At 44.1% G+C, this 72,089-nt stretch overlaps 1 protein-coding gene across 1 annotated transcript; it reads left to right on the forward strand.

Annotated features, from left to right (window-relative positions):
* Nucleotides 1-17,560: 17,560 nt before the first annotated feature.
* On the forward strand, nucleotides 17,561-51,124 carry DIPK2B (divergent protein kinase domain 2B). The gene is made up of 5 exons (XM_044235573.1): nucleotides 17,561-18,004; nucleotides 24,824-25,088; nucleotides 43,777-43,950; nucleotides 46,348-46,636; nucleotides 47,815-51,124. The coding sequence occupies exons 1-5, from the start codon at nucleotides 17,772-17,774 to the stop codon at nucleotides 48,156-48,158; spliced, it is 1,305 nt and encodes a 434-aa protein (XP_044091508.1). The 5' UTR covers nucleotides 17,561-17,771; the 3' UTR covers nucleotides 48,159-51,124.
* The last annotated feature ends 20,965 nt before the right edge of the window (nucleotides 51,125-72,089 follow it).

Consider the following 72,089-nt stretch of genomic DNA (forward strand, 5'->3'; position numbering starts at 1 on the left):
AGACTCAGAGGTGCAGTTAAGAGTGCAAGAGATGGGGGCGCCTGGGTGGCTCAGTGGGTTAAGCCTCTGCCTTCGGCTCAGGCCATGATCCCAGGGTCCTGGGATCGAGCCCCGCATCGGGCTCTCTGCTCAGCAGGGAGCCTGCTTCCTCCTCTCTCTCTGCCTGCCTCTCTACCTACTTGTGATCTCTGTCTGTCAAATAAATAAATAAAATCTTAAAAAAAAAAAGAGTGCAAGAGATGTATTGGTAGGAGATGTTTGGGAAAGGTAAGGGGAGAGGAAGGAGTTGGGGCAGGGAGAGCCTCAAACCTTGATGCAGAACTGACAAAGCCTTAGCCAACACAACAGGGAGCTCTGGAATGAAGATTCCTCATGAAAGGTAACCTTCAATGGGAAGAGATGGCCAGATCTTACTGCCTCCACCATTGGCTCCAGCTGTTGGCTGGCGCCACCCAGGAAGTGCGTGGCCTCAGCTCAAGAGATGGATCCTGAGATGGACCCTGAAATGCACACATTTGGAAAATATCAGCTAACTGTGCTTCTAATGGTTAAGCCACATATGGAGCAGCCCCTTGAATCATGGAGCTGCCAGGAGACTGAAGATATTCAGACACTGTGCATTTTTAAAGGTGGCCTCTCCAGCAGAGTAGAACAGTGGAAGCATTCTGGGTCCATAAAAGTGGCCTCTGCAAAGTCTAGACTGGGCTATAGAATGAGGCAATGGAGATCACTGGGGTCTAATAGGAGTTCGCCAAGAAAATGCCATGATAGCTCATCTCACTTCCTATTTTTAGCATTACAAGTTTGGCCCACCAGCAGAACACTGATAATAGAGCATAATTGGATTGCAGTAAGATATTTATCAAAGTCATTCTTATAGCCTTATCATTGACATAGATGTACAGGCAAGAGTTTATTCTGAGCAAATTCTGATATTTTAAAGCAATCATATCCACAGAGATCAATTAGTAAGACCTATGTTAGCAACTAACATTTTAAATTCAAAAGTCCAAAACTAGGATCTTTGTCTTCTTTCCACAGTAACTCCTCTTCCTCACTCCCAGGTTCTGCCAATAGTATTCTGTTTTTCTAGACATCCAGATTTGAAAGTTCTGAGTCTCCATGGATTCTTGTTGCTCCCTCATTCTTTTTACAGACTAAGTTTCTAAGTCAGGCAGATTATGCTTCTTACTATCTCTTACATTCATCCTTTTGTTTCCATACCTACTGCCATGTCCCCCTGGGCACCATCTCTTCAAACCAACCCCATGTCGTGGCCGTCTAAGTGCTTCCCATCTATCAGTCCATCCCATGCCACCTGTGTTGACCTTGCCTGCACTCCAAACCATTCACCTGCTAGCCAAGGCTCCTTCATCTATGTCTCTCCTCCTACCACTTGCCCAAGTGTTCCATGCCTAAGACCAGACAAATCAAAGCACGCCCTTACTGTGCCTCTTCCTGGTTGTCAGCTGCCTTGCAGATTCTTCAATGCTGAGCTATGCACTTTTAAAATCGTTCAGTGTTTCTGAAATTAAGAAGCACCTTATATTCAAGATGAGAAGAAACTGTCAGCCTCAGAACTGAAAAAGAAGTTACAAAAGGATGACTGAGAATTTCACAACATGTAGAAGAGATCAATTCATCTAATTGTCATTGCAACTGTACATTAACTTTGGATACCTAAGTTTTACTCAAAATGAGTAAAAACTCTAGCAGCTTATGCTAGAAACTGCTCTGGATGCTTGAGGCAAAACAGATAAAAATCTCTACCCTGTTGGAGCATACATCATGAGGAACAGCTGCCAGGCTCTGAAAAATCTATCTGTCTTGGGGTCTGGTTGAGTTTTAAGAGAAGCTGTTTAACTTCTAGTGACAAATAACTCAATTAGGGGGAAAAATGAAAATAAATTTCCAACCAAATAGTACATGGAGACCAAATCTGCTATATTTCGTGTGACAGAAAAAAAAATGGAGACAGTAACGTGTGCTTTGTTACCCCTGTATTTTCCTCTTTCTGTCCCACACCTCCCCCCATTCAAGCCAAGAATTCATCCATTTCTTATTTCCTCCAGAGGATAATGTGGCAGGTTAGAAAATAAACAAGGCCTAAGAAAGAAGGGATCTAGGCTCCACCTCTTGGTAGTAGTAGGAGCCCAGGAAAAGGGAGCAAAAAGGAAATGGCACTCGAGGTTCATGTAAAGGTACGTGGTGGGCAGGCTTGTGGTCCACTTGTGTCCCAAGTGGAGCTTAGAGGCATTGAGAAGCAATGGGAACTAGACATGACAGACCACATGGAAAGGAAACACTGGCACCAAATATTCCCATCTAGTGGCTGCATGTTAAATAAATTTCTGAGAGTGAAATTCCAGAAGAGAAAAGAACTCAAGAAATAATCTTGCTAAGATTTCCCACCAATCCAAGATGGAGAGTTCAAAGTAGAAATCAAGTTAAGTCATAAACTGTAAAGTTATATGTCTTACACATCTAAACGTATAGTCTGAAAATCTTACCTCCTATACTTGCCATGTCATGAGATTAAAGGTGCCAAAGAGACCAAGTATTATAAGAACATTATGAAAAGTAGCAGATCACTTGGAATGTGGGAGGAGAAGAGCAATTCAGGAAAATCTTCAGACTCTGAATGTGAAAAACACATTCAGAATTTGGTAATGTTTCTAAAAAGAAAAGTAGCATATATTAAAAATTACAAGGATAATTTAGATCACTTTTTAATGAATTCTTGATGTAGTGTTTCTTATAATTTTTCCTTTAAAAGCTGCTATTTAAATTGATGTTGGTTTTTACAACTCATGGCATTTTGGAAATGAGAAAAAAATTGTTTTTCATCATTTTTAGGATTTTCAGCTGTCAAAATCTTATCCATCAGCAACCAAACTGTCAAAAATAAGGGCTTTGTTAACAAAATTGTGCTACATCTATATAATGGAATGCAATACTTATAAAAGGTCTCATAGAAGAATATTTAATAACAGGAGAAAATGTTAAAGTTAAGTTTAAAGAAAAGAAAACTCTGTGTGTGTGTGTGTGTGTGTAATCTATAAGTCTGCCTTAAGATGTCTCTTGTGCCTGTTAACTCCAAACGTTGTGCTCTAATCTAATAGCCAAAGTACCATAAATATTTTGTAAATCACATTGAACCTGGAACACCATTTCCAACACTTTGCCCAGGGTTCTGTTATTAGTCCTGCACTCTTTTCAGCATTTCTATACTTTTTTTATTAACACAGTGGATAAACACATACTTGCAAATACTGCAGATGATGGAAATTGGTAACAGCAAACCCTCAAGTCCAAAATATCTCTAAGACTGAAACTAAAGCCAACCCCAAGATACAGTGAGTGACATCAGCACCATGCCTGAACAGGAAGTTTCTTGTTCATGTCCTCCTCTTCAACAAATATTTGGTGGTATCCACATACAGACAAAAGTGCCTCTCTGGGACCTATGGATTCCAGCACCATACACCAACAGACTCGGGAGAAGTGTCACCCACCCACAGAATTAACAAGAGGCATACAGACCTCAGTCCTGGTTGTGGACCCTTCACTGACCTGTGAACTATCTCCGGGCCCTCTTGGCCACGTTCCAAGATCACCTAGAAAACACCATCTTAGACAATCACTCACAGATGACAGAGCCTTTGAGGAACTCAGGGTTTCCAGCTGAGAAAGTCCAGCATACTTTTGGAGCAAAAAATATAAGTTTGGATGCACTGAAAAGAGTAAGAGGTACAGTATGACTTTACCTGCATCATCCTTCTTCTGAGGCAACACAGCAAGGGCCAATAAAGATCTCAGCCCACGATTTTTCCCCACAGGGGAGAATAAGAGCATGTGATTGAGCATCCAGATTGTCCAGCAATTGTTGTGAGACACTGCCCAAGAGGCTCTTCCCACCCTTACCCCATCCAGAGTACTGAATAGTGAGCTGTATTATTGAGGGGTGGGAAGAGACTGGAAAAGCAACAGATAGGACCCTTGGAGAGTATTAAAAGGATGCGGATCTTACTAACTGCATGGTAGACTCCATCAAGAAGGCTGCCTATGAGCCACTAGGGACACCTCAACCTCAACTCTTTCCAACTGGCCATGGAACCATCAACATTCTTTGAACTTAACTCCCACACACCTCCACTCTGTGGCAGGCTGCCTATATATGCTCCTCAAGGTGACAAGAGCAAGGTTTGTCAGGTGATTAGTGAGCACATGTAGAAAACTGACCCAGATCTGTGGGCCAGGAAGAGACCACAAACTTGAGCTTTAGTACTACCTTTGAGAGGAAAAAACTGAGGCTGTGGGCACTCTCTTTGGTGCTCTGCAAGATGGAGAAGAGACATGCCCTATTTAAGAATTCTGCCACAAGAGGGAGCAAGGAGTGTGGAGAGGGTGTATCCACAGACGCTTCAGAATACCTAGCAAGACTGACAGAAGGTATTTCTCTCCCAAAAGCAGTTAGTAAAGACTGGAGAAGATGGCTGCTACTCCAAATGTGAAGACAGGATTGCGAAACTTCAGGGAACATCAAAGATCAAGGAAGCATGACACAACAAGGATCACAAAATCTTCCAGTAATTCATCCCAAAGAGGTGGAGATCTGTGATTTACCCAGAAAAGAATTCAAAATAACTGTGTTAAAGAAACTCACTAAGGTACAAGAAAACACAGAATGACAACTCAAACAAATAAGAAAAACAATACGTGAACAAAACAAGAAGTTTAACAAAGTGGTAAAAATCATTTAAAAAATTCTAGAACTGAAGAACATAATAATTGAAGTGGAGGGAATGCATTAGAGAGTATCAACAACAGAGTGAATCAAGCAGAAGGAAAATATCTTAGAAGACAGAAACTTTGAGGGGCCCCTGGTGGCTCAGTCAGTTAAGCATCTGACTCTTGATTTCAACTCAGGTCATGATCTCAGTGTTGTGGGATCAAGCCCTGCATTGGGCTCTGTGCTCAGTAAGGAGTCTGCTTGAGATTCTTGCTCTCCCTCTCCTTATGCCCCTCCTCCCATTCTCTCTCTCTCTCTCAAATAAATAAATCTAAAAAAAAAAAAAGGAGAAGAAGACAATGACAGGAATCTTGAAAGTATCCAGTCAGAGAAGAACAAAGAAAAAAGAATGAAAAATGGATCTATGGGGATACCATCAAAAGAAGCAATTTGCAAATGATTGCAGTTCCAGAGAAGAAGTAAGGGAGCGGAGGCAGAAAACTTATTTAAAGAAAAATGGCCAAGAACTCTCCAAATCTGGGAAGTTAATGAAGCTCATATGTCACCAAACTCAAAGAAATCCTCTGTAAGACATATAATTAAATTTTGAAAAACCAAAGTAAAAGAATTTTTAAACCAGAAAGTGAAAATCAACCTGTAACCTGAAAGAATACTTCCAAAAAGTTATTAGTGGGTTTTGCAGCCATGAAAATATACGAACACTGGTAAAGGTAAGTATGCAGTCAAATTCAGAATCCTCTAAGGCTATAATAATGGTGGTGTATTAGCCACTTAACTTGAGTATAAAAGTTGAAGGACAGAGTACTAAAAATAACTGTAGCTAAGACAAAGTGGCCCCCAGGACCTCAGGACTGTGTGGGGTATCATGGTGACAATCATTCAGGCTTTCTGGCCAGTGAGAGCATGCAGAAATTTGTTGGCCTCAAGATTATAGCTTGGTGGGTGAGGACAGGCCCTGTTCAGCAGGCTGGGAGGGCTTGATGCCTGAGGGTAGGAGTAAGTTGTGCATGTGAGTGCTGTGGGACTCAACATCCAGCCTTTGGATCAGTCCCTGATTCAGGGCCATGTAGGGATAGACCAGGCTAAAATTTTAAATAAATAAATAAATAAATAAAGCCATAATAATTGTTAATGGATATATAACATAAAACAAGATATATTATGACATCAAAAATATAAAAGAAGTGGCTCAGTCAGTTAAGTGCCAGACTCTTGACTTTAGCTCAGGTTGTGATCTTAGGTCTCAAGATCAAGCCCTCCGTAGGGCTCTCCACTCCACGGGGAATCTACTTAAGGATTCTCTTTCCCTCTCTCTCCACCCCTCCCCTACTCTCTTTCTCAAATAAATAAGTCTTTTAAAAAACATAAAAGGAGGAAGTGAAATAGTAGTTTTTGAATGTAATCAAAGTTAAATTGTTATTGGCATAAAATACACTGTTATACCAATAAGATGTTTTATGCAAGTCTCATGATAACCACAAAGCAAAAACCTACATACAGTAGATTCACAAGAGATAAACAGAAGAGAATCAAAGCATACCATGGAAAATCATAAATTCACAAAGGATAGCAGCAAGAAGGGAGAAAAGGAACAAGGAAATTCAAAGCATCCAAAAACCATGAATAAAACAGCACTAGTAACTTCTAACCTATAAATAATTACTCCACATATGAAGGGATTAAATTCTCCAAACGAAAGAAATAGAATGGCTGGATGGGGAAAAGAAGCAACAAGAATAAACCATGTGATGCCAACAGGAGACTCTTTAGCTTTAAGGACACACACAGGTACAAAGTGAAGGGGTGGAAAAAGAAATTCCATGTATGAGAACAGACAGTAAGGCAGCTATACCTACATCAGACAAAAGACTATAAGTTGAAAATGGTAACAAAACTAAAAAGGTCATTATATAATGATAGGGAGATTGATTCATCAAGAATGTATAAGGATCATAACTATATATACACCCAATATCAGAGTACCTAAATATATTAAGCAAATACTAACAAATCTAAAGGGAGAAATAGACAAAAATACAATAATTGTAGGGGACCTTCAACAATGGCTAGATTATACAGACAGAAAATCAACAGGAAAATGTTGGACTTGAACCATACGTCAGACCAAATGGACCTAACAGACATTTATAGAACATTCCATTCAACAGCAGCAGAATGCACATTTTTCTCAATTGCACATAGAACATTCTCTAAGATAAATCACATAATAGGACACAAATCAAGTCTTGGCAAATTTAAGAAGGTTGAAATCATACTACATACCTTCTTTAACCACATGGTGTAAAACTATAAATCAACAACAAAAGGAGAGCTGGAAAATGTACAAGCATGTAGAAACTAAACAACACATTTCTGGAAAACAAATGGGTCCAAGAAGGAATCAAAAGGAGAATTAAGACTGTCCACCTTAAATTTATGCAGTGCTATATATCAATTATATCTCAATAAAGCTGGGGAGGAAAAACTCAAGATGCAATTAAACCAATAAAACTATCAAGAGCCCGAGTTAAAGCTTTTTTTTTTTAAAGATTTTATTTATTTATTTGACAGAGAGAGAGAGAGATCACAAGCAGGTAGGGAGGCAGGCAGAGAGAGGAGGAAGCAGGCTTTCCACAGAGCAGAAAGCCTGATGTGGGGCTTGATCCCAGGATGCTGGGATCATGACCTGAGCCGAAGGCAGAGGCTTTAACCCACTGAGCCACCCAGGTGCCCCAAAGCATTTTTTTTTAATCCATATGCTAGTGTAGACTAAGGGCACCTGACAAAACATTTCATATGAAAATAACTGAGTATTTTAGTTTGCTGGAAGTTTAGGGGCACCTGGGTGGCTCAGTGGATTAAACCGCTGCCTTTGGCTCAGGTCATGATCTCAGGGTCCTAGGATGGAGCCTTGCATCGGGCTCTCTGCTCAGCAGGGAGCCTGCCTCCCCCTCTCTCTTCCTGACTCTCTGCCTACTTGTGATCTCTCTCTGTGTCAAATAAATAAATAAAATCTAAAAAAAAAAAAAAGAAAGTTTATATGAGCCAAAAGGACTAAATGCAGCTGCCAAAAAAGAAAATATAATCTTTGAGATATATATATATAGATAGATAGATCGATCATGCCCAGCATGAATGAAATATATCATGCCCAGCATGAATTAAATCCAGACCATATCTACTCCTTAATATGGAAATCAATTGAGTATATCATTAGTTCTTAGCATGCATCAGAATCACCCAGAAGACCTGTTAAAGCATAGATTACAGGCCCTACCACAGAGTTTCTGCTCAGTAGGTCTGGGGTGAGGCCCAAGAATGTGCATTTCTAGTAAGTTCCCAGATAAAGCTTGTTTTCGGGCCACACTTTGAGAGCCACTGAACAAGAATATTGTCAGAGGGTACATCACAGTATGGCAAATGTTCTAGGAGCATTATGATAAGAGAACATGTTCAAAGAATGGGATATATTTAGCTTGATAGGAGTTACATGGTAACTTGCTACCCATATTTGAAAGCTTTTGTGGCAGAACAAACGGACTTGTCAGTTGTAGTTCAAGAGGCAAAACTGAATTAAATTGCAATTATAAAAAGGCAAATTTGAGCTCAACACAAGGACATACATTCTGTTAGAATCATTCAAAAATAGAATTGGTTAAGTTTCAAAAAATCAGGTTGTAGATTTGTATGTATGGATGTATGTCTTTTTTGTGAATATATGTATCTTTAAAACCTGGACTATTAATATATAGCAAAAGTTTAGCAGTGCTTATCTTTTGGTAGAGATAAGGCAGATTTTTTTCTTTTGGTTATTTCTATTATCTAATTTTACCACAATGAATATGGATTATTTATGTAATAAAATACTAGGAGCTGAAAAATAAAATGGATTGTTTTGCAGGATAGATAGGTGGCGCCCTCTTACCTAAAGTGATCAAGCAGAAGCTAATGAAAAAGCTTAGTAAATAACTTAGAGAAATGGTTCTCAAACTTCAAAATACATCAGAATTGGGGTGCCTGGGTGGCCCAGTGTGTTGAGCATCTGCCTTCGGCTCAGGTCATGATCTCAGGGTTCTTGGATCAAGCTCCACATCAGGCTCTCTGCACAGCAGGGAGCCTGCCTCCCCACCCCCTCTGCTTGCCTCTCTGCCTACTTGTGATCTCTCTCTGTCAAATAAATAAATAAAATCTTTTAAAAAATTAAAAATAAAATACATCAGAATCCTCTGCAGGGCTTGTTAAAATACAGAGTGCTAGCCCCCACTCTCAGAGTTTCTGATTCAGTGGGTCTGGGTTTGAACCAGAGAATTTGCATTTCTAAAAATTTTTTGGTCATGTCACTGCTTCTGGTCTGGAGGCCATAATTTGATTAGCTCTTCTGTGGTAGGCATCCTTCTAAAATGGCCCCCAGTGATTCCCATCTCCTGGCATCCATGCCCTTAAATAATCCTCTCCTTTTATGTGTGGGCTGTACCTAATGACTTGTTTCTAACAGATAAAATACAACAGTGATGGAACATCACTACTGAGTTTAGGCTATAAAAGACTGTGAGGACTTCCGTTTCCAGAGAGAAGTAGAGAAGTACATTTCCCTATCACTCCTACTTAGTATAACTTAAAACTCTAGACATCATAAGTAAATCAAACATAAGAAGACACTGACAAATGGAAAGAAGACCCATGAGCTAAGGAAGTTGAGAATTGAGGAATGACATGGTTGTGAGCTCCCCATGTTTTCTTATTGCCTCATATATTCAAAACTTGGTACTAAAGAAGCCAACAACCTGGAAAGGCCAACTGACAGAGATTTTTTTTAAAGCCCAACAAAAACCATATCTCTCTAGACAAAGGACTAGGAAAGGGCAGCCTAGAAAGACAGAAAAAAACTGTAACCTTACCTCCACCAGCAAGGCCAAGAGGAGAATCTACATCTTCACCCTCACCAGTCTATAACGAGGCACCCTAATTTCCCTTCTCCATTGGGGTGATGCAGAGAAGGCCAAGTGGGGAGCCAAAACTTCCATGTCCACCAGGTAGTAACAAGGCATACCCACTCTCTTCCAAGCATCAGTGGAGACCATGTGGGAAATATGGACTTCAATCCCCACCCTGTGGTAATGGAGTACTCACTTTGTCTCCCTGACAGGGCTGTATCAGAGGGCCTAGTAATGAGTCAGAACTTTTACCACCATCCAGGGGTAACAAGGCCATCATCGCCCTGCAATATCACTAGAGACCACAGTGGGGAGTAATAATGGGGCACCCGTGATATCCCAGCTGGAGTGAAATCAGCAGAGGCTTAGTGGAGATCAGGAGTACCCATAGCCCCTCAGAAGTAAAAAGACCCTCCTTTGGGGCATATGGGTGGCTCAGTGGGTTAAAGCCTCTGCCTTCAGCTCAGGTCATGATCTCAGGATCCTGGGACCAAGCCCCACATCAGGATCTCTGCTCAGCGAGGAGACTGCTTCTTCCTCTCTCTATCTTTCTGCCTGCCCTCTGCCTACTTGTGATCTCTGTCTGTCAAGTAAGTAAATTTAAAAATCTTTAAAAAAAAAAAAGAGACCCTCCTTCCCAGGTGTCAAAGATAGCTGAGTGGGAGCCTGAACTTCCCTCTGGAAGTAATGAGGTGCCTCTCTCCCTGCTAGTCCCTTTCCAGTGGTATTTCAAGAAGTCAGCTAAAACATAATACTTAAATAAAATCTTGAATTTCATAACATAATATCAAAAATGTCCAGATTTCAACTGAAAATCACTCATCTTACCAAAAATTAGGAAAAGTTCAACTTGAATGAAAAAAGACAATCAGTAGATGCCAACAGCAATATGACATAGATGTTGAAATTATCTAACAAAGATTTTAAAGGAGCCATTGTAAAAATACTTTGGTGATCATTACTAAGACAGCTGATACAAATTCAAAAAATAGAAAAACTGAGTAAAGAAATAGAAGATACAAAGAACAAAATGGAATTTTACAACTGAAAAATACACTAACTGAAATTAAGACTTAATGTAATGGAGGGAACAAGAAAATAATTGGTAACCTTGAAGATACACCAATAAAAATCACCCAATCTGACAAGAGGGAAAATATGCTTGAAAAAAATAAGAATCATGGTCTCAATGACCTATGGAAATACAACAAAAGGTCTGACATACATGTCATCAGCTTTTCAGTAGGAGAATAGAAAGAAGGAGGGATTGAAAAAGTATTTGAATAAATAATGGTTGAAAAGTTTTGAAATTTAACCAAAGACATAAATATACACATTCAGGAAGTTGAGTCAATTATGAACGGAATAAATTCAAAGAAATCCACTCTAGTAGACAAAAGTTCTCAAAACTAAACACAAAGAAAAAATACAGAAAGCAGTTAAGAGACTAACCTATAGGCAAAGAACAATGAGTGAAAGTGGATTTCTCTATTAGAAACCATATGAGCCAAAAGGAAATGGAACATTTTTGAAATGTTAGAAGAAAAGAATCATCAGCTAAGAATTCTAAATCCACAGAAAATATCCTTCAAGAAAAGAGGGCAAATAAAACATTTTCAGATGAAGGAAAACAAAGAGAATTTGTCAATAGCAGATTTACTCTACAAGAATAACTGAAGGAAATTCTCTAAGCAGAAAGGAAATGACAGAAGAAGAAATCTTGTATCATCGAGAAGGAAGAAAGTGCAATGGAAAGAGTAACAATATGGGTGAATACAATATACTTTCCTTTTCCTCTTGAGTTGACTAAAATTAACACTCGATTTTTTTTAAAGACTTTATTTATTTGTCAGAGAGAGAGAGGGAGAGGGAGCGAGCACAGGCAGACAGAATGGCAGGCAGAGGCAGAGGGAGAAGCAGGCTCCCGGCCAAGCAAGGAGCCCGATGTGGGACTCGATCCCAGGATGCTGGGATCATGACCTGAGCCGAAGGCAGCTGCTTAACCAGCTGAGCCACCCAGGCGTCCCAACACTTGATTTTTTTAAACAAAAATTGTAACACTGTCTAGTGTGGCCCTAAATGTAAATAGCAGGAATATTTAAGACAATTGCATTATAAGTAGGGGAGTTAAGGTTTCTACACTTCACTTAAAGTGGTAAGCTGTTGACACCACTAGACTGGGATAGTGGTGTATGTAACATGCAATACCGCAACAACCACAAGTAAAGCTATACAAAGAGATACACTTAAAAGCACTATAGATAACTCAAATGGAATTCTAAATTGTTCAAGTGGTAGGAAAAAGAAAACAGAAAGGACAAATAAAAGTAACATTAAATGGCATACTTAAGCCCTAACTTTTCAATATTTGCATTAAATGTTAATGATCTAAATATACCAATTAAAAGACAGGGATTGGTAGTGTGGAGTAAAAATAAACAAAACATGACCCAACAATACTGTCAACAAGAAACACATTTTATGGACCACATCTTCCTTATCCATTTGTCCTTTGGAGGGCATTTTGGTTCTTTCCACAGTTTGGCGACTGTGGCCATTGCTGCTGTAAACATTGGGGTACAGATGGCCCTTCTTTGCACTACATCTGTATCTTTGGGGGTAAATGCCCAGTAGTGCAATGGCAGGGTCATAGGGAAGCTCTATTTTTAATTTCTTGAGGAATCTCCACACTGTTCTCCAAAGTGGCTGCACCAACTTGCATTCCCACCAACAGTGTAAGAGGGTTCTGCTTTCTCCACATCCCCTCCCACACATGTTGTTTCCTGACTTTGCTAATTTTGGCCATTCTAACTGGCGTAAGGTGGTATCTCAATGTGGTTTTAATTGAGTATTATGCCTCCATCAGAAAGGATGAATACCCAACTTTCATAGCAACATGGATGGGACTGGAAGAGATTATGCTGAGTGAAATAAGTCAAGCAGAAAGAGTCAATTATCATATGGTTTCACGTATTTGTGGAGCATAACAAATAGCATGGAGGTCAAGGGGAATTAGAGAGGAGAAGGGAGTTGAGGGAAATTGGAAGGGGAGGTGAACCCTGAGAGTCTATGGACTCTGAAAAACTATCTGAGGGGCTTGAAGGGGTGGGGGGTGGGAGGTTGGGGGAACCAACCCACTATTAGAGAGGACACGGATTGCATGGAGCACTGGGTGTGGTGCAAAAACAATGAATACTGTTATGCTGAAAATAAAAAAAGAAACACATTTTAAATATAACAATATAATTAGGTTGGAAGTAAAGGATGGAAAAAGATACACCATACAAACATTAATCAAAAGAAAGTGGGAACAGCTATATTTTTTTAAAAGATTTTTATTTATTTGTTAGAGAGAGAGAGATACAGAGCACAAGCACAGGCAGACAGAGTGGCAGGCTAGAGGCAGAGGGAGAAGCAGGCTCCCTGCCGAGCAAGGAGACTGATGTGGGACTCGATCCCAGGATGCTGGGATCATGACCTGAGCCGAAGGCAGCCGCTTAACCAACTGAGCCACCCAGGCATCCCGGGAACAGCTATATTAATATCATATAAAGTAGACTTGAGGGCAAGGAAAATTTCCAAGGACAGAGAGGGACATTCCATAGTGATAAAAAGGTCAATCCATCATAAAGACATAGTAATCTTAAATGTGTACACCAAACAAGACAGCTATAAAATATATGAAGCAAAAACTGATAAAATTAAAAGAGAAAAATTTTTAAATCCACAATTATAGTCAATCCACAACTGAAAAACAACCAGATAGAAAATCAGCAAAGATATAGAAGAACCAACACTGTCTACCAGCAATGCCTAGTCAACATTTGTACAACACTCTGCCCAGCAAAAGCAAAATGCACTCTCTTGGAAAGAGTTCATGGACCATAAACAAACCTGTACAAATTTGAAATAAAAAATTGAAATGAGGGGTGCCAGGGTGGGTCAGTGGGTTAAGCATTTGACTTCAGCTCAGGTCATGATCTCAGGGTCCTGGACTCGAGTCCCGCTTGGGTTTCCCTGCTTAGCAAGAAGTCTGGTTGACCCTCTCCCTCTTCCTTTGCCCCTCCCCCGGCCCCTGCTCACTCTCTCTCTCTTTCTCTTTCAAATAAATAAATAAATCTTTTAAAAAAATTGAAACCATACAGCATGTTTTCAGACCATAGTGGAATCAAGTTAAAAATCAGTTAACAGGAAGAAAGCAAGAAAATGTCTAAACATTTTGAAAGTAAACAACAGACATTGAAATAATTCATGGGTCAGAGAAGAAGTCTCATGGAAAAATCTTAGAGTACATGGAACTGACTACAAATAAAAATACAACATGTCAAATGTTGTGGGATAGAGCTAATATAGTGTCCAAAGAAAAATTTATAATATAAAATGCTTACATTAAAATGAGGAAAGCTGCCAAATAATCTAAGATCCTATCACAAGAAACTGAAAAAATAAGAGCATGACAAATCCAAAGCCAACAGAAAGAAATAATAAAGGTAAGACTAGGAATCAATGAAATTGAAAATAGAAAAGCAAAAAAGCAACTCACAGTGATCATGTGGAACCCAAATTTTAAAATATAATACCATTTATAGGACGTGGATCTTGGAATGCACAAAATACTGATTAAAAGAAGAAATAAAACTCCCTATTTGAGGATGACATGATAATCTACATAGAAAATACCAAGGGGGGTACATGGGTGGCTCAGTGGGTTAAGCCTCTGCCTTCGGCTCAGGTCATGATCTCAGGGTTCTGGGATCGAGTCCCGCATCAGGCTCTCTGATCAGCATGGAGCCTGCTTCCTCCTCTCTCTCTCTGCATGCGTCTCTGCCTACTTGTGATCGCTCTCTGTCAAATAAATAAATAAAATATTTTTAAAAAATTTTTTTAAAAAAAGAAAATACCAAGGAATTAAAATGTCTGAGTGACTCAGTCAGTTACACGCCTGCCTTCTCATCAGGTCATGATCCCATGGTCAGGGATCGAGTCCAGCATTGGGCTACTTGCACAGCAAGGGAGCCTATTTCTCCCTCTGACTGCTTGTGCACTTGTGCACTCACTCTCTCCCTCTCTCTCCCTCTCTCTCTCTGACAAATAAATAAATAAATTTTTAAAATACGAAGGAATCTACAAAAAAATCTCTTAGAACTAATAAACCATTTCAACAAGGTCACAGGATACAACATCAACATACAAAACTCAATTGTATTTCTACATATTTGCAACAAACACACAGACACCAAAATTTAAAACATGACACCATTTCCAAATGCTCCTTCAGAAATAAAATACTTAGGTGTACAGGACTTAGATGCTGAAAACTACCAAATGCTGACAAAAGAAATAGAAGATCCAAATAAATAAAGAGGCATAACATGTTTATGCAATTGAAAACTTGATCTAATAAAGATATCAATTCTCCCCCAAACTGATACACAGATTTAATGCAACCCCTATCAAAATTCCAGCAAGGTTTTTTTGTAGGTATAGACAAGATTATTCTAAAATTTCTATAGAGAGGCAAGTGAACTAGAATAGCTAGAATAATTGTGAAAAGAAAGAAGTTGGAAGGCTCAGTCTACCCAATTTCAAGACATAGTCTATAGCTACAATGATCAAGATTGTGTGACACTGACAGAGAACAGACACATAGGTCCATGGAACGGAATTGAGAATCCAGACATAGCCACCTATAATTACAGAGAATGGATTTTTGACAAAGGTGCAAAAGCAATTTGATGGAAGAAGGATAGATTTTTTAATCAATGGTGCTGGAGCAATTGGACATCCATCAGCAAAACTATGAACTTGCTTGACCTAACCACATCCTACAGAAAAATTAATTCAAACTGGGTCATAGATTTCAATGGAAAGTATAAAACTATAAAACTTTTATAAAAAATCATAGGAGAAAAGCCCCTGGGGTCTAGGGCTAAGTGAAGAGTTCTTATACTTGACACTAAAACCATGATCCATAAAAGGAAAAACATTGATTCTGCAAAAGACCCTGTTCAGAAGATGAAAGACGGACGAGTTACCACCTGGGAGTAAATATTTGCAGGCCACATATCTAACACAGAACTAGTATCGAGAATATATAAAGAGCTTTCCCAGCTCCAGAATTAAACACAACCAAACATTCCCCTGAGGAGGACAGACAGTGAGATTATAAGCACATGTTTAATCATCAGAAAACAACCATTAACCTGCTCTTCCTGCCAATCGTTAGCCAAACCGCCCGATTCTTCTGAGACCATCCCCGGCCCCCTCTTATCTGCCTTGTCCCTCCTCTCCTATCCCAAGCCTGCCTTCCCTGGTTTGGTCCTCGTATGCTCTCTCCTTTCCTAAATCAGCACTCCCTTCCACTCCATGGCTGTGGGCCTTATCTTGCTGTCAGAAGGAAAGCAATTGTGGACAGTAAATGCCACCAAGTCAGGCTGGCATGGAGAAGGGAGGCAGGGTGGTGAAGGGAAGGGGGACTGGCAGTTGGGGACGGGTTCGAGGGACAGCGGGTCGAGGGACAGGCATAGCTGGGTGCAGGCCGAAAAATCTTTCCGGTGCTCCCTTATCACATCAGAGACCACCAGATTCCTTCCTGTCCCTGCTCAGGTCTGCGAGAGGAGCTGATACATGGGCTAACTTGAGTTTTTCTATTCCTGAAGCAGCCAAATGTTTTTGCCACTGGAATCAGTGTTAAATGTGCCATTTAATTACCAGAAGACTGACCTAGAGTTATTTCACAGCCAAATAGAATCAAAGTGGGGCTGGGATGGCTTGTCAAGGGGTGGGCCAAAGTATCCACTGCAGAGGGGGGGAATTGATGTGTGCTGTGTGTGTGTGTGTGTGTGTGTGAGAGAGAGAGAGAGAGAGAGAGAGAGAGAGATCTATAGGGAGAGATGTAATTGGTGTGTGTGTGTGCGCGCATGTGTGTGTGTATGCATGTGATCCATTGGGACAGTTGTGATGGGGGGGTGTGTGAGAGAGAGAGGGAGAGATCTATAGGGACAGATGTAATAGGTATGTGTGTGTGTGTGTGTGTGTGTGTATGCATGTGATCCATCAGGACAGTTGTGATTGGGGTGTGTGTGTGTGAGAGAGAGAGAGAGAGATCTATAGGGAGAGATGTAATTGGTGTGTGTGTGTGCGCACATGTGTGTGTGTATGCATGTGATCCATTGGGACAGTTGTGATGGGGGGGTGTGTGAGAGAGAGAGGGAGAGATCTATAGGGAGAGATGTAATAGGTATGTGTGTGTGTGTGTGTGTGTGTGTGTGTGTGCGCGTGTGTGTATGCATGTGATCCATCAGGACAGTTGTGATTGGGGTGTGTGTGTGTGTGAGAGAGAGAGAGAGATCTATAGGGAGAGATGTAATTGGTGCATATGTGTGTGTGCATGTGTGTGTGTATGAGAGAGAGAGATCTATAGGGAGAGATGTAATTGGTGTGTGTGTGTGTGTGTGCATGTGATCCATCGGGACACTTGTGATTGGGGTGTGTGTGTGTGTGAGAGAGAGAGAGAGAGAGAGATCCACAGGGAGAAATTTAATGTGTGTGTGTGTGTGTGTGCGTGTGAAGGAGAGAGAGAGAGATTCACAGGGAGAGATGTAATTGGGGGGTGGGGGCACGCGCAAGAATAGGGACAGATGTGCCCAGAACTGAAACAGTAGAGGGTGGAGACCTTCAGGATCCTTTGAAACTCCCAGGTGGAATCCAGGTCGGACACACATCCTGAATGGACCTTTCCTGCCCAGCCAGGATATCCTGTGTTTGTCGAAAGGACCGCACAGGGAAGCCCTGACCATTGTCCTTCCCTAAATCTGCCAGTCAGCCCTTCCCCAGCCTGAGGCAGCCGCCCCAGACAGAGGAAGAGTAACTCTGGAAACGGTGTTATCAGCATCCTCCGTGGACTTCCTCACCTCCTCTCCAGCCCCATTAGCCCCAAGCTCCTTAGCATCCTCAAACAGAAATTGGGGAAGCTGAGATGGGGTCATCGCCCCAGACCCAGCCCCCTCTCTTTTGCCAAGCCCTAGCCCTGCGCAGCTCTGAGTGAGCAGCTGAAGGCTGCGGGCGGGAATCTGGAGCGGGAGATGGAGCCCCAGCTGGGGCCCCAGGCTGTCGGCCTCTGCCCAGGCCGCCTGGTGCTACTGCTGTGGGTCTCAGCCCTGAGCTGTTCTCTTTCCTCGCTGGCTTCTCCCTCTCCTTCTCTGGTGCCCCGAAGCAGAACCAGCTACAGTTTTGGAAGGACTTTCCTCGGTCTTGATAAATGCAATGCCTGCATCGGGACATCAATTTGCAAGAAGTTCTTTAAAGAAGAAATAAGGTCAGAATCTCCGTTCGATAACTTGGAGGGGCAAACTCCTGTTCTCTTCACTTGATGATGGCCAGGAGGCAATTTCAGTGGGGGGAGCTGGAGCAAAGTCATGTAATCAGAGCAGTGATGGGTTGAAGTTGGGGTGAGGAGGGGGAAAAGGAATGAAGCTAAGTGATAGCCCTAAATGCTAAATCCAAAGTTTTCTTTTGAAGTAGGAGCTTAAAGTGTCCTTTTCTATGAATGGAGTAGCCCGGGATCATTGAGTTTACCAAGTTCATTTCTTATAAAAAGAGGGAAATGGAATTAATAGAAGGCCTACTATATGATGGACATTTTAAAGCTTATTTTTTATTCTTTCCACATCACCATCCTAGAACGTTAATGTTTAGCACTCATTACTCAGAGAGTGACCAGAGCAAGATTAAGTGACTTGCCCAAGGTCACCACCTAGTAAGGGGCAGATCTGGGATTCAAACCAGGGCAGTTTACTTCAAAGTTTTGAAACCAATTTTCTCATCCAGAGGAAAACCCAAGTTTAGTGAATGGTGATGCATTGGATCTCACTGAAGGACGGTATCACACTCGAGTTCAAGCCTGTCAGTACAGAGTCAATGAGTCTTGACGACAGTCAAGACCCTGTAGGTGCTCCAATGGCATTGCTGTAACTCTTGGTCATTGCCTTCAAGGGGCTCAGGAGGAGAGAGCCATGTTACAAATAACAATAATAAGATGTGGCCTGAAATATACAGGACCTCTGGGAGTTCTAAGGAAGGGGGATATTAATTCTAAATGGGGGCTGGGGAAAGCATTCAGAGCAAGGCCTTTAAAGGATGAGCCAAAATTTAGGAGACAAGCTTAAGGTAGAAGGACCAGCTAAAGCAATGGCCCAGGGTGTGGGGAGAGGAGAGAAGCACTTAGTGGTTGGAGCATGGGGCCAATGTGGAGGAGTGGTCAAGGAGGCTATTGGAAGAGGCAGATGGGGAAGGGGCCTCAAATGCTATGCCAAGGAATTGGGACCTTCACCCGTGGGCCAGCAGTTCCCTGCCTCTTAGAGACCTTTTGTAATAGGCCTTTTCTCCTCAGCCCTCCTCCAGGAACCTATCTGAGGCATGTAAGATTTGGTGACCAAACAAACAGCATTAATTTACAATAATTTGATTTTTAGTCTGTACTAACCAAAAACATATTTGATTATTCAACTAAGTTACTAAACAGATATAATGAATGGAAAATATCAATCAAAAATGTGGAACTTTTGCGAGATGATAGATATCGTATTGATGTGGACTTTGCCCATTAGGTCTTTTTTTTTAATATTTTATTTATTTGCCAGAGAGAGAGAGAGAGAGAAAGTGATTACACACAAGTAGGCAGAGAGGCAGGCAGAAGCAGCGAGAGAAGCAGGTTCCCTGTCGAGCAAGGAGCCCGATGCGGGACTCGATCCCTTGACCCTGGGATCATGACCTGAGCTGAAGGTGGCGGCTTAACCCACTGAGCCACCCAGGTGTCCCCCCATTAGGTCTTTTTTTAAGGCATCTCTAATGGTGAAGAGTTGAAAGACTTTCCAACTGGCGAAACTCTATTGCAGGCAATGGCAAAGGAGTTTAGTGGGGTAGAGATAAGATGAGACTTGTGTTTTAGAAGAATCTTCTGGAAGGCAATGTGAGTCCACCTTTGATTCATGTCATGATCTCAGGGTCCCAGATTGGAGCACCACCGTAGGCTTCCTGCTCAGTGGGGATTCTGCTTCTTCTCCCTCTGCTCCTCCCCTGTCACCCTGCTCATGCACTCTCTCTCACTCTCAAATAAATAATTTTTTTAAAAAATTTTAAAAAATAATAATTTTAAAAAGGAAAGCAGTGTGCAATTTGGATTGGTTGACGTTGGCAGGGGCAGCTGGGTCAGTTCTCCTAGCCCAGGAGAAAGGTCAGTGGGAACAAAGCAGGGCAAGAAGGATGCCAGTGGGTTCAGCTAGAGAAGTCATTTTGTTGACCAACTCAGTGTGACAGAAAGATGGGAATGTTGAAAGTGAACACAAGATTGCCATCCCGCCTAAGAAACAGGATGGGAAGGACCAAGAACTTGGATGAAGTGAAGCTGATTCCTCAGAGAAAGGAGGTGGGGAGAACATGGACAGATTTTTCTGACAGGAGGGAGGCCCATTATGGGAGTCAACAGGAGAGTCCGAGGGTCACATCCTCCCCAAGGTAACTAAACAAGAGTATATGAATCGTATAGTTGACTCTTCACCAAGTGGCAATAAATGAAATTTTTCTCACCAGGCAGGTATTGGCTGAATTCAGGGAACATTTCCCCACATGGGTTTGTGTTCCATTCAAGTTCAGGATATTACCTCAGCTCCCTCAGAATTTATGTTCCATGTGCGTCCGAAAGGGATGTGTCCAGAGACAGGCAGGAAAGCACTGGGTGGGGCAGGTTGTGGTTTAGGGTTCTCCACGTTGAGAACGTCCATTCCTCAAGCTCAGCTGCAGAGAGAGACAGTGAGTGGTTGTGGGGACGTGGACTTGTTTATAGTTCTTTACAGCAGAAGCAACTGTTTCTTTATTTTAAAAGTAATAGCTATTTATTTTAGAATTTTCAAGAAATATCGAAGAAAGCACAAAATGAAAATCATGTATAATTCCTCCTTCATTATATATCCTTGCCACTTTTTTCTAAGTATGGATTTAAATTTTTTTCAGCAAAAATGTGATCATCCTATGTACACTTTTCTATAAACTTTAACTTAACAGTATATCAGGAACATGTTTCCACATTACTAACTATTCTTCAACGTCAGCCATAGAGGCATTTTTCTAGATTGTCTCCTTTGGCAAGGAAAACAAAAGTAAAATTAAACTCTTGGGACTGCACCAAAACAAAAAACCTTTGCACAGGAAAGGAAACCAGCAACAAGACAAAACAAAAAAAGAACACACCAAATGGGAGAAGATAGTTGCAAATGATACAACCACAATATGATTTTTAATGGCTTTGCGGTATTCAATCACATCAGTCAACCATAATTTAACTAATCCACTGCTGTGAGACAGCTAGGTATTTGTTTTCTTTTCAGTATTATAAACAGTGTTATGTAGAACATCCTTATTGCTAAATTTTTGGGCACATCAATCCTAAATTCCTATGACAGATTCTCAAAAGTGGAAAATTCTGGGTCACAAAAAAAAAGGAGACTTTATATATGTATATATCTTTATATATGTATATATCTCCAAATGGAGACTTCTACCTATAGAGCTCACTTCTTGCATGCTCACAAATATTTAATATTATTGCTATTCTTAGTTTGTATGTCTTCTGAGTTGAGCCTTTTTCTTCAGGCTTACTGGTCATTTCTTTTAAGGGGTGGGCTTGTAGAATTCATTTCTTTAAATTAATTAATTTTTTTAATTTAAATTCAATTAGCCAACATATAGTATGGGCCATTTCTATTCCTTGTTTGCTAAATTGTCTGTAAGATCATATCTTTACCTCTCTTTCTAAGAGTGTTCCCTTGTTCATCTCCAAATATTTTCCCACTTTAACAAATGACTATGATGATAACATTAGGAAAAGGCCCAGCCAACCTCTCAGATAAACACATCTTTCCTTCTAACCCTTATATTCTCTTTGGCAAAAATGCTAATGATAAATTTGTTGCTTCCCATACCCAACCGAACCGTTGACCTTTGAACATTTCCATGTTTTGGGTACCAGTTTCCCCATGCGTTCCTTGTCGACTTTCAAGTCCTGAATGAAAAAAAGTTAAGGAAAGCCAGAAAAAAAGAGTAAACCTGATTGACATAGTCTTCCTGCTGAAAACATACCTATTTGTGAATTCCTAATCAATCGTGCCAGCTGGCGAGATCAACCAGGAAACTGATCGATCAGAATTCATCTATGTGCAGGTCATAGGTTGGGGAGAAAGGTGGAGGCGGGGGACTTAACAGCAGTATTTCTGATCAAATTACTCCTAGGGATTCCTGGCCTCTCACCAAGACAGGTGCTTTCCCTGCCCTTCCTTCCTGTACTCACTTGGACTTGCATCCCCACTCCCCAACTCCCAAAGTCTTAAAGGAAGTTTAAATACTTCTGAGTAGTAGAGGGGTTGCAGTAAAATAAGTTAATCATTAGGCTCGCTTTTGCCTTCTCTTCTCCATTGCCCTCATCTGTCTCTTTTATCTCAGAAGATCATAGTAATGATTGCTTTAACTCACTTTCTGGAATTAAGTCAGGGGACTCAGGAGCTGCAGGGCCCCAGAGCTTATGGCAAAAGCATCCATGTACACATTCCGTCATCCACGCATGCGCCCATCCACTCATTAACCCATTCATTCAAGCATCCGTTCATGCATCCTTCCACCCAACCATCCCTCTGCAACCAGCCACCCAGCTAGTCCTCATTTCCCTCCATTCATTCATCATCCCTCTATACATCCAAATACACTTCCATCCATCCATCCATCCATCCATCCATCCACCTAAAATACATTGGGCACTAACTTCACACCCAGCCCTCTGCTAGGCACTGAGTGACAAAGTTGAAGGAAGCCCAGTTGTAGCCCTGCAGGAGTTTACTTTCCACTGGGAAAACAGTGATGACACTGGGAAAATGGAAGAAAGTATCTCAGACAAAGGGATGGGCACATGGCCAGGTGAGTCAAGGCTCTGAGGTGCAAAATGACATGGCTTAGCCAAGGATGATCACTGATTCTGTGAGAAAAAACAAGGTTGGAAGTGGGAGCAGCAGGAGATGGGCCCAGAAAGAACGGTGTGAACTGCTCTAAGTAGTGTGACAAGTGTCCTGAGAGCTTTTGGGAAGACGCTGGATGCTTTAAGAGTTCTAGGCAGACCTGAGGGATGGAGAAGAAGAAAGGGAGGCAAGAAATATTTAAGATGGCATGTCTACAAACTTAGTGTTTGACGGAATGCAAGCATGAGGAACATGCTAGAGAAAAGAGTGTTTTATTCTCATTGTAGCACTGTCGCTCTGCCCCACACCTCCACCCTGTCCTCCATGTTGAGGGGCTTGGGTAGATTGGACCACACGAAATTTTTGCTTTCTTCCAGCTCTGGAAACTATGATACTCCTAGCTATGACCCCTAATAATGTTACCTACCAATCTGTTCCCACAAACGAAGTCATAGAAAGGACGACAGGGGACTAGGCCATGGCAAAGCGCTTGAGATTGTGAGTTCTGGAGCCTTGAATGCCGCTCCCTCCAATTTCTGGTTATATGACTTTGGACAAATTAATTCTCTGTGCCTCAGTTTCCTCATCTGTATGATTAAGAATACTACTGACTTCACAGGTTCGCTGCCAGGTTTAACTAAATAATTACACATGAAGCCTTTAGCACAGTGACTGGCATGCCTAAGTGTTTCATACATGCGTGTTGTGACAATTGATGTCTAAGAGAAGCTACCTATCATAAATCCTTGGTCACAGGCCTTTCAAGGGGTTAAACCCCCAGGAACAAGAGCTGCTGTAGGAAACAAGCAGATAGGCCTGCCTCGGGGCCCTCTGCCCTTCTTTATCCTCTTAGAGGGGAGGATCATTCCCAATGGTTGTCCTGAGAAAGCCGGTAAAATTGACTCACTGCTGGTTTATAATATTTCATCTTTTTTAAAATTTTTTATTTTTATTTATTTTTTTAAGATTTTATGTATTTATTTGAGGGAGAGAGCATGAGCTGGGGAGAGGCAGAAGGAGAGGGAGAAGCGGGATCCCCGCTGAGCAGGGAGCCCAATGCAGGGCTCGTCCCAGGACCCCAGCATCATGACCTGAGCCGAAGACAAACGCTTAACTGACTGAGCTATCCAGGCACCCCACAATATTTCACCTTTTTAAATAGATTTGTAGCAATATTCTTGAACAGAATTCTTTGAGCCTGCTTCCACAGCAATTTGAATGCATTGTGGGAGATGTTAATTGATAGGTTCTCCTGCACCTTCTTTGAGAATCTTGCAGTCTTTTAGGGCAAAGCTGCATCAAGTAAGTGAGAAAACAAAGCAGTGTAGACTCTGGGGCCAATCAAAATGCTCATTTCCCCCAAAAGTCATGATCATGAGGTTGGTCCAATAATGCCCAATAATAAGAAGTTCCAGATTCTTACTTAAATATAGAACACATCTCAGTAGTCTGATATGATTGATCATGAAAGCAAACATTACCTTCCTAATTTTTCCTACATAAATCAGAAGAAGATTTCATTCTCCCCTAATGGGAATGTTGGCATGCGGCCAGAAGAATCACTGGAGAAAAGAGTCAAGGTGGGGTCTAGGAAACTAGCAATGGGGGTCCTAGAAGGGGACTAAGGACCAATCGGTCCGTTGTGTAACATGACACACCTCTTGGATCCCTGATGGCTTTGAAATGTGGTGACAATTTACCTGTCACTGTTTCCTGTGACTTGGCTGGTATGGATGGCTTTAATCTTTGGACTGAAGGCAAAACTGAGGGGGCCACTTGGGGTGGGATATGAGGAGCCAGTGCTCCTCCGAGTGCAAGCCCAGAAGCCTCTTCACGAGCTATGGTTCCAAGACCCAGCCATTAGTCAGAAGGTGGGCTGTTTCTAGAACCAATGTTGAGGAAGGGGAAAGATCATGGGCTCTACTGACTGATGGTCCTGGATCTGCACCCTGCTCGGCAATGTATTGTCTGAACTTGGGCGAGGTCCTTAAGCTCTGTAAGCCTATGTAAGCTCCCCCTGCTTGTGTGCATGCTCTCTCTCTTTCTGTCAAATAAATAAATTTTTTACATCTTTAAATATATATATATATATATTAAAAGAAAAAATAAATAAAATAAAAGGGCCCTTCTTCCAGGTTTGACAGCTGGCTGGCCTCCCCCCTTGGACTGCCTCCTGACTACCTGCCTTCTTACCCTGCAAATTACTCGGATGATTCCAAAACCTGGCGCCCCGTGGAGGTCTCCAGGCTGGCCAGCAAACAGCAGAGTGACATCTCGGACAGGAGAATCTGTGCCTCTGCGGCAGCCCCAGAAACCTGCAGCATCGAGCGCATCCTGCGGAAAACCAGGAGGTTCCAGAAATGGCTGCAGGCCAAGCGTCTCACACCGGATCTGGTGCAGGTGAGTGTACTGCTAGTCGGGTGGAAGACAAAGGGGCAAGGCAGAGGGAGACATCTATTCTCAGTTCCGTGTGGGGAAAAGGAGTCACGGCCCGCCTGAAGTGGGACCGAACCATGTCAAAAAGCAGAGTGGCTTGTGACAAGACGGTAACTAGACAGCTTTATTTACAGGGACCTTTCCCCTTGTCATCCTCCACTCTCGCTGACATGACCCACACCACCCCCCACCGTCGCAACTATTTGGGAAACAATTTCTGGCTGCTCTCTCTGGTCTGAAGAACCCACAGGATGACCCTCGCCAACCTTCCTCCTCCCCCCCACCCAGGGTTTAACTCACCCTACAACCTTCTTGGGGGACCTCTGCCAACCTCCAGACCATGCCCTCTCTTGGAAGCTCTTCTAGATACCCTGTTTCACCATCCAGAGAGCCCATTTTAAACATCAGCTTCTTCGTCCAATGCCCACCAGAAAGAAGAACCAAACCTGAGTCATGGCATAAACAGGCTCTGCTAATACAGCTCCCTCTTCCCATCTGAGAGCTCCCACTAGCTCCCACCTGTAGGCTGCCTCCAGGACTTGAGCACATTGCTGATGCCCTCATACCTTGCTTTGGTTCCCAACCCCTGTGCTCTGGTCCCCGGGATCCTGATTCCTCGCCCAAACCAGCACAACCATGTTCCTCCCCACACACCCCACTGGGCCACTGATGGCAGAAGGTGCCCCCTCAGAGGACTGAGGGTGTCTCTCCTTCAGCCAAGATGGGAAAGAAGAGTTTCACCCCAACCTCCCTGCCATGACAAGGCTGGAGAACACGAACTGACCCCGTCCAGGGGATGCCAACTCTGCCTCTTGCACTCCCCAGCCCACAAGCCCCCTTTACATGGACACCTGAGGCTGCCTGAGGAACTTCTGAGCACTCAGACCTTCACTTGGCCTCATCAAGGTGAGGGACACCAGCTAAGAACCACTGGTCCCTGGATGTGTCATACATGACATAAGACCACCTGGCTTTGTTCTTGGGTTGTGTGGGCACTGCTTTGCAATCAGGAGTAATCAAGCTGTGGGAACATGGCTGCCATCTGACGTCGAGCTTTCCGGTGGGAGCATTTTATACCCTGCACTCTATGAATCTCACTGCCCTGGGGTGGGGCGAGAAGGAGCCAAAGAAGTCAAGCCCTTCCCAGGCCAGGGAGGTGGTGGTGGGATCCAACATCCATGTCTTGGAGTTTGCGCAGGAGACAGGAAGTGGAGGAGGCTCAGGTGAGAAGAACCCGCCCACCCCTTTCCGGGGCTGCTCAACACTGAGCAGAACCTGTTAACAGAAGACAGATAACAAAGCCCCCACCATGGTCCACACCATACATATAATGTCCCTGTGCCTCTCTTCCTCCACCAGTATACAGACCCTCCACACACTGGCCTGGGTACCTGTCATCTGCCATTTGTTGGCCACAGCAAGTACCAAGCCACAAGAAGGACCAATGTGAGATCTTTTCCACTTTGCCTCAACTATACGCTCAGGAACGAGTGAAAGTCCCCAGGAAACTCTAAACAAGATACACACGGAATTGTTTGAGAACCCCCTCGAAAATCCCATCACCTCTTCTTGTCCCCATCATGGACAGGTCTCATGCTAAAGGACACAAATCCCCTAAGGTACTGGTTCCAGACTTACCTCCACTCAGGACCCTGGACAACACACCAAAGGACATCTGGGGGCTCAAGATACACTTGAGATCCCAAAGAAAGTGGCCAGACTGACTTTGAACTAAGGAAAGCTCCCTCTTTCCTTCAGCTTCTAGAGATTTCCATAATAACAACCCCCTAGGGATTACCCAAGCCCCCCACCCCAGCAAGTCCAAAGCAACCTGCCCAGTACATCTAGCATCACCCACCATGATGAGTGTAGACACTGGGTTTAGACAAAAGATCTCTAGGGTCCAGAAACTCTTCCTGAGCTCTGCCACTCAAAGCTGGGGTGAAACAGGAAGGAGCAGAGACCCAGGAAGAACAAAGAGCTGCCACTTCCCATGCCCCTGGTCAACAAGCTTCAACAAGCTTCAACACTATGCCTTATCTTGGGGACACAAAATGAATCTGACACAAGCTCCACCTCCAGGAGCAGGTGGCCCAACAGTGAGTACAGGTAAGAACACAAACCACCACAAAGCAATGTGGTAGATGTTACGGTGATTCTCAGTAAGGAAACAGAGGACAAACCATTGACTTGGGTCCTTCACTCTTCAACCAGGTGACCTGGCCTTTAAGCGCAGGACTTCTCTGCTTTGCCCCAACATCCTTCCTCCCAAAGTGGGTTGGGGAGGGAGGCCTGATGGATGATCTCCAAGAGCCTCCCAGCTCTGACATTCTCCGACTTGCGATGACTCTGCTTCACTTATTTTTTAACAAATCCTGATGAACGACTGCCGTCAGCAGGTGCTCTGATGGGTTCCTTGATTTCCTACTTCTTTTTTGTAATTTTATTTATTCATTTGAGAGAGAAAGAAAGAGAGAGAGAGAGAGAGCATGAGCAAAGGAGAGAGGCAGGGGCAGACTCCCCGCTGAGCAGGGAGTCCAACAGGGGGCTCAATCCCAGGACCCAGAGATCACAACCTGAACCAAAGGCAGACGCTTAACCCACTGAGCCACCCAGGAGCCCCTTGGTTTCCTACTTCTCAAAGGGCAGCAAATAGTGTCTCTCCTACCCAATTCATTCATCCTAATGAGCTAATAAGTACAAAGACATTTTAGAAAAAGTCCATCGCCATCGAAATACACGGCAATGTTATTATACTGAGAGATCTCTTTCTTCAGTGTGTTGTGCTAAAATCTGCTCGACCAAATTCATCCTCTCACTCTAACATGCAGCCAAACCAGGTTTCCTTCTTTTTGCCAAAAGCACATCCATTAACAACACCCCATTAAGACACATCCAAAGACACAACCATTTTCACTTTTTAGCTAACTCATCTTTTCATCCCCACCGGAGATTTTTTCTTTCTTTCTTTCTTTTTTTCTAAATTTAAATTCAATTAGCCAATGTAAAATACATCATTATTTTCCTTTTCTTATTTAAAAAAAATGAAAAATATCAGCAGCCATCTTATAAATGCTGAACAAAGTCCGTTTTTCCTCCATCTACCAAAGATCAAGGTTATGGGCACCCCGTTTGGAAACACTTCCTCCCTCTCCTGTCCTCCTTTCCAGAGACACTTCCACCTTAGGATTCCGCAGAATGGCCTAAGTATTCTGCCCCCTTTCCCTCCTGGGCCTTATTCCAGGCAGCACCCAAGCTCCCTCACTTTCCTTCTTAGCAAAACTCACCTCCCAGACAGTTTGAAATGGATTTGTCATCGCCAAATGTGGGTGTGGGGGGAACTCACCTATCTGCCCCAGACAGTTGAAAATGAGTGTTCACACAAAAACTCACACTTGAATGTTCATGGCAGCCCTGGTCACAAGAGCCAAAAGGCGGGAACAACCCACACATCCATCAACTGATGGATGAATAAACAAAACATGTTATTGCCACACAATGGAATGTTACTCGACCATAAAAAAAGACTCAAGTCCTGATACCCGCTATCAGGGTAGCTTCAAAACATGAAGCTTCAAAACATTACGCTAAGTAAAGGAGGCCAATGCAAAAGGACAAATACTGGAGGATTCCCTGTAGAGGAGATGTCTAGAATGGGCAGACCCATAGAGACAGAAAGCAGATTAACTGAGAGGGAGAATTAGGAATGAATGCTTCATGGGCACAGGGTGTCTGTTGGGGGTGATGGAAAAATCCTGGACTTAGAGAGTGGTGACAATTGTACAACCTTATGATTATACTAAAAGCCATTGAATTATACACCTTAAAATGGCTAGAGTGGTACATTTTAAGCTATGTGAATTTCACCTCAGCTTAAAAAAAAGAAAAAAAAAGGAAGGATAAGTCCCATAGAAACGTCACCAATCCTGTGACTTTATTCCCATGGAGCCCCAAGAGGTGATAGGCAGCGAATCCAATAATTTAATTCATGCCAGGATGTTAACAGCTAATAACATTTCACTGTGAGCTCTCCAAGAAAACCAATATGGTAATACTTGTACTTGTCCATCCCATGACTATCTCACACCTTCCTAATACATCCTTCCATCTTCCCCCACACACACACACACAAAATCCAGATGTGCCCCCAGAATCCTTCTCAGTGATGCTCCAGGCAAGTAAGAAGCCTATTTCGGGGGGACTGTTCATCCCAGATTCCGCCGAACAGCTCGGCTGGCCCCAGGAATTCTCTCAACCATGACTTGAGTGGGTTTTCCCTGATTTTCTCAAAAGCCACTTTCCAACAGGGATCTAGGCCAGGGCCCTCCAGTGTGTGTGTGTGTGTGTGTGTGTGTGTGCGCGCGCGCGCGCGCGTGCACATTTGGGGAAAGGAGAAAGGGCCGCAGGGAACCCATAGGTTTGCTCAGAGAACTGACAAGGGAGAGAAGAGAAACAGTCAAAGAAATAAAAGAAAATTTAAAGGGTCGGGGGTGGGGTTGTGACCGGTGCAGGGCCTTCTGAACTTTGATGGTGAGCTCTGCTTATAAATAAATAAAGTCGGCTTGGATGAAAAGCCCCAATAGTCAACAGCCAGGGAGTCCGTGGCTCCCCCGCTCCTGCAGGGCCAAGAGCTGCTTTGTATTAAGGACACTTTCTCGAGTCACGGGGACGTAGGTATGCTGCAGGGACCAGAAAAATCAGCCAGAGGGTGGGACCAGAAAAATCAGCCAGAGGGTGAAACAGTGCAGTGTGTGTGTGTGTGTGTGTGTGTTTGACTTACGCTAATAAAACCGTGACTTTTCTGCTTCGAAAAACTGCATTGTTCTGTGGGAATATCCCACAGCCTAAATTACTAGCCCACAGACAGAACCACAGCCAAGAACACCACCCTGTTTATCATGATCGGCCTGTTCGAAAAACCACAAAAAAGGCTTCCTCTGCTGTTATGCCAAGTGCAAAGAGGCAACCACCCCAGCAGTGCGTGGCTAATCGGAGGAAAACACATATCCCCCATTGGGTCCGCCTCCCATGCCCTCAACTACTGGCTGCTTCTGACATTGTTCTCAGCACAGACCCTGTTTTTCCCTCCAGTGGGAACAGAATCCGTAGCCACGCAGCCTGTTTTCCCACTAGGTGGCAGTATAGAGTCTTCAGGCCGCTACCTTCAAACAAGGATGGCTGGCAATTTTACTCCGCCCGTCTTGTAATTTTTAAAAAAAGAGATAGAATCAAGGGTAGTGAGCAAATTTAGCAAAACACATGTTAACCATTTAATCGGAGTATGGTTTTAGAGGTAAATACTAAAATAAAACTCATTTGTACTTGTAGTTATTGTACGTGTACTTGAAGTTAATACTTACACTTGAAGTTAATTCAAAAATACTTAAGGAGGGTTTGCAGGACCTATGTGAGGCCCTAGGAGGGTATTAGGGTGTGGAGACAAGGTCCCGGCACTCTGGGAGACGACACCCCGCTGGGGCGGGGAGCCTATTGTGATAGGAGACAGGTTATGATAACCTCTTTGAACGAAGAAGAAAATCTTATGTTAGAGTCACAGCTAGTTTTCAGACCATAAGGATTTTAATCTCTCACAGGCTACCAGGTCAAGGACCCTTCCAAAAAGTTACATTTTTTAAAAAAACAACATGGCCAGATTGATGCTAGAAAAAGAAAAATAGCTGATCAGTGGCCATACCATTTTCATACTGATCTAATAACAGAGTCAACGATGAAATGAGTATCAATGAAAAAAGAAATATCAACTAGCAACTAAAAGTGTCTGGCCAGTCCCACATAGGTCTATTCCCGGAACATCAGCACATACCCTCTGGCTGACCCATGTTTGGAGAGCAGAGGCCCTTCCGAGGTCCACTGTGGTCATGAGACTCTGCTTCCCATGACACTTGGGTGGTACTCATGGTCCTTTGTTTGTGGCCCAGGGGAGTTTCAGGAGCCAACTGGAGAGAGATTACAGGTCTTGGATCTGAGCTCCGCCCAGCCCACTGTTATCCCTTCAGTCACAGCACCGTTGACAGTTGAAACAACTAAGGCTTTGGATCATGGGTTTCGTAGAGGATTGCAAGCACAGAGAGACTTCATTACCTCAGCATGTGCGCCAACAACGTTATCTGGAATGGGATGGAGACTATTTCCAGGCTCCATTTTATCATAGGCTCGTGGAAAAGGGACTAACAGATCACTCAGCCTGTCTGCTCAAATGAGTCCCAAATTACTCCTGAGAGACCTTGCAAGTGAAAAGAAGACAGTGAAAGGTGTTCCCCACCTTGACGAAAACAAGTTGGGAAATTGAAGAGAGGCAAGAGAAGACTCAGGGAAGGTAGATGTGAAATGAGTCACCAGGGGTTCCTTCCCAGTGAGTTCCAGTGGAGAATAGAGGCAGCCCACAGCCACAGCAGAACTAAAGGCTGGACAAACATCAAGATGGACCATCCAAAGCAGGCTCTGCCTTCACGGGGCTCTCAGCTTTCCCTGGACTTGGCTGTTAGCCAGCCAAACCTGTTCTTCAATAAATCAAGCCATCCTTTGTTCTTGCTACGGTTTCTTTCTTTGCTATTTCAATATCCCTATTTTGACATATGCTGGAACAAAAACGTTTGCTTGGCTCAGAGGCCTAAGAATTGGTTGTTTCTCTGCATATGCCTGCATAATACAAAGTAAACAGAGGTTAAACTATATAACATATGATATATATCTAGAAAGACCGTCACTTGGAAAAAATTAATGATGAAAATAACTAGTAAGTTGATTACAGTTTATTAGGCCACAAAACCTCTCAATAAATTTCAAAAGGTATAAATAACATGGACCACTTTCTCTGATTAAAAGGCAATAGCAGGGAGTGCCTGGGTGGCTCAGATGGTTAAGCGTCTGCTTTGGTTCAGGGTATAATCCCTGGGTCCTGAGATCGAGCCCCCACGTTGGGCTCCCAGCTCAGTGGGGTGTCTGCCTCTCCCTCTGTCTCTCCCCCTGCTTGTGCTCTTCTCTGTCTCTGTCTCTCTCTCAAATAAATAAACAAAACCTTTAAAAAAGCAAAATAAATAAAAGGCAATAACATTACACATTAATAATAATAAAAAGGGGGAGAAATTAAAAATTAAAAAATAAAAAGGGGGAGAAAAAAGAACCCTACCAAATCTGGAATTTTAAAACATTATCTTTGAACCACAAAGCAAATAACTGAAATTATAATTATATCAAGAAAATAACAATGATAAAAACTTTATATAGCTTCAATCTATGATTTAACCGTTGCCCCATCACTGCTCAGAGAAGAACAGGATACCAATCCAGTGCTGTGTTAAGCAGTTATCAATACAACTTTGGTCATTAATGCGGAGGAATAATACAAACAGATTTAAAAATGAGGAATTACAGGGATGCCTGGGTGGCTTAGTCAGTTAAACGTCTGCCTTCAGCTCAGGTCATGGTCTCAGGGTCCTGGGATCGAGTCCTGCATCAGTCTCTCTGCTCAGCACAGAGCCTTCTTCTCCCTCTGCCTCTCCCCCTACTTGTGCTCTCTCTCTCTCTCTCTCTCTCTGTGCGAAATAAATAAATAAGACTCTTTTTAAAAAATGAGGAATTACATGTCAACTTGGTCCTGACCCAGGGCCACTTACAACATTAAAAACTTTTCCAGTTTTGCCAGCCCTTATGGAAGACTTGATTTGTAAACCTTTTCGGTGGATTAAGGGCAAAGCAAATGTATTTATCCCTGGTTTATGTATATAAGAGCACGAACCACAGAGCAATGTATCAACCTGTTAAAGGTCAAGATAGATTTCTACCCACTGAACCATACATGTGTCCTAGACTCTTGGGGTTGAAAGAAACTTGAAAGCTTACTAATTGAAACTCTCGAAATATTTGCATCCTTTATCTTACCATACAAAATGGAAAACACCCTACTTTAAGAAATAGCCTGTTCCTTCTTTTGAACAGAACAAATCATTAGACAGTTTATCCCAAATCTGTCTTCTGTTGGCTTTTGCTCATTTAAGTTATTAAATTATTTTCACTCCTTCGAGTTATATGTAACATTTCTCCCTTCCATATGTTTGCCCCCTCGATCCTGGCTTCCCGGTCCAGATAATCCCCAATTCCCTTTCCCATCTAGGTCATTCCCTTCAAATTGATGCACATTAAACATTGTGTCAGCTAAAACCCCTGCTACAGCTAGACCTTCTTTTTCATTAAATATTATCTTCTTAGATTAAATCCATTACTCTAAGAGCCTGTCAACTTGATTCTGTTACTCATCATAGTCACTATCACCCAACTGCATATCACTATCCTGTGTTGATGAACACAGTTTTTATCTAGGTCCTAGTCATAAATAAAAATGTTAAACAGAGCAGGGAGAAAGAGAAAGTCTTCTTTCTCTATGGGGATTAATCCATGAATTCTCCTTACTGTTGAATATTTCACTGAAGTCTACATGTTCTAAGTCCATGGCAGGTCTTGGATTAAAAATCAAATAATTGGGTCAAAGAAAAAAAGTGAAGTTAATCTAGAATTATTTGATTAAATGAATCCTATATCATAAAATATAGCTATTTTCAAAGTTTTAAAATCAAAGGAGAAATCACATATTTAAAGGCAAAAATCTTTTTTTATATTTTTTTAAAAGGCAAAAATCTTAAGTGTACAGCAAAGTTTTGCATGTGTTCCCTCATGTAACCGTGCTGCACGTCAAGACAGTGAACATTCCCAACCCTTTAGAAGGCTCTTTCATGTCCCTGCCCTACAAAGACAACCCCCCTCAAAGGTAACCAATGGTACTATTTTCTTGAGACTCTCCTGAGTTTAGCTCTAAAAGATCCAGATCCTAGGAGACCTTTCAATCCCAAGCAAACTGGAGCCACTGGTCATCCTACCCCCTCCAATGGTAACCACTGTTCTGACCTAAATCACCCTGAATTAGTTTTGCCTGGTTTTGAACTTCATTTTAATGAAATCACAGAGTATATACTGAGTGTGGGGCTGTGTGCTATTGTCCATGTTGTTGCATGAATTAGTAGTTCAGTTTTTTTTTTTCATCACAGTCTAATATCCCACTGTGTGATGATGTCACTATTTATTCATCCCACGGTTGTGCTCGCTTCGGCAGCACATATAATAATATTCATCCCACGGTTGATGAACATTTGGGCTGTATTTAGTTTGGGCAATTGTGAATTAAGCTGCTACAAACATTCTTATATATGTCAGTTGGTGGACATGAGTATACTTATGGAAGTAAAATCGCCAGATGATGACACATACGTAGGGACTCGTTTGGTGGATCTTATCAGTTTTCCAAAGTGGTTGTACTGATTTCATCAAGGTTACATATATTCATTATAAAAATGTCTAAAGTATATATATTTTAAAATCCATAAGGAAGTAGGGGGGGAAATCACTTAGAACCCACCCCCCAGAGGCCACCACTGTGAACACATTAGAGGTCTTCCTTCTAGTCTTTTTTCTCGTGTTATTAACTTAATTAAAAAGAAGTTGAGGAATTAGAAGTTGAATAAGTTGAAAAATTATAAGTTGAATAAATATATGGGAAATGCAGTATATGGAATGTTGCACATTCCTCTGTAACTTAATATGGTATCACATGCTTTCCCCTATATCACTAATGAGGAGAAAAGTTGCCATGAGACACACAAAGAAAGGCCAAGGTGATAGGGTGGTTTTGTAACATGTCACCTCGGCCTGGCTGAAGTGCATTTCCCAGAATTCCCTTCCCTGTTAGTTTCCATTTCCAGTAGGTTACAGAAAGATTTCATTGGGAGTTTTGGAGGGCAGAAGGGAAACAGTGACCAGTTTTTAGCTCACACACAGTGTCCCCTCTGCTAGCTTCCCTTGTTGGGGTGAGGTCAATTATGTTAGGTCAAATCCCTGTTTTTTAAAAAAGAAGAAAAAACAACCTGGTGTTTCTGCTTCTCTGATTGAACCCTGAGCGACAGGGGTGGTACAACCTCGACAGAGAGGGGCTAGGGAGAAGGAGAATCTTGGCAGCCCTTCCCCCAAGCAAGCACAAAGCTAGTTTGAAGGTTTTTCTGACGATCAGGATTCTATCTGAGCTTTCTGGACCACAGGACCTTTGCACAGCAGAAGCCACTGAACTCCTACGGAAGTTTCCACAAGCTTGCATGTGCAAGTGAGTTGTCAGAAGCACTTGGCATCCTGTCTTCTGATTAAAAAGGAAATGTGGGGGTGGGGAAATCCAGCAGCCCATAAAACGAAATGGCCCAGTGGAGAATTATGACCAGCCTTGGCATACCTGAATCAAAATGACAGACCATGAAATAATGTGTTTTCGTCTGCATCAGCTGCCCCGTCCATCCCAACTATCAGCTGAATTGCCTGCCACAAAGATTATCTCATCTGCCACAGTGAAAAATCTTTGAGCAGCTCACAAATTCTGCAGTGGCAAAGCCTGGGGCCCCACAGGGGGAGAAGATGGAGGATGAGATGGGAAGAGAGAAAGAGGAGGAGGAAACTAGCCACCACTCCTATAGACAGGCTCATCCAAGGTGTTGGCTACCCCATGGAAGAAGGAGCCACAACTGCTACCAAGTGAGCCTCTGGCTGCCGAAGGTTTGACAGCAAGGAGCACAGGGAGGCAAAGGAAGAAGGTGGACTGACCACAGCCTCTGTGCCACAGACACCAGGAGGGACGCTGTGGGGAATTCAGCAACAGTGGTCACCTATGGCAGGCACCACAAATGGCGCACGTCTTCTAAAAGGAAACAATTGTTTGTAACTTACTCAGGGATCAGAACCTCCTCTGAACAATTTAACAAACCCTTTGGGGGGGTTCGTTGTGCCAGAAGTGCATCCACCAGGACCTCATGGAAACTAGGAAGTTCCAAGGCACCAACTCAGCCCATCTCTGCCTCCAGGGCAGCATTGTTTCTCATCTCTATTTTCTTTTTGATGTCTGCTCCATCACCTTCTCGGCAGACTGGATCTCCCCATGTGGCCATGCTCCCCACTCCTCCCCAACGTGACAAGACATTACCGTTCCCAGACTCACCACCAGCCACCTGGCTCAGCCTCCCAGGAGTTGAGGGGTTGGAGCAGATGCCCCGAGTAAGTGCACCCTGGCACATCCATCCATCCATGACCAAGGATGTGAGTGTTAAGGACTTCCTGGGTGCCTGCTCCAGACTGGGAGCTGAGGAGATTATAGAAGTGTTGGTATTCAGTGGGTCCATGAGCACCCGAGAGCTGAGGCACAATGGGGCCTGAGGCCCAGACTCCAGGAGAAGGAAGAAAATGAGGGCTTGGCTAGGTCAGGAAAGCTTCTTAGAGGACATGTGATCTGACCTGGGAGGGGAAGGATGGGCTGGGGGAAATGTCCCTGGCAGATCTTCCCAAGAATTAAAGAAATGCATGCCAGGGAAAGATGCAGAAGCAAGAATAAGGTGTGAATGTGGAAAGTAGTTAAGTGTCAAGTCCATGATCACGGTGTGAGTCCACAGAAGTAAGTAGTTTTACAACAGCAGGACTGGGAGGCAGGTAGTGTTGATGTTCATTCTACAGGACAGCTGTTCTCAACCTCAAGTCTGCATCAGAATCTTCTGGAGGGCTCATTAACACAGGCTGAGCCACAGCTCCAGAAGTTCTGATGCAGCAGGTCTGGGGCAGGGACTGAGAATTTGCATTTCTAAAAGTCAAGTGACTTGAGGACAGGGGACTTTTCCACAAATGGACCTAAAAGTAGTAGGCAGAGTGGTTGGCAAAGGGTCCACAGTGGGGTCGGGGAGGCTGGGTAACAAAAGTAAGGTAAGGCCAAACACACAGAACAGCAACTAGTGAAGAAAGTAGCTGAGGCAGGGAGTGGGGGGAGGGGCATACAAGAGGCACAAGCATCTGCTACTGGCCAGACGATGCCCAGGGTTCCTGGGGAAGTGAAGACGCCTTGAATCCTGGTCCTGCACTTGAGGCCTGGGGCTACAAGGGAGAGAAAGCAAACAGAAACCCTGTATGAGGGAAGGAGTTCACCCAGAGTCAGAGGCCCTGTTTTGCATGGAAACAGGAGCTCTGCTAGACCCGGGCCCTCCTGTACCAGGGAAATATTCCGTGGACCGCATCCTGCCCTGCACCACCAAACCTGTTTCATTGTTTTCATTTAATGTGTTCACATCAACACAACCTTCCCAGGGTAATCCACTGGGGGTGGAGGGGAATCCAAAGCAAACTCCAAATTCTGGACCTGTTCCTGGCTCATTTCTGGTCTCTGCCTCTACTCTTCCAAGCCCTACTCGTCATCAGTAACTGACATGTAAGCTACCAGAACTGATAAGCCCAGACCAACAGTAGCATAGAGAAGCTTCCTTATGGGGGAAAGGGCCAATGGTAAATCATGGATGAGGAGGGGACCAGCTACTGTACCAAGTTCCCTCCCTTCTCCAGGGCCAGTAACGGTGGCTAAGGATGGGCTGTGCCTGTAAAGGGACATGACTGAGAATGATGAGGACATTTTTAAATGTCGAAACTTCTTATTATTTATTTATTTATTTTTAAAGTAGGCTCCACACCCAGCGCAGAGCCCAATGCGGAGCTTGAACTCCTGACCCTGACATCAAGACCTGAGCTGAGATCAAGAGTCAGATGCTTAATTGACTTGAGCCACCCAGTCACCCTAGATGTCTGAACTTTCTGAATCATCCAAATGGTTTCTCTCAAATAGTCGCTGGGGCAGTCAGCCCTTGCAGAATGAAAAGTTAACAAACCAAGAACCTTCATGTAGTATCCGGGTTCCTGATGAGAAAAGCAATCAGCAAGCACCTCAGTAAAAGGGGTGGGGAAGGAGGGAATCCATCTCCTGGAGTAGGAAAGAACTGTGAGCTATTTCTCGTAATAACAAAAACCAAATGGGTTTTTCTGGTTTTGAATACAATGCAGCTTGAGGAAACATTCTGTAACTTTTGGTTTAATTACCCAGAACAATCCATACAGTCAGTGAATCATCATTGTTTTAATTAAGACACGCTGATTAACTCTGATATATAATTAACCTAAACCCTGCTTCGAAAGCATATTTAACAACTAAATCATGTAAAAGGTGTTCAGGTGTGTAACCAGAAAGTCAACTCAGAGGTTTATTAGCACTTGAATTTTCTCTTTTTCCCCCTGGGTAGTAGGAGAGCTTGATAACAGTAAATTCACTAAGAGTAAAAATTCATTTGTTCAAGATTTCCCTCAGAATCCAAATTGAGCTGGTCAGGCCAGACTCATCTCTGAAAAAGCTGACATGTGATCTTTTTTTTTCCTGGTATCACTATATGGGTGTATTCATACATCTCAACACACAACGATGGTAGCCTTTGGGGGCAATAACAGGAGCTCTTTATTCACTTTCACACTGTACAATTCCATATTGTTTGAATGTCTGACAATGAACGTGCACAGGATGGCCGAGTTTGGAAGCCTCTTTCCTCCCATTTGTTAAAGACAGTGTGGGCATTGTCTGTAGCCTAATCCATTGTTGGGGAAGATGGTGGTGACCCTGGAAAAGGTTAAAAGGGGAAATAAATGGGGGCACCTGGGTGGCTGAGTCGGTGAAGCATCCGCCTTCAGCTCAGGTCATGATCTAAGAGTCTTGGGACTGAGTCTCCCATCAGGCTCCCTACTCAGCGGGGAGCCTGCTTCTCTCTCCCTTCACCCTTTCCGCTTGCTCGTGCTCAATTTCTCTCTCTCTCTCTCTCTCTCTGTGTGTGTGTGTGTGTGTGTCCTCTCTCTCTCCCATGAATAAATAAAATCTTTTTTAAAAAGTGGGGGGTGTCTGGGGCGCCTGGGTGGCTCAGTGGGTTAAGCCGCTGCCTTCGGCTCAGGTCATGATCTCCGGGTCCTGGGATCGAGTCCCGCATCGGGCTCTCTGCTCAGCAGGGAGCCTGCTTCCTCCTCTCTCTCTCTGCCTGCCTCTCTGCCTACTTGTGATCTCTCTCTGTCAAATACATAAATAAAATCTTTAAAAAAAAAAAGTGGGGGGTGTCTGGGTGGCTCAGTCGTTAAGCATCTGCCTTTGGCTCAGTTCATGATCCCAGAGTCCTGGGATTGAGCCCCGTGTGGGACTCCCTGCTCAGTGGGGAACCTGCTTCTCTGTCTCCCTCTGCCTGCTATTCTGCCTGCTTGTACGCTCTCTCTCTCTCTCCCTCTCAGATGGAGAAATAAGTTTTTTAAGTGGAATGAAGAATAAATAAATAAATACAATTAATAGGGAGGTAAAGTGACTTGAGTTAGCACATTTGCTGTCTTTAGCATGTGTCTCATAATTTGTGAACATGAAATAATATCTGTTTGCCTTATTTTTACGTTCTATAAAGCCTTTGGAGGACAGATTCTGAGAAGTGAAAACTAAAACCCATTTCAGCATGAACTCTCCATTTGTTAGTTGCCTATGTCCTTGGCAAGAGAGGTCAGAGTCCCGAGTCCAGCTGTGCGTCCACCATCTTCATGACCTCAGACTGCTGACTTCCAATCTTTCAAAAGGAAAGCCATCCTTCTTGCCTTAGATTTTCTTCCTGAGAGCAGTTAGTGTTCTTTCTTCTACACTTCTATTTCCATCACAGCAAGCGTTCAAATTTGTTCAGTCGTGGTAAATCTTGGCCTTCCATGTAATATTTGCTTTTGGGAAACAGCCTAGAGTCATCCAGACCCAAGTGGTGCGATTAAGATGGGAAATGAGTTTGAGGCTAGGATGGTTATAAGGCACACGCTGTCTTCCTGAGCCCTCTTGCCTTTCCTGTGAGGTAGAAAATGCACCATCGTCTCAGTCGGGCCTGAGTCTCAGTTGGGCCAAGTTTCCAACCCAAACCTGTTGCCCTTCTCCCATGCCCCAGCTAACACACTCTTTGGAAAAGGAGTTTGGGGGTAAGGCCACCCCTGGCCTAAAACTGGGCCTGGAAGCTCCTGGGTGGCCTTACCCCAATCACCCCTGGTCATGGCACCCCTGCTTCTTGCCACAGCTCTGCCCCCATCCCCTCTTTCTCAGATGGATCCCAAATCTAAAGTCCAAAATAAAAGTCAGGAAAATTGGCTTAGCTCTTCATTGATACCCTATTCGCACCAGGCACTCCCAATCCCATCAAAGATGGCCTTGCCCTGTTTGCCGAAGCATGTGGCCATGGAAGGAGAGGCTTCGGCTAGACAAGGACATAGGGCATAGAGAGGACCATGGCTGGTTAGAAGGTGCATCTATAATGTGACAGTGATGACGCTGATACTGATGACGATGATGGCGACGATGATTTGTACCATTTACTGAATGCGAAACACTCACCTCTCGCCTTGCCAAGCCTTCCGCATGCAGATTCTGTGAGGCTTGTAAATAGGCTCTGTGCTCAGTTCTCAAAGAGACAGCGGGACAAGCAAGATTATGGAATCTAAGCAACTTCTTTAGTCTTTCCACCATGTGAAAATGGACAAGTCAGCAGGGTGACTTCTGGCACTACTTCCTGGCTAAAATAACGAAAGGGGCAATCCTAGTATCTTCACCCACCCCTGACCCAACATCATAAGAAGTATAAAAATGGAGGCATCTAGGGGCACCCGGGTCGCTCAGTCAGTTAAGCATCTGCCTTCGTCTCAGGTCATGATCCCAGGGTCCTGGGATCAAGCCCCACCTCGGGCTCCTTGCTCAGTGGGGAATCTGATTCTCCCTCTCCCTCTACTGCTCCCCCTGCTTGTCCTCTCTCTCTCTGTGTCAGATAAATAAATAAAATCCTAAAAAGGAAGAAGAAGCAAAGATATATTCTCCTAGCTTCAAATCACCATCTATGCTCTCTACTTGTGTAGCTTAGGGGGCCAGAGGTGGGGCAGGAACCATTATGGGGGAAACTGCATGGACGTTGGAGTCTAACGGACAGGATCTTGTCTTAGCACAGGTTACTACAACAGAATACCATAGACTAGGTGGGTTAAAGAACAGAAGACTATTTTTCACACTTCTGGAGACTGGGAAGTTCAAGATCAAGGTGCCAGCTAACTGGCTCTCAGGAAATGTCTTTTCCCGGTTTGCAGACATCTGCCTTCTCATTGTATCCTCACGTGGTGCACTCACCACTCTTCTTATAAGGGCACTAATCCCATCCTGAGGGCTCTGTCCTCGTGGCCTAGATACTTCCCAAAGGCCCCACCTCCGATACCATTGCATTGGGATTAGCGTCTCAATATATGAATTGGGGGAGCGGAGTGAGGGTTGGTGCAGGGGCAGGGGAACAAACATGCGGCCCATACCAGGTTTGAACCCTGAATCTGACCCTTACCTACACTCGGCCGACTTCCAATTCCTCGGTTGCAAAAAGAGGCTCATAAGGGCACGTGACTTATGGATGCCTGGGAGGATTCAATGAGCAATGGCAGGGAAATAGGCAGCCCACTGCCTGGCACGTGATGGGTTCATCCCCTCTCCTCCTGTTTATACGTGGGCCGAGGGCTGGAGCGCACATGAACTGGACACTCCTAGACTTGGAGGTGCAAACATGGAATGTTCTGTAATGTTCTCTCCCTGAGCACGACTCCTGGGCTCTCATCGGCAACCCCGGGCACATTTCATCATGCCCAGTCACTTCAGAATTTGGACTAGCCCCCTCCCTCCCTGGGGAGCCCCAGGGGCTCACTGGGTACCCGCAATGATGCCAGTTCAACAAGCATCCACGCCGGCTTCTGCCAGTCAGTTTCAATCCTTGTCTGGGAGCAGAAGCGTATGGGTCCACAGCCACAGTCCAGCTGGGGCCCTGCGGCAGAGCGAGCAATTGTCTCAGGTCCCCAGTTTTAGCTCCTAAAGCTCCACATTCCAGGAAACCTTCAGTCCCAAGCAAGTCGAGATGGTTGAGCATCCTACCCCATGAGCCTGTCCATGCCCTCACCAACCTCCAAGACTCTCAAGATTTCTCCCGGCTCCCGGTGGTGCTTCCACCCTCCTGGGTTCTGGCTGGGGAGAGGGAGGGCTCGGGCTGCTGGCCCTGCCCCGTGCCCCAAGGTCTGGGGCTCTGGAGGCTCCCACCCTGCCCACATAACCCCCATGGCTCACTCGGCCAGCGCCTCCGCTAAGCAGGCAGCCTGCAACACCGTCTATAGACACCTGGGGGCACACTTTCTGCCCTTGGTCTTTCAGGCTTCAGTTCGTCACCCTGGAAGTCAGGCTCTTAGAAGTTGAAAACCCTGTTCTCACCTGCAAAGCCTGACTCTTGCTATCACCGATATCATCGGCTATCACCGCTATTCTCTGTGCTGGGAGTTTAAACTCTTTTTTCAATTCAATTAGCCAAGATGCAATACATCATTAGCTTTTTATATAATGTTCGGCAATTTAAGCTTTTTTTAAAGATGAATTTATTTATTAGAGAGAGAGCACAAGCAAGGGTAGGGGCAGAGGGAGCAGGCTCCCCAATGAACAGGGGATCGATCCCAGGACCTGGAGATCATGACCTGAGCCAAAGGCAGATCCTTAACCAACTGAACCACCCAGGTGCCCCAAGTTTAAACTTTTTTTAATAAGAGCAGATAGCATTTATTGAGTGCTTACTGCTGGCCAGGCACTGTTCTAGCATTTTACACCTGTCAGCTGTTTTTGATCCTCGCGATCTCTTAGTATGCTGTTACTGGCACCCTCCTCTTAAACTGTGTAACCCAGAATACAGAGAGACTTGTAAGGAACTTGTCCAAGGTCAGGCAGCCAGCTGGTTGGTGTGGCATTGGCGCTGATTTCTGGCAAACTGGGCCCGGGGCCTTATTTTTAAGTATGTCTCTTTTCTTTTATTAAAGTAGGTTGGGTTCATTGTGTTTGTTCTGTGTGGAGAGAAAGGTACAGGCGCGGGGTGGAAGGTCGTGGAAAATAAACAGAAGTCCGTGCCTCCCAATTTTATCCCAAGAAGAACAAAGCGGAGGAACCTGGGTGGTTGAGGGACTGCCTTCCTCTCACGTCATGATCCCGGGGTCCTGGAATCAGGTCTCAGGTCTAACAGAGAACCTGCTTCTCCCTGCCCTTCCCCCCATTCATGCTCGCTCTCACTCTCTCTCTCTCAAGTGGATAAAATAAAATCTTTAAAAAGAAGAAGAAGAAGAAGAAGAAGAAGATCTGGAATGAGGCACGTATGACCTCTAACACCACAGAAAGAAAGAAAGAGAAAAAAGAAGAAAAGAAAAAAGAAAAAAACACAGGAAGATGGTCAGGTGCCTAGCATCACAGCAGTGGTGGCATGAAATGGTGAAAGGGACCTAAAGGTCACTGGTAGAGGGCCGATCTAATTAATTCAGCCTGAGACTGGCTTTCTGTGGAGAGGCAGAGTGGGGGTGCGGTGGGGTGGAAAAGCAGGTGCTCCAACGTGTTGTGTGCTTGCTGAAGTGCGCCACCTGTCGGGTGCCCCCCTACCCTGCCCCTACGATGGCTCGATGGCTCGTTCCATTCTCCTTGACCCTGGGGGTCTCTCCCCAGGCCCCCCAGCCCCGCCTGCACAGCCCCTTACACTCCGCCCTCCAGTAGCGCTCAGATGCCCCCTTCCTGACCCCTTGTCAGGGGTCTCTCCCTGACAAGGCCCATCTTGTCCCCCAACTCTGATGTCTCCCCGCTCCCAGCAAGAGCTCAGCACCCTTTCCCCCCCGTCCTGGGGTCTCTCCCACCTACCCCCTGCAGGGCCTGCCCAGCCCCTTCCTGCGCTGCCCGTCGCAGCGACTCCTGGACCGCGTGGTCCGGCGCTACGCCGAGGTGGCCGACGCTGGCAGCATCTTCATGGACCACTTCACTGACCGCGACAAGCTGCGTCTGCTCTATACCCTCGCTGTCAATGCTCATCCCATCCTCCTGCAGGTAGGCAGTGACTCCCGCCCAGGGAGGGGCTTCATGTCTGGCTCTCTTCCCCTTTACCTAAAGCCTTGGGGCCACCACCTGGAGATATGCCCTGCAGCCGTACCTGGGGAGGAGAGAAAACCAGAAGTATTGTAGCTGTCCATCAGTAGGGGAATGGTCAAATAAATGAAGGTGCACTAGGACCTGGGGATCCCACGGTTAACGAGACAATCGTGGTGGCCGCTGTCTCCTTGTAGCTTCCCGTCCAGCGCTGGAGACAAGACACTTAGCGAGTCAGCAAGCGTCTGCAGAGCGTGTGGAGCCCACTCACACCCATTTGCCCCAAATCCCAAGGGTCAGGACACTCACGCTGTGGACACAAAGGAAACTAGGAAGCGGGAGGAAAGAGTGGAAAAAGGAGGAGGGCTACGGAGAAGAGGGAGGAGGAGGAGGGAGAGGAGGGGCAGAAGAAGAAGAGGAATAAGGGAGGGAAGAGAGAAAAGAGAGGGAGGGGAAAGAAAAAAGAAACTGCAAGTCGAGGAGGAAAACACCACAACAAAGACACTTAATGTTTATTTTCAGAATTAATTACATAATTATTAATTTCATCATTTAATTTAATTTTAAATATAATTGTATATAATTATTAATATACATAATCTATAATCATTGATATATTATTATATTATATATTTTGGTCTATATTATTAATTAATTTGGTATATATTATCTATAATTATTCATTATTTATTATACATAATTATATAATGTTTATTATATAATATTTGCTATATATAATTATACAATATGTAACTAATATATAATTATTATATATAACATAATATGTAATATATAATATAATATGATATAATACATATAATTATATATAACAATCATATCGTGTATCATATATATCATATATAATATAATAATCACATAGATTATAATATAATCTATATAATGAATATACTATATTAATATATTGTAATTATATAATAATTATATGTAATATTATGATATATAATATAGACTATATAATATATAATATATAATAATTATACATAATAATATAACTATAATACATTAGTTTGTCATAATATATAATTACACGAACTATATATAAACTATATAATATATTAATAATCATAATATGAGATATACAATTATTAATATATTAACATATAACTTGCTGTCTTGTGCACATTTATTAATATATGAATAATTAATATAGATTGATATATAATCAGTGAGGTGCTTTCACTTATTGAGCACCTGCTGTGTACCGGGTTTTGTGTTGAATGTTTTACATAACAATTCCACAGTCCCACCAAAATATTATTATCCCCTTTTCCAGATGAGGTAGGTGAGGCTTAGAGATGTGAGGTGACTTGATCACGGTCACTTAGCTAATGTCAACAATGGGACCAAACCCAGAGATGTCTGACTGCAAGGTCCGTATGCTAAAAGCTGCCTAGTAATACTGACATCTTAAATCCTAGAGAAGGAGAAGGAATTGCTGGTTGTCCCTCCCCGGAGTCTTCTTTTCCCAGCATCCTAAGATCGGTGATGGCAGCAGACTGCTGGGAGGCCTGGGCTGGGTACCTCCACCACCCTGAGCCCCACCCAGAAAGAGCCTGGATCTGCCCCGCGGCTGCACAATTAGACATGCCCGTGGGGCTCAGGACTTCCCTCCATGGCCCTCCGGTGGCAGTGGTCTCTGGTGGGCAGGGGAAGCAAGAAAATGTTCTTCACAACAGTCGGCTGGGTTAAAATGGGCAGAAGACCACAGAAAATTGTCGGAGAGGGGGATAACGTCTTTTTTTTTTTTTTTTAATAAGGAAAATAAGGAAAAGGGGGCAGGGAGGCAGGTACAGCATCTCTGAGCAGGTAGTCGCCCTAGCCAGGCAGATTCATCCAGAGCCAGAGCCGTAGTTCCCCAAACTGGAGCCCACCAAGGGCCGCTGTCATGAATCTGTGCCTGCACTATTATTTTTAAAAAAATATTTTCCTTTACATCGGCCTGAACTTGACCCTCTTGTTTCACCCCATGGCCTCTTCCTAGGCAGGGCTGTCTGTGAAATCCCAAATACTAGTCATATTTTTTTCAAGTCTTCAACTCTTGAAATAAACATAGTCCCCTTAATCCGGAAGCTCATGAAAAATCGCCCCTCGCTTGGGGAACCTGTTGAAATGCATCCGCTGCCTGGAAATAAGGGCTGCCTTTTCTGAATGCCTTCATCCACCCACGATGGAAAGAAAGGGGCACGGGGTCCGTGGTGCAAGAGGTAAAAAATGGGCTGAGGGACACGCGGCAGAGGTGTTTGGAGACAGAAGGGGTGCGGTGAGAGACAGGGCAGGAGCGGCTTCTCGGTGATGTTCTCTCTCATTCCCGAACACCTCCCCCGTCCTGCTCTGCAGATCTTCCCGGGCGCTGAGGGCTGGCCGCTTCCCAAGTACCTGGGCTCCTGCGGCCGATTCGCGGTCAGCACCAGCACCAGCCCGCTGCGCGACTTCTACGGCGCCGCCCCGGAACAGGTGGCCGACCTGGCCTTCCAGCTCCTCGCCGTCCTGGAGTCCCTGAGGAGCAACGACCTGAACTACTTCTTGTACTTCACCCACGTCGACGCGGGCACGTTTGGCATCTTTAACAACGGGCATCTGTTCATCCGGGATGCCAGCGCCTTGGGCGTCATCGACAAGCAGGAAGGTATCCAGCGTGGGCCTAGCTGAGCCGCTGGCAGAGCGGAAATCAGGGTGACAGGAGCCAGGGAGAGGTGATGGGGGGAGGGGGGTCGTCGCACCCCAGGGCCTTTCTGGTCTCCGTGTGACACTGTGAGAGAAGCCCCAGTTCGTAAAATGTCCCTCTTCCCCTTTTGAGTCTGGGCTCCAGCTCCAGCTCCATCTCCAAAGGGGAACTGGACTTGACTTTGTCCATGGTGGTCTTCTGCATGGCCGCCCTGGCCCCGCCTAAACCCTCAGGGCGCTGCTGGTGTCCACTGCGGGTCAGTGTGGCGCGGGGCACCTGCCCTGCCCCCCCCCACACGCACCATCTCTGGGTCTACCTCCTCGGAGCCTCTCTCAGATGTTTCCAGACTTTATCTCACACGTACCTATCTGGCTGATGTCCTAGTGTGCACCTTCGCTTTTTCTAAACTTTCCAGACTGAAAGGCATGGCTTCCAATGTGGTTTGTGAGGGAACTGGATTTCTCCCCACCCTCAGGGGCTCAGCCAGGGTTGTGGAACTCTTTGAACATCCCAGTCTCTAGCAGTGACCACATTTTCTTAGCCCAGTCACAGAACAGAGGATTTTCTTGTCTGATCTCTGATTTTGCTGATAAGAGAAGGCCTCCGAAAAGTGACCTGTGAAACCACACTGACTCATTTCCTGAGTCACCTTTATTAAAAAGAATCGAGTCGGAAGAAACGAGGCTGATGGCAGAATACTGGGCGACGGAAACCACTGCACTGGGCAGGCCCCCGGCCCCTTTTGCATCCTTATTCTATATCACCTGCTGTTTCTCCCAACTCTGTATTCCCCAAGGGCAGATGAGATGGGTCCTAACGATTTCCTGCATTCACTCGTTCCCTAATAATAATAGGAGGATCACAGTGTGGGTTTGAGCCCTACATTTAGAAGCCCAGCCTCGGCAGGGATCAGCGCATTTTCCATGCCCCAGCCTCTTCCTGCCACAGCACAGAGAGTCCCTCCCGTGTTGTCCTCAGCAGGGACCACTGTGTCCCCAAGCTCTAAGTCTCCTGGTGACAGGAAATGCTAGGACCCTAAACATTCATCCAGCAATTCTAATTAGTGGTGCCACCCCTCCTTTCCCCTGCAAGAGGCGCAGGTCGTACGGTGTGTAATATCGTGCATCTTTCTCTTCTAGGCAGCCCGGCAGCCACTGGGGCGGTAGGAGAGAGTAGAGACATCTTTAGCTGCCTGCTTTCCGGCTGCCAGGTTAAGCTGCCCTCCTGCTACACCATCCCAGAGAAGCAGAGCCTGGTGCTTGTGTGTCGGCAGCTACTACCTCCGCTCCTCCAGGGGAAGTTCCCCTCCCCAGTGCAAGAGGAGATAGACACCGCACTCAGCCAGTGTGGGGAGGACTCCCTCCCGGACCCTGAAGTCCTTGGGGCCGCCAGCCGGCTGAAGGACATCTTGAGGCCCCTGAGAACCTGTGACCCCAGATTTGCCTACCGTTACCCAGACTGCAAATATAACGATAAGTTCTGAGGGGCTGGAGCCTTGCTGGCCTTGGGGGACAACATTCCTGGCCCTCCCTTGCCCAGGAGGGTAGCTGCAGGGTTGAAAGAACCAGCTGCATCCTGGGACATTTGGAGAGATGGGCTTCATTTTCCAGGAAGAGAGGAGGAGTCAGACACTCTGACAACCAGAGGGGAGTGGTGCTGCAGGGCGCCGTTGCCCCTCTTGGCTACAGCGTCACAGAGAAGCCTCGGTCTGGGTGGCAGAAAACCGGACCACGCCCGCAGACACTCACTGGACCTTGCTGAGCCCTGGTGTCCTCTGTTCTCCGGCAGACTCTCGAATTAGTGAAAGAAGACAGGGATGTGAAGGGCCAGGGACATGTGTAAGAGGTTACAAAGAGTGTTCCAGAAACATGTGCAGGCATGACACATAGGACAGAGCCGTGGAGGTAGAGGTTGACATAGAGGGAAGGCAGGGGGAAGGTGAGGCCCCTGGTCAGGACCGTGTCAGACTTAAACAAGAAGTGCCCCCTCCCTGCTCCCCGTGCCTTCGCTCTAGCCCTTCTGCCACACTTCCCACACTGCCACAGGGTGTGGGGACTGCAGGATGAGGAAACACATGGACAGGGCCACATTCTGGGTGCCTATGGTCCTATGCTCCTGTGAGGCACCTCGTGATGTGGGAAGGAGCCCCGGGTGAGAAGAGATGAGCTGTGGGCTATGAGCCAATGTGTTCTTCCGGGGCCTCTGAGAAGCAGGTGTCAGGACAATGGCAAGACGGGCAAGGATCCTACAGGATCACCACACAGAAGGGGAGAAGGAGGTATTGCCGATCTGAGCCCAAGTGAGGGAGAGAAGGTCAGAGGGGGCCTTCTATGACTGGCATCGGTGCTATCTGAAGGAAGGTTCCACAAGGCCCTGCTGCACTCCATTGCTGGCAGGGAACAGCCCGTAGGAAGCGTGGCCTTGGCCTCACCGCAAAGACAGAGTTCAGAGTGCACCATAGGGCCCGCAACCTGCTGTGCTCCCTGGAGCAGGAGGCCTGAGCAGGACACAGCAGCCACAGCTGGGGCCCCAGGCCAGCTCTGTCCTCACCACGGCCTCCAGTGTAGCAGTTGAAGGAGTCTGAGAGTTTTCACTCAAACTTGGCCTTACGAGTCCTTGCAACAACATTTTTTCAAGGCCAGCCAACAGAAAGTATTTTATTCAACAGTTTGTTAGTTTCCTTTATACCTTTGAAATATTTAGTTACATGGTATGTGGGCCTCCATGTGGATTCTTGCCCTGGCCCCTTAAGCCTTAGTGGGGGCTCTCTGGACCTTTGTCCAGTCTCCCTGTCAGCTCTCTACCTTTAGGGACCTCCCAGTCAGCTTCCTCTCTTCCCCTCTGAATTGGCACCTTTAGGTCAGAATGCCGGATTTAATAGCTCTCATACTACAGATGGGGAAACTGAGGCCCGGGAGGAAGAGCAACCTGCTGAGATAGTCCTTGCTCCTCTTGCCTTCCTCTTTGGCTTCATTCATACCCTGCTGATACCCTGTCCTACCCAGTTTGGGTCTCTTCATTCACGTTTAAACATGGGCCAAGAAAAGTCCTATCTCATTGTCCACTAGGTTGCTTGTCTTCGGTGCGGGGGTTGCCTTTTGACGGCTCCAGGCACTAACTCCCAGGGCAACTACAATAGCAAGGATGGCAGGCCAAGCTTCTGAAAGGGCAGGCCTAGGCTTGCCTGACAGTCTTTGAGACAGTTGCCTTCTGGCTCGGTTTGAGGGGTGAGGACTGACCACCTTTCCTAACACCTGTCTTTCCGCCCAGTGAATCTGGTTTGTGACTTCTGGCATCCAGAAGCACAAGAGGAAAGTTTTCTGTTGGTTGATGCCACCCATTTTGTTGTAATATGTTAAGGCAGCCACAGGAAACTGAGACACACCCCGAACCCCGTCTTATTGTCTGCTTGGAGAGAATGCAACTTGCAGTATTCACCAAGGCTGGTCTATAGGGATGGGTTCAAAGTCCCGGCCCGGCCCGACCATGAGGGAGTGTGCTATACCATCTGTTCCCCGGGCTGAGACTCAGATGGTTCCATTTCTGCACTTACTAAGTGCCACGTGTCATCTTAGACCCTGTCTGAGTCTTACCTTGACCCAGAGCTTTTCCTGACAGCCTGGCCCCCAGGGAGCTCTTTCTGAATCCCCTCTCTGTCCCCCTGAGGCATGGGTCTCATTGATGAGAGGCCCATTCAAATGAGGCTCATTTGAATCTCCTGCAAAGGATATTCCTGATGCGTCTCACGCTCCCACCCTGCTGAGAGCAGCCTCCAGAGGGCAGTAGTGAGCGCCCTTTGTGTTCTCCACAGCAAGACTTGGAGCAGGAGCTCCTGAGGGTGGAGCCTTCATGGACAGGATTAGCGCCCTTCTAAAAGAGACCCTAGAGAGTCCCCTTGCCCTCCTGCCACATGAGCATGCAGGGACGAGATGGCCATCTATGGCCATCTCTCCAGACACCAAACCTGCTGGTCCCTTCATGTCAGACTTCTCAGTCCCCCAGAACCATGCGAAAGAAGTGTCTGTTGCTTGCCAGCCCCCAGGTCTGTGGTATTTAGTTACAGCTGTTCAAACAGACTGAGACGTTCTGCTGGGCACATGGGGCACGAAGCGGCTTCCTCGAGAGTGTTGCTAGCTACTGCCTCTTCCGCCTGCAGGTCCAGCTCCCTAATTTGTGGGGCCTCCTGTTATTGGGATTGGCCAGACAACAGAGCATGAAACTGAGTGCAGGCTCCATGAGACTGAGGAGCTTGCATGCCCATGAACCTGGCCCTGGGTGCCCGAGAACACTAACTCTTCACTTGGTGGAGAATGTTCCTGGGGTTCACTGGCATCTCCTTTGACCTCACCACCAAGGGGACTAGGCGTGAGATCAGAGGCAATACACAAAAAAAAAAACTGGACAGGGGCACCTGGGTGGCTCAGTGGGTTGGGCCACTGCCTTCAGCTCAGGTCATGGTCTCAGGGTCTTGGGATCGAGCCCCACATCGGGCTCTCTGCTCAGCAGGGAGCCTGCTTCCTCCTCTCTCTCTGGGCCTGCCTCTCTGCCTACTTGTGATCTCTCTCTCTGTCAAATAAATAACTAAAAAAATCTTAAAAAAAAAAAACTGGACAACTACCATGGCAAAGGAACTGATCTACGAGAACACACGCCACCCACCGCAGCCACGACTTCGTGGGAGGAACCACAGCCTGGTGGTCAAGTCCGACCCTTCACAGGAGGAAACCAGTTCAAGTGTTCGCTCAAAGTGACCATTTTTTGGTCTCCTGCTTTGCACTCCTCCCCTGTAGCATCTGACTTCTGTCCACCAGTGATTCCGTGAGCCTGAATGTTTCCTCTAGGGTTAAAAAAGAAATCGTTTGCTAAAGAAGTGAATCAATACATTGCTGGATTTATATTCTTTTGGGAATACAGCCCTGGAATCAGACAGACCTGCTTTCAAGTAATGATTCTGCTGGTTCCTGTGTAACCTTTGGCACGTTGCTTAACCTCTCTGAGCCTGCATAAAATGTGGAGGAAAGGCTCTGCCCTTGCAGGGTTACTGTCCTAGTTCAGTGATACAATGTCTCTCAAGACCCTGGCACATAGAGGCATTCTGTATTTGAAGGCAAATGTAGGGCAAGAATAGAGGGTCTCCTAGCTCAAAGGATTCCCCACACAGCCAAGGAAAGTGCTGCAGGCTCTGGCAGGTCCCTAATCCTGGCCCCAGGGCTCTGCTCCAGCCCAGAGGAATCATAAGGAAACCAGAATGCCGCAGGCTGGTGGGCAGTGTGGAGTCATCGTTAACCCCTCCCGCCTGATCGTGAATGACAGCTGGGCAGCCACTATACACACTTCCCCAGCCCAGCCCTCCCCCGGGCTCAGAAAGGTAATGTTGGGAGCCTTGGGAAGTCCATCCATGCTCAGTACTGAAGAGAATAGCAGAAGCCAATGAGAAGGTTCATCGAAAGCTGTTGTCTCATTGCCTGTGCGCAGAGATGTGGCTTTTCTGCCCACTTCAGGTGTATTGGCCACATAGGCCGGCACAGCTGGGCTTGTGTGCACACAGGTATACTCGTGGTCTGTCTGCAGCTCTTTAGGATGCCACTTGGCAAGTTGCAGTTGCAAGTCATGTGGGAGCGTCATCGCCCAGGCAGGTGGCCATGAATTTGCAGACATAAATACCCTCCAAAGGGCGACTGAGAGGCACAGACCAGCAGAGAGGAGCTGGGCAACCAGTCCAAGTGGCCTGCCCCGTGTAGCTCTTCATAGGAACAGACAAGGAGAGGAAGCACCCTCGTCCCACTAGGGTGTCAGGTCCTAAACTGGCCCCTCTTGGAAAAGTCAGCACGTCAAAGTTACTTACTGCAGCGTTGCTTGTAATCAAAAAATACTGGAAATGGGGGCGCCTGGGTGGCTCAGTGGGTTAAGCCGCTGCCTTTGGCTCAGGTCATGATCTCAGGGTCCTGGGATCGAGTCCCGCATCAGGCTCTCTGTTCAGCAGGGAGCCTGCTTCCCTCTCTCTCTCTGCCTGCCTCTCCGTCTACTTGTGATTTCTCTCTGTCAAATAAATAAATAAAGTCTTTTTAAAAATGTTAAAAAAAAATACTGGAAATGACCTAAGTGTCTGTGCATGGGAGAATGGTTGGATAAATCCAAGACACCTCCACACAGTGGAGTGCCATGCTGTTTTGCAGACGAATGTGGACGATCTCTATGAACTGGTACGAATGATCTGCAAGATAGCCCGCTAAACGAGAACAACGTAAAAGCAAAGCACCAAGAGTATTTAGAGGATGCAACCTTTCGGGTAAGAAAGAAAGAGTATGGGGCGCCAGGGTGGTTCAGTAGGTTAAGCCCCTGCCTTTAGCTCAGGTCATGATCTCAGGGTCCTGGGATTGAGCCCCGCATCGGGCTCTCTGCTCAGCGGGGAGCCTGCTTCCTCCTCTCTCTCTGCCTGCCTCTCTGCCTACTTGTGATCTCTCTGTCAAATAAATAAAATCTATAAAAAAAAGAAGAAAGAGTATAAGCAAATATTTATGTATCTGTTCACTTGTGATATAAATACACATTATGTGAAAATATACATAAAATATTTTATATATATACACAAAGACAGAGAGAGAGAGAATAAACCAGAACCTAATGAGATTGGTTACCTACAGGGAGTGGTGGGAATGGGATGGAAAGAAGGGAGGAATGGGAATGGAGGGGGGGATGAAAAGGGAGGGAACCTTCTCTGAGTATATGTTTTTTTTTTTTTAATAAATCTGACTCTTAGAGCCATGGGAATGCCTCACACAACCCACAAATAAATAATTAAGATTCCCCCAGGATGTGGGTTGCACTAAGATGCAAGACAGACGATAACGAGCAGACCTAACTGTGTTACACATGACTAGGATAACCACACCAAAGAACTAGCCTAAGCAACTTGAAAAGTAAGCATTTGACTACAACAGTATAAGGCTAAAGGCAAAAGAACCACACATATGATTGAAAATCATTAGTTTTGTGCTGTGTGAATTTCACCTCAAATTAGAACAAGAGAGGAGACAAAGAACCATGCACCAAAAAAAAAAAAATGTGCTCTAGTTAGTAAATATTTTTCCCATGGGGATGTGGTTTAGCTGTTTCAAAATTATTTTAAGTGTTGAGTAAGTAAGTAAATATATTGTGGATAATGAGATACAGGCTTCTTAGCATTGGAGAAGGGAACAAGAAAAGAGGGAAGGCAAATTTGAATCCTCTAAGGTTGGATTGGAATTGGAGGTATTACTAAATATTGGAGGTATTACTAAATTACTAAACAATAAATTGGAGGTATTACTAAAAATGGGATTTTTGCTTTGGATACACAAATGGATAAACACAGAAATAAAGAAGTGAGTGTTAGAAATATATTTCCCAGCTCTGTCTCTGAAAAGGCCTATAAACAGCGACACCCCCCACTACCTGGTGTCCAGATCTTGGTTTCTCCGGTAAAAAGAGACCAAAACTCTTCAGAGAAATGGCTGATTCCAAAACTAAGAAAGCAGAAGATGAGTCTGGAATAAGCTTATGTGGCCAGAAAGAAAAGAAATGCTCAAAAAATTGTGGGCACAGAAGCCAACTTGAAGAGACTCTCTGTAGCCAAATCTGAGACAATCTGAACTACAGAATAAATAGTGATAGTCATAGATTCTAATGCACAAATAAAAGCAATTATTATGAGACCATACTGATATAAATACTCAAATAAGTAAATAAGTAGGGGAAGCAAGAACTCTTTGTTATGGTAGAATTCCAATTCATAAATGTAGAAGAAATGATGGGAGTGGGAAGTCACCACTTGGCAAACACCACACTAATTACTGCAGGCAAGAATCCTCAGTGGGGGCCTAGAACCAGATGAAAACAGAAGCCACAGGACATTTGCACCAACTCAAAGTGGTCTTGTCACAATATACTCATTAAGAATGAAGGTAAAACTAGTGGTGAGGAAACCTGGTAGACACGACCTTAGCCAAGCAATCAGAGTCCACCTTAGCAGTGATGTGCATCATGTGCCCTCCCCACCTGAGATGATGCCCTGAGAAGGGCACAGCGTATCACTTCTGTAATATTCTTGCCCAAAATGCAAAACTTCAGTTGAACCATGAGGTAACACCCAACAAATCCAGGGACATCCTACAATGGGCCGTGAAAAGCAAGGAAGGACTGGAGAATTACCACAGACTGGGGACGTGAGAATTACATGCAATGTGGCATCCTCGATGGGATCCTGGCCCAGAAAAGGGACATCAGTGGTTTCAATCAATACCCACCGGGCAAAACTTACCAGGAACACACCCCCCAGTGGAACAGGTTGGGTTTATTCCTCATGGCAAGGGGAGAAATGCACACCACAAAGCACCATAAGGTGTCTCAGTGAGAGGGGAGCAGAAAGGACTTGGTAGAGGATTAGAGTTCATTAGGTGAGTTTGGGGAGGGCTCAAGGAAGTGGGGCTTGGGTGTTGATTGCATGCTGTCAACAAGTGGGGGTAAAGCCATGACTGTATACCTCCATGAATCTTATCTCCAAGGGCGGTGGGGGGGGCGTGGAATGAAGCAAGCGAACACCATAGTTAGTAAGGCAGCAGTTGCTCATACTAGCCAGGACAGGGGGACATTCAGTTATTTTTGGTTCCATAATGTTCGTGCTGTTGTTTGTGTTCAGACATGAGTATGGTGTGGTCTTGTTTTGTCTTGATTCATTGTGGTCACAGAGTGGCCTTGTTTGATGTTCATGATCTGAGCGATTGTTTATGTTCGAGGAGAGCACGGAGGCCCCGAGGTAAGGACCAGGCCAGCTCTGAGCACAACCAAGAGGAAGGCCTGGCCATGACCCACCATTTCCCAGCTAGTGTGTGGTCCTTGTCTCTTTCTCAGAGGGATGAGTGGTGAAATCCCATTTAAGGTTTATTTGATTAGTACTTCAGATTTTGTCAATGTTAATCTCTTAGTTTTAATAATTGTCCTATTGTTGGTAAGAGGTTTGTGTTACGGGAAATCGGATGGGAATTCTGTATACTGGTGTGGAACGTTTGGGTCCATCTAGCAGGGCACCGGTGAGGAAGCTGGCTTGCACATTGGAGCTGTGTTGTATACAGCAAAAGACATCACCCAAAGTATGAAAGCATTACCTGTGTGATGACATGGTCCTGCCTATGACAAAAACATATGGAAACTGAGTTGGATTAAAAGGACAACTCACGGGGCACCTGGGTGGCTCAGCTGGTTAAGTGTCTTCCTTCAGCTCAGGTCGTGATCCCAGGGTCCTGGGAGCAAGCCCCTCATCGGGCTCTCTGTTCAACGGAGAGTCGGCTTTTCCCTCTCATTCTTCCTCTGTGCTCTCTCTCTCTCTCTCTCTCTTTCTCTTCAAAATAGATAAATAAAATCTTTAAAAAAAAAAAAAAAAAGGAAGACTCAGGTCTCACATTTGGGGTTTAATTTGGGGTTTACTCCGGGATGACGCTCATGGACTAGAAGCCTTTTTTTTTTTTTTAAAGATTTTATTCATTTATTAGACACAGAGAGAGAGAGAGATCACAAGTAGACGGGGGGTGGGGGGTGGGGAGTAGGCCCCCTGCTGAGCAGAGAGCCCGATGCGGGACCCGATCACAGGACCTGAGATCATGACCTGAGCCGAAGGCAGAGGCTCAACCCACTGAGCCACCCAGGCGCCCCTAGAAGCCTTTTCGTTGCTACTGTTCTTTCTCTGCTTCTCGATCAATTCGTCCAAGTGAATGTGCCCATGCTTGAACCAGGGACACCCTGACCACAATGGAAAGCAGTAGAGACCCGGGGCTCACATACTCACTTCTGCTTCCTGGGTGCCTCGTGTAGAGATAGCATACAGCACAAGTTAAAGTCCCCCTTCACACACTTGCACTCCCCCCTATTTATCTGAATCCACCTTTCAGCCTCATAACCCTACCTGGAACTTCTGTCTGAAAAATCATTCTCGAGGGGGGAATACGTGCCAAAAGGGAGTTCTTATTCCCCTGGTTAAAATAGCACATATTTTTGTATTTTATTTTTGTAACGATCCTACCCGAGGTGGGGAACATTTCAGGAAAAGAGGCAAGTCACGGAAATTGGGTGAAAATATAATCCTGTTGAAAATTAAAATTTGGCAAAATTCATCAAGAGCCCCAAAAAGAATTGTGCACTCTACCCAATAATTTCACTTCTGGGATGCTACCCAAAGGAAGTAATCAAGAATGCAGAGAGATTTAGGCACAGACTGACTGTTAAAAATCACGACTGAACACTTGTAACCTCTACAAAAGTGAGAGTAAGTGGAATTTTTAATAGGCATCGACTATCACACAAGAGGAAATGAGAGGAGAAAAATAGAAACAAAATTGTGAAAGCTGGAAAGCAAATAACTTAGCAGGACCAAAAGAACGGAATTCTAAGCTGGCAGCAAAGAATACCGAGAACCATCTCCATTTACACCACAGAATGTCTCAAAAAGTTGAGGAATTGGTGGCGCTAGATCCTTCAGGAAGTGAGGGGGGAGGCTGAAATAAGGAGAAGTCTTAAAAGGCCATTTTAAGAAGCAAATGGTCAGTCTGAGGAAGACAAATACCATATGATCTCACCCGCATGTAGAGTTTAAGAAACAAAACAGATGAACAGAGGGGAAGGCAAGGAAAACTAAAAGAAGATGAAATCAGAGAGGGAGACCAACCACAAGACACTCTTATCGTAGGAAACAAACTGAGGGTTGCTGGAGGGGACATGAGTGGGGGTGGGGGAACGGCCAGGGGGATGGGTGTTGAGGAGGGCATGTGAGGGAATGGGCACTGGGTGATGAATCACTAGACTCTACCTCGGAAACTGATCATACAGTATATGTTCATTAAATTGAATTTAAATTTTTTTAAAAAAGAAGTACCAAATGGAACTGATCCCCCTCCCCCTGCCCCCTGCCCCCCTCCAAACTTCATAGCCAGATAATGACCAGGTGATGGCCTTCCAAGATCCAACAAAAGATCAGAAACTCCTTCCCTAGAGAGAGTAAGTCCAAGGATCTTTAGGGACAAGCACACAGATTAGAATAGTAGGTCATCCTGAAAACGGGGGACCAAGGGCATGCGTGCACAAGAGATGTGTCATGACTTCCCGCGAGCTGGCAGCCTGTCTGTCCTTCAGACCACCCCCCACCCCAGGCAGAAGAACATGCCAGGGAGCCCCGAGGGAAAAGCCTAAAAAATCCCACCATCACAAGCCCTTCAACCGCCCCACTCAGGGCTCTGCAGGGAAGTCCTCACAGGCTGGCCAGAGCACATCATTGTCTTTTCAGTTCCCCCCTCCTTTTCTTTTTCATTTTTTTTTCTAATATTGGTTTGACATAATTTCAGGCTTTCAGAAAGGTTGAAAGAAAAGTACAAATAATTTCCATAGAGAATACAAATAATTTCTGTATTCTCAGTAGTTTACTTCTTTCCATGCTTGCTTTCTCATTTTCTCTCCATTTCCCTCTCTTTCCCTCCCTCCTCCTCTCTCTCTCTCTCTCTCTCTTCTCCATCTCTTTTTCCCTCCCCCAACCATCTTTTTCTGAACTATCTTGGAATAAGTTGCTGATGTGTTCCCCAAAACTTCAGAGTTCATATTCTAAAAACAAATTAAAGGCTGACATAACCACAGTACAATTCTCAAAATCAAGAGATTAACATTGATGCCACATTGTTATCTGACCACAGCCATTGTTCAAATTTTTCTAATTTTGCCAGTAATGCTCTTCATAGAAATCTTTTTCTGGCCCAAGATACAATTCAGCATCATATATTGCATTCAGTTGGCATGTCTCCTTTAATCTGGAACATTTTCTCGGCCTGCGTGTGTGTGTGTATGTGTGTGTGTTTCATCAGTTGGACATCTTTGAAGAAGAGACAGGTGTTATTATGTAGAATTTCCCTCAATTTGGGTTTGTCTGTTGTTCCCTATCAGAAAACACATGAAGACAGTTTGTCCCATTATTCGTGATTCACTTGGCTAACTTGAGATCTACCAGGTCTCAGCACTGTAAATTTAATCTGTAATTGGAGAAGAAATCTTTGAAATTATGTAAATATCCTCTATTCATCAAAATTCCTCCCACTTGTTTTAGCATCCATTGACGATTTTGCCTGAATCCATTATTACTACGGTGGTTGCCAAATGATGATTTTTTAAATTTTATTATCCCTTTTGCATGTATTAGTTGACTTTCAATTGTAAAACAAAAGAACTTTTCTTCCTCCTTACTTTTTTTTTTAAAGATTATTTATTTATTTATTTGACAGAGACAGATCACAAGTAGGCAGAGAGGCAGGCAGAGAGAGAGAGGAGGAAGCAGGCTCCCTGCTGAACAGAGAGCCTGATGCGGGACTCGATCCCAGGACCCTGAGATCATGACCTGAGCTGAAGGCAGCAGCTTAACCCACTGAGCCACCCAGGCGCCCTCTTCCTCCTTACTTACTTATTAATACATTTATGTAAATATGGGCTCGTGGATTCTTATTTTCTTTTTGCTTTCATATCTCTTTTATGTCCAGAACAATAATGGGAAGATTCTTATTTAATTAAATGGATTATAATTTATCATTATCACATATTTATCATTATCACATATCTCCAAATTTCCCCAGGGTTAAGCAGTAGAAAAATTCCTAGGAAGCAGAGCACAAAGTCAGACTAAAAATGAGAAAAAAAGCTTAATTACAGAATTAGTCCAGAAGGTCCAATATTCAATAACAGGAGTTCCAAAGAGAACACAAACACACACACACACACACTCACACACAGACATAGATGCATACTTAACATAGACACCACACAGTGACATAAACACACACCCAAGGACACATACAGACACACAGACACCCATACCCATACCCAAACACAGATACTGACATGGATGTGGAGACACACATGTGCACATAGTCACACACAGATGTACAAACAGAAACACACACAGACAAGTAGACACACACGGAGAAAGGAGGAAATCATCAACAAGAAAATTAAATTTCCCAGAATGAAACACCATTAGTGTTTATACTAGGAGTGCCCATTACAGTGCACATGTGTTTAGAGCCCCAAGGACAAAAGAAAGACCCTACAAATTTCAGGAAAATAGCCTCAAACTTCTCACAACACTAGAAGCCAGAAGATAACGACTTCAAAATTCTGAAAGAAAATTATTTCCCACCTTCAATTCTCTACCCCAAAAAACCATCAATCAGTCCTATATCCAAACTATTGATTTCAAACATCCAAATTCTAAAAGTTTCCATTTTCAAACATCCTGTCTTAGAAAGCTATAGGAAGACGTGTTCTACCACAAAGAAGACCCAAGGTGTAGGAAACAAGGGCCCCAGCATGGGAGGGAGGGGAAAGGAGTCCTTGGTGCCAAGAGACAGACGTATGCCAGGTATGGGGCCACCCAGTCCACAGCGGGGCAGGTCAGAAGCCTTCAACCATTTTGTCAGGAAGAAGCAACCCATGCAAACCTGAAGCATCTGAAGGTTTTGGCAGAAGGTTTAGACCATTGGTGAAACTCTGACTTTGAATTAACAATAAATACATAGAGAAACAAGCAAAAGAATTAACACAGTTAAGAACTTCTGAGAAAATGAGAAGTTTCTCAGGAAAGGAAAAGTGAGCGTTGTATTCTACAGGGCTCAGCTCTGAATGGCATTTACGTAGAGAGAGCTATCTAAACACTGTTAAAGTCACCAGATTAGGCCCAAGATGGGGTCACTCATGCTAAGCCCTGTGGCAGCAAACCCAAACTTAACCAAGTTTCTATGCTCAGCTCTTCTGGAAAAGGAAGGACTAGATCAAGCCACCAGCACTTAGCCTGCTCAGCACAAGCTTCAGGACTTCCCTTTTGGGGGCTCCTGGGAGGCTCAGTTGGTTAAGCATCCGACTCTTGATTTTTGGCTCAGGTCGTGGTCTCAGGGTTGCACACTGGGTGTGGGGCCTGCTTAAGATTCTCTCTCTCCCGAGTTGCCCAGGTGGCTCAGTGCGTTAAGCTTCTGACTCTTGGTTTTAGCTCAGGTCACGATCTCAGGGTCATGGGATCGAACCCCACATTGGGCTCTGTGCTCAGTGGGGACTCTGCTTCTCTCTCTCTCTGTCCCTTCCCTCACTTGTGCTCTCTCTCTATCTAAAATAAATAAAAAAATTTTTTAAAAAGATTCTCTCTCTCCCTCTGTCCCTAAACCCCCCACTTGCTCTCTCTCTCTCTCTCGTTCTCTCTCTCAAACAAATAAACAAACAAAAACAAAATCAATTTCCTTTTTAGCCGTACAAACAAGCAGCATATGCCCTGTATAACTCCCTTACTCCTGCTCACTTTGGTCTATAAAAATCTCTTACCTTGGACAGCTCTTTAAAGTTCCATTCTATCTGCTAGAAGGATACTGCCTAATTCAAAAATCACCGAATAAAAGCCCTTAACAACACTAAATATTGATTTAACCAGAATGATGGACATATCTACATTGGGAGTATGGGAAGAGCATGCGTGGGAAGAGGGAGCCAGGGAGAAAAAAAGTAAAGCTAAAAAAAAAATCTTCATCTTCCACAGTGAAGATTCAGTGATGCTTACAACAGAAAAATCAAGAGCATCCACTCGAACTTGTTATTCAGAGAAGTGATAGCAGGCAAAAGAATTAGCTAAAAGATATTGTTGTGGGGTGCCTGGGTGGCTCAGTGGGTTAAAGCCTCTGCCTTCAGCTCAGGTCATGATCCCAGGGTCCTGGGATCGAGCCCCACATCAGGCTCTCTGCTCCGCAGGGAGCCTTCTTCCTCCCCTCTCTCTCTGCCTGCCTCTCTGCCTATTTGTGATCTCTCTCTCTGTGTCAAATAAATAAAATCTTTTAAAAAAAAAAAGATATTGTTGTCTGTGGGCAAGGAAAATAGAGGGGAAAGGGTGGGGACAGCTGTTTGTTGGGGTTTTTTTTTAAGAGATTTTATTTATTTATTTGACAGAGAGAGAGACACAGTGAGAGAGGGAACAGAAGCAGGGGGAGTGGGAGAGGGAGAAGCAGGCTTCCCGCCGAGCAGGGAACCCGATGTGGGGCTGAATTCCAGGAACCTGGGATCATGACCCGAGCCAAAGGCAGACGCTTAACCACTGAGCCACCCAGGTGCCCCAGGGCAGCTGGTTTTTGTAACTAAACCCTGCAGCACTATGTGACTCTCCAAACTATATAAATCTATAGCTTCTTCAAAAGCCTTTTTTTAAAGATTTTATTTATTTATTTGACAGACAGAGATCACAAGTGGGCAGAGAGGCAGGCAGAGAGAGAGGGAGGAAGCAGGCTCCCCACTGAGCAGAGAGCCCGATGCGGGGCTCAATCCCAGGACCCCGAGATCACGACCCGAGCTGAAGGCAGAGGCTTAACCCACTGAGACACCCAGGCGCACCAAAAGTCTTTTTTCTTAAGATTTTATTTATTTATTTGAGAGAGAGAGAGCGCGCGCTCATTGAATGGGGAAACAGATACTGGGACGGGGAGAGAGAATCCTAAGCACACCCCACTTGGAGCCCAACACAAGGCTCGAACTCACGACCCTGAGGTTGTGACCTGAGCTGAAACTAAGAGTCTGATGCTTAACCAACTGAGTCACCCACATGCCCTCAAAAGTGTTTTTTTTTAATGCAACACCACAAAATGCTAAATAAAAGAAACAAGATTTATGCACTGAAATTATAATCACGCCATTATTTTAAATAGCAAAGAGTTGTATATAATTTAAATTCCCGAGAGCGGAGAAATGACTAAGTAATTTGGGTTGCACCCACACAATTATATATGTAACTAAATTAAAATACTGTTTATGGAGGCATTGCAATGCCATGAGAAAATGCCTATGACCGATGCTCAGTGAAACTAACAGATCATCAAATGTTCTGTATGTGTTGAGCTTTTTCTGGTTTTGTTTGTGTTTTTTTTAATAAATAAAGTTCTGCATAGAAATAAGATGGGACGTAAAGATACCAAAATATTAGCAGTGGTTGGATTTAGATAATGGGGTTTTGGGTTGTTTTTTTAATCATTTCTACTTTTCTGTATTTAACAAATATTCTTCGGGAACTTAAAAACAAAGATCTGATAATACCACACACGTGTTCGTTATTGAAAATATTAATACAGGCCAAGAAGAAAAGAGAAATCATCTAGATGTATTGCTTTTATTATGAAAAAAATGCAGACATTTTAAAGAGCAAGGACTTCTCTCGCCTTCCATGATCTGGCCAGCCAAGTGGGGTCTGACCAAGCTTCCGAGTCTTGGCCTTAACTCTGAGACAGACTTCATCTGAGGCACCAAGATCTGCTATTTTCTTGAACCGAGATAAAACAACTTATTTTTTAAAAGTCTGAACCAGTTTTGATGAGTATTTTCAAGTTAAGTCCCAGGAATTAAAGCCAAATCAATGCAAAATTTCAGAAGCATTCCAGATAAAAAAAATAAAAATAAAAAATAAAAAAAAAAGAAGCATTCCAAAAACTGGTTGACTAATAATGGAAGTTGGGGGGGTAGAGATAATTTCCACATGCATCATTCCTTTTGTTTTATTTGCTACAGTCCTAGCCTGCTTTCTCTCAGGTCCCACTTGAGTTGTATGCTGCTCCTTCAAGTCCCAAGTGTTATGGGGGAACCATAGTTCCTAGGGCCTTCATGGGCTCAGAGAAAAAGAGGGTATTAATACATAAATTATTTTTGTCTCAGTTACACATGCATAATTTTTGGCTACGGTTACAATAAGAGTAACCATCCATGCAAGTGCCCATAAGAGAGCTCTCCTTGTACGGGTGCATTGAAAGTGAGAAGAGCCAGCCCTTTGAGAGTAGGAGGAGACTGAGCCCAACACAGAACTCCGTGGTGAGTTTGGGAGGCACTCTGGCCCTTCAGTGAAAAGCAGTCTTGGCCTCCAACTACTCTACTGTTTCTTTGCCTTTTTTTTTTTTTTAAGTCACCATTTCTCTTTCTGTTTGGCAGCAAAACTGTGGGATTAATGCCCACTCTGTTGCACTCTGGAAACGGTCTCAACTGGCTCTGTGACTTTCCTTGAAGCAGCTGCCAGAAGGTTAAGAGGCTGAATGAAGTTGGCAAAAGCCCCTGTAATTTTTACAAAAATTATCTGTCTTCCCAGAAAGAGTGTGCGATAACCAATTCTGGAGGCTGAGGAGCGCTGGCCCAGTGGAGCCAGATCCTGGCCCCAAGGTCAAATCAAGCCTAGCCCCTTGGGCCAAGTTCACAGCAGGCACCCTTGGGAAGCACACCAGAACACTGGCTCCATTCACTGGCCAGCATGGGGCAACTGCCCGCCTCCCTTCTGCAGAGGACACGCCGACATGGCACTTCCTGCTAGCCTCGTTATGTGCTTTACTGGGTTTATTGATGACTTCATTTCCAGATTCTCACTGCTGTTCCTTCTTTTCTTCTTCCTGTTCTTTTTTTTTTTTTTTTTAAGTAGGCTCCACGCCCAACCCAGGGCTCGAACTCAACAACTCTGAGATCCAAGAATCACACCCTCTACGGACTGAGCTGCCCAGGCGCCCTACTTCTTCCTATTTTAATTGAGGTAGAATTTAGACACCAAAAAGGCACACAGTTTCAGTGTACATTATTTGATGCGTTTTTCAGATATATAACTCATGGGAGCACCATTGAGATAGAGAACATTTTCATTCCCCGTTCAATATTGAGCCCCCACCTGCTCTCAACAAAGGTAACTGTGATTCTGGATTCTTTCACCATGGATTCGTTTTGCTTGTTTTTGAACTTCACATAAATGGAACCACACAGTGTTTGCTCCTTGGCCTCCGGCTTCTGTCCCCTCAACATGTTTTTGAGATTTATCCATATTGAGTGTATCAGTGCTTTGTTCCTTGTTATTGCTGAGTCATCTTCCATCATGTGACATATCTACACTCCTGTTTTACTGAAGAATCCATTTCCCTGGGAGAAGACCAAGACAATGAAACATGGGGTCTGAAGCCTTCATCTAAAGCAACGGAAATTTGGAGGGATGGCCTCACCTCCAGAGGCCTGGCTCACAGAGAGAGTTAAAGCATCAAAGAAGTTGTCCCAATTTTGCCCAATCAAGGATGATGTCCAATGCTTTGAACAGTCCAAAGGGGGCTGTGTCTGATGGCGATGAAACATAAGAGCAACGGGAGCCATAACAGGACTCAAATTTTTATTTTTAATTAAAATTTCGGGGCGCCTGGGTGGCTCAGTGGGTTAAGCCGCTGCCTTCGGCTCAGGTCATGATCTCAGGGTCCTGGGATCGAGTCCCACATCGGGTTTTCTGCTCAGCGGGGAGCCTGCTTCCCTCTCTCTCTCTCTGCTTGCCTCTCCATCTACTTGTGATTTCTCTCTGTCAAATAAATAAATAAAATCTTTTAAAATAAATAAAAATAAATATAAATAAATAAATAAAAATTAAAGATTAAAAAAAAAAATTCGTGCTTGGGTGAGTTTCTTCCAACCCTGGCCTCACAGATCTTGGACTTGGACACCAACTGTGTGGTTTGAACCAACCTTGTCATGAATGACTCTGTTGTATCCATTCACCCCTTAGCTGTCCTATGGGACTCAGGAGGGATTTGTTAGTGGTGGGTCTAGAATAAAGACTACTGATTCCACCCCACAGAGACCAAGAAAACAGATCTGGTCTCCTTTACAAAACCGATGATGCCCAAAAGGGTCCCTGCAGTTATGATGATGCATTTGCCCTGCTCCTATTTCCAGTTCCTAAGGGTAACTCCACCTAGCCTCCTATTACAGATTTATTGAGTATTTACTGTGTGCCAGAAACCATTCTGACTTTTGGAGCTGAGGGGCAGGGAGGTGTTGTTTGTTTTTTGCTTGCCTTTACTTCTCACAGAAGCCCTGGGATGTAATTATTTTCATGGGTGAGGAAAGCATGGCATAAAGAAGACAGGCATCATAGTCAGCTCGAGCTGCTATAACAAAACACCACAGACCAGTGGCTTCAACAACAAAAATTTATTTCTCACCCTTCTGGAGGCTGGAAAGTCGGAGATCAGGGCACGAGCATGGTCAGGTTTGGTGAGAGCTCTCTTCCTTGCTTGTAGACAACTGCCTTCTGGCTGTGTCCTCACATGGCAGGGAGCAAGCTCTCTGGTGTCTCTTCTTATAAAGAAACTAATTCCATCATGACATCCCATCTTCTTGACCTCATGTAAATCTAATTACCTCCCAAAGGCCCCACCTCCAAATAACATCACATTAGAGGTTAGGGTTCCAACATTTGAACTGGGGGGAGGAGGGCACAGCTCAGCACACCATCATAACTTGTTCATGGACATACTCTAGTTAAGAAGTCAACCTGGGATGTGAGCCTAGGTCTGACTCCAGAGTCCATGCACTTAACCATCATGCTATATACTTCTTTGATGACATGAGGACTTTGCTCACTTCATGTCCCACCACCAATGCTCAGAACGGGCTCTGGACAGACAGAGCCTGTGTGCCAGAGCTTATGGTTAGATTGCAGGGGCAATAACCACCAATCTGAATATCCCACCAGACTGTAAGCTCAAGCCCACCCCTGCATCTGCTTTTCGCCCTGGTTGGGATTCCTTGGGCCTAACCATTCTTTAAAATCCAGCAGAGTCAGGGATGCCTGGGTGGCTCAGTGGGTTAAGCCTCTGTCTTCAGCTCAGGTCATGATACCAGGGTCCTGGGATCGAGCCCTGCATCAGGCTCTCTGCTCAGCAGGGAGCCTGCCTCCTCCTCTCTCTCTGCCTGCCTGTCTACCTACTTGTGATCTCTGTCAAATAAATAAATAAAATCTTTAAAAAAAATCCAGCAGAGTCCTAACTCTTCCTGGAGGCTTTTCCTGATGACATTGCCTCTCAGTAGCCCCACTCTTACTAAGCACTTCTTGTCTTTATTATCTAGATTGTTCTATCAGTCTCATGTTCACTATATTATTCATAGTCTCTATAAATCATTTTGCTCTGTCATCTATGACTGCTAGCAACTTACTGTTTTATTTCTCCAAAGACCAGATTCCACAACTACATGAGATAGGTAAATCATACTAACTTTACTATGGTAAAGCTTACTTTGGTATATTAGATACCAAAATAAATAGTAAGTGCAGAGATGGTCACTCATTCATTAAGATAACACTTATTCATAACTGACGATGTGTCACTGACCAGAACACATACTTTGTGTGGGGTGGATTTAACTGTATTTTAACAGACACTCATTGAGTACGTACTAAGTGCTAAGCACCAGAAATTCAAAGATGAGTATGAGAGAAGTAAGGTCAAAGTCACTGGATAGAATAGAAAGATCAGAGTTTTTGATGAGAAAGAGGGGAAGATAGAGCAAGAAATGTAGAAGGAACACAACCTGCCAAGATATTTGATGACACACCAGTGTGCTAAAATTCTATTCTTAAAGCCATGGGAAATGTAAGTAGAATTGGAAAAGGGGATACTATTATAGATTCAGAATTTTAGGAAGAGATGAGTGGTTTTATTCTGTATGAGGGGTGTTAGAGTGAGGCAGGGAAATCTCCATTCCAAGTGAGAGAAAGGGAAGATCTGAACTATGTTGAGTTAATGAGAATGCAGGAGAGGGGGAGAAGTGCCAGAGAGTGTTCAGTTGAGTGCCTTGATTAGAACGTGCGGGAGATAATAAAAAACCACTGCTCACGCAAGGACATTTGGCAACTTGAAAGAGGCTGATAACCTGGATCCCTAAATCACACCTTAGATATACATTCTGGTGGATTATAAAACTGAATGTGGGCAAAAGTTTGAAGCCTTTAGAATATATATAGGAGAATATCTTTATGACATGAGACCATGGAAAGTTTTCTTAAACAAGACACAAAAATCAGTAATCATAATGCAAATAATTGATTCTTTTGACTACATTAAAATTAAGAATTTTTATTCTTCAGAGGACTCCATAAAGAGACAAGCCACAGAGTGGGAGAAGATATTTGCAACACATTCATTGACAAAGGACTCACATTCAGAATATGTAAAGAATACTTACATATGAATTAAGGGAAAAAAGACAACTCAGTATAAAAATGCATAAAACATTGAAATGGCCATTTCAAAAAAGGGAAAATCTACGTAAACAACACACATATGAAAAAACAACCTCATTGTTAAAGAGGGAATACAAATGAATACCATGATATACCACTACACACATATCATACTGGCAAACATTTAAAAGTCTGATATTACCAAATCTTGAGGAGGATACGCAGTACAGGTAACTTATAACTGATGATGGATAGGCAAACTTGTACCAACTTTTTAGAAAATGGTTTCTAAACCATTCTACATTTTCTAACCATATTCTGATAAAGAGGATGACTCACCTACCTTTTGATCCACTAGTTCTACTCTTGAGTATATACTCAAGAAACTCATGCATATATTCACCCCAACTCATGACAAGTTCCTCATGGTTTCCATCTTTGTGTTTTGCTCTATGCTTTGAAGTATTTCCTCTGCTTGAGTTTGCAGGTCACCAAGTTTTATGTCAGTAATGACCTTTCTTATCTTCTAATTGGCTACTGAATTGAGCACTTGGGAATTCACATGGACTCAGAAAATATTTTCCATACAGGTGACTCTTCCTGTGTTCATATTTTTTGACTCAAGTGGTTCTTCTCAACAAGCTTTGTTGGACATGTGTTATCCTTGTTCCAACTGATCTTCTCTCTCTGCTTTCTTGGATCTCCTCAGATGTGCTAGTTCTACTTGGAGCCAAGGTCCAGTTATTAAAGTACAAGGGGAGTAGGCCTCAAAGTAGTGGAAGACAAAGTGGTTTCACCCTTCAGGAGCTCCCCATAGCAACAGACAGGCTATCAGTACCCCCACTGAAGGCCAGGAGAAAACCTTCCTGCTCTTAGACCTCCTCACACCTCCTCAGACTCAGGCATGGGAGAAGTCACAGTCTACCCTCTTAGCTCCGTTGATATCTTGGAAGCCCAGACAGTGAAACCCACCCGAGGGGATCCAACATCAGTCCCCCTTCCCCCAACCTTGAGTTCCACGTCTTGGTGGCCTGAATGTTTTCCAGTAATTGCCTCATTCTACTCCCCTCACTGGGGCTCTCCCACTCTGTTTCCAAGGCTTAACCAGTCCACCCAAGAGAAAGATACACCCCAAGTTCTTCCATCTGAGACTCCCATGAAGATCACAACCTCACTCACCCCCAACTATTGTCTCTAGAAGCAGACTAAATTTGGGTTGCTACCTACATCAAATCTGTCATCTTTACAGAATTCTAACTTCATGTATTTCTCAACAGGAGCAAAATCCTTATACCAAAACCTGACCAAGGATAGCAAAAGAAAAAAAAGAGAAGAAAAAAAAGCATAAACCAATCTCACTAATATCTAGAAATGCACAAGTGCGGAATGAAATGTTTTCAGTTGAATTCAGTGGCTTGTAAGTAAAATGATATACCTATTTGATTGTCAATTACAAAGTCTCTATTCAAATGTATAGATGTCCTTTCTGTTTTTTCACAGGGCTGCTTGAAGAGTAAGTCAAGCCATTTGCTACTTAAACAAGTGTAATATGGCATATGAAAAAGGCAAAAGTCCAACTGAAGGTTACGGACCTTCTTTTGTTTCTTTTGGGAGTAGTTGCAGGCTTCTCATTTAGCCTCTAGAGGGCAGCCAGAAAGAAGAAATATATTTCTGTTCTCTTGTACCCCCAGTAGTCACTAACCTCAGCAGTTTCAACATTATGGTTTTTTCAGACTTGGAAACCAGCCCTTCAGAATGGTCCTAGACTGGGAGGGGAGTGGAGGAGTGGGGAGAAAATAAAGGAAAAATTTTAGAGTGATTGAACTGTCCCAAGTTGGCAGATACATGACTCTACCCATAGAGAGTGAACTTTACCGTATACAAATTTTTAAAAATCAGTAAAGGTATCAGGGGAGCTCTGTGGAAATGGAGTCAAGTCACAAATGGATGGGATACCGACTGTTACAAGAGAATCTAACTGTATTACAAATGTATGCCAAAACCTCACGGATGGGTGGGGATAAAAGAAGCAAGAATTCTCATTACAAGAAGAGTTGTTTTCTTTTCCTTTCTTTTCTTTTTATTGCATTTATATGAGAAGATGAACTATTACAGTAGTCTTTTCACAACATATGTAAACTAAACCATCATGTTGTACACCTTAAACTTATACAGAAGTGTACGTCAACTATTTCTCAATAAAACTGGAAAAAATGAAACAAGGGAGCGCATCAAAATAACTTCAGGAAACAGTGTTTTAATTACTCAGACTACAAAGGGAACTACATGTGAATATTGTATTCTAGCTTGTAAAGTTTTTTTTCCTCACAGGGTTCTAGGATAATAATTCTGAAATTATTTTACATGTATTATAGCACTGAACAAATACATAAATAAATTATCGATAATAGGAGCCTCTGGTACCATGTACCAGAGTAAGTAGTTACAAATATACAAAGGAGGAGGGCAGAAAGCTAAACTGAACTCACATTTATGTATGTATGTATGTATGCATGTAACCATTTTTTTGTTATAGATGAAGAAATTGTGGAAGATTGGGATGACAAGGTATAATTTCTATTTTTTTTAAGTTTTTATTTATTTGAAAGAGAGAGAGTGAGCACAAGTGGGGGGAGGGGCAAAGGGAAAGGGAGAAGCAGACTCCCTGCTAAGCAGGGACCCCAAGGTGGGGCTTTATCCTAGGATTCTGGGATCATGGCCTAAGCCGAAGGCAAATATTTAACCAACTGAGCTGTCCAGGCACCCCTTGATTTTAATTTTTTGCATGAATTTCCTTGTATCTTTTTTTATGTGAATGAACTCATGTTTATTTTAACATACAATATAGATAGAATTATGGATGTATGTGTATTCATGTATTAGCACACATACATATATTTTCTAGAGGGCCTAGAAACAGTGACATCCCAGTGGCCATGAGCCTACCTATCACCCAGATCTTGGTTTCTAACACCATTCTTCAATCAAAGGAATTGGGGCTCTTAGGAGTCTAAGACAAAGCAAATACAAGATGAGCTTGGAGCCTTTTGTGGTGCCAAAAAAACTCAGAAGTGCTGAAAAAAAATGCAAGGGGAGTTGTCAAAAGTACACAAGAGCCAACTTGAATGGGATCCCAATGGCCAAAGCTGAAACAATTTGAGCAACAAAATAAATAATAATAGCATTGGATTTAAACTCCAAAACTAAGATAAATATTCATGAGTTAATACCAATATAAATGACTGACTATTATATACATATAAACAGAATATATATTGTTTTATTATTCTTATCAACAATTCTGGTAGTACATCAGCACCTTCATGGTTATTGAGAATATAAAATTCAAAAGACACACAACTAAAGGGTAGACAGAGAAAAGTCTTCCTCCCACCCCTGGCCCAAAACTACCTAGTTTGCTATCCCTGGAGACTCTATGTAGCCAGTTTCTTATCTTTCTAGAGCTTCACAGTAGATTCAAGAGTTTTAAGGTCATTAAAAAAAAAGCAAGGAAAGACTGAAAAATTGTCACAGATGAGAAGAGACTAAGCAGACATGATGACTAAATATAGTGTAGTATCTTGGAGTGGATCCTATAACAGCAAAAGGATACTAGTGGAAAAACTGGTGAAATGTGAATAGTCTGGAGTTTAGTTAGTAGGACTGTACCAATATTAATTCCTTAGTTGTAAAAAGATACCATAGTTATGTATGATGTTAACATTAGGGAAAACTGGATGAAGGATATAAAAGAACTATACTTTACTATCTTTTTAGCTTTTCTGAATAATCTAAAATTATTCCAAAATAAAAATTTTAATAAAAGGTAAATAGTCCAGACTTTTGGTTACAGACCAAGATGGAAGATATGCACTTCTTCCTATTCCTCCCACTGAGTGAAGACTGAAACTCTAAATATTGATTAAAAAAACAAGTATAAGGTGACTTTAAAAGGTAGAGAAAAGGTAGCTGATCAGCCAGAGGCCTAGGGCCCTAAAGAATGACCTGGTGGTGAGTTCCATGTGTTTTCTTTTTACCCCAGAAATGGCAATGAGCACAGACAAAAGACCACACACCCCCATTAAAAAAAAAAAAAAAAGCCTGCTGGGAGTTTTTTCATTTCCTTGCCTTATGGAAATGACCCAAATCTTAACTACAATCATGGAATAAAATTGGTGAACACAGATTTACTTGCCTTTTTCCTCACCTTGGGGAAGCATTCAGTCTTTCATCATTCAGTGTGATGGTAGCTGTGAGTTTTTCATAGATGTCCTTTATCAGGTTGAAGAAGATTTCCTTCTATCCAAGTTTCTTGACATTTTTTTCTCCCATGAATTGGTTTGTCAGATGCTATGTTGGCTA

This window comes from Neovison vison, chromosome X (genome assembly GCF_020171115.1).
Source record: "Neovison vison isolate M4711 chromosome X, ASM_NN_V1, whole genome shotgun sequence".
Classification (NCBI taxonomy): domain Eukaryota; kingdom Metazoa; phylum Chordata; class Mammalia; order Carnivora; family Mustelidae; genus Neogale; species Neogale vison.

Coding starts and splice junctions, on each gene's coding strand:
- DIPK2B (XM_044235573.1), top strand. CDS start 17,772: ATGGAGCCCCAGCTGGGGCCCCAGGCTGTCGGCCTCTGCCCAGGCCGC. Junction 43,951..46,347: donor CTCATCCCATCCTCCTGCAG/GTAGGCAGTGAC, acceptor CCTGCTCTGCAG/ATCTTCCCGGGCGCTGAGGG. Junction 46,637..47,814: donor CGTCATCGACAAGCAGGAAG/GTATCCAGCGTG, acceptor TTTCTCTTCTAG/GCAGCCCGGCAGCCACTGGG.